Source organism: Oncorhynchus tshawytscha, linkage group LG04, assembly GCF_018296145.1.
Source record: "Oncorhynchus tshawytscha isolate Ot180627B linkage group LG04, Otsh_v2.0, whole genome shotgun sequence".
NCBI lineage: Eukaryota > Metazoa > Chordata > Actinopteri > Salmoniformes > Salmonidae > Oncorhynchus > Oncorhynchus tshawytscha.
Genome location: NC_056432.1, coordinates 58,849,770 through 58,910,717, shown reverse-complemented (window position 1 = coordinate 58,910,717; position 60,948 = coordinate 58,849,770). Strand labels below are relative to the sequence as shown.

Here is a 60,948-nt window from a genome sequence, read left to right as displayed (position 1 = left end):
AAAGTAACACAAGCCTTGAAAAATAGCAAGCTATTTGGAAAAGGAAAGCTCTTGATGTGTTAATCAGTTGCAAGTTATTGTGGCTACAATGTTAAGCAGTCTAACAGTCTTAGACGTAGTGCTTGGCAGGCATAGACATTTCTATACCATTTATACATGGATGACAGACATGCAAAAACATTTCAACTGAAGAGAGTTTATCTGTACAATGAATACTCACAACCAAAAACAACATATTGAATAATAATTTGGAAGCATTAAAAATATTCCAGCATATTGAAAAATACAATGTGTTTAGGCTGGATAATATTTTGAAAAAACAAATTGATTATTTATTATAATATCAAAGATGTCAGTACTAAAGTATAGTAAATCCCTCATCACAGTAAACTGTGCACAAATCTAATTTTTCCTTCCCACCAATTGTCAAATACCATTGTATCTCTGCTACAAGCTATATTGTACTTTGATATTAGCTGGCGAATGGGTCACGTTCATAGTAATTTCACTTGTGAACTCCCAAAAATGCTCTTCACAAAAAGAGGAGTAGTGAGAGAGAGAAGAGGAATGTGTGGCAGTGCACGTTCGGAGACTGAAACAGAGCAGTTGGGATCTAAATGGACCTCAGCCCCCAGAGGGGAAACCTAATTGTGGAGAATAGACAGTATTTCCAGCTCATATAAACGTGTTTATATCCAGAAACCATATAAAACCGTATACCACAAAAATAATTTATTTAAAAAATACCAACACTCTTAGAAAAAAGGGTTCCAAAAGGTTTCTTTGGCTGTCCCCATAGGCAAATCCTTCTTGGTTCTAGGTAGAACCCTTTTGGGATCCAGGTAGAACCCTCTGTGGAAAGGGTCCGACATGGAACCAAAAAGGGTTCTTCAAATGGTTCTCCTATGGGGACAGCCAAAAAAACCCATTTAGGTTCTAGATAGCACCTTTTTTTCTAAGAGTGTATAACACTGGGGTATATTTATCAGTTGAAATTACTGGACATTTTACAGACTGTGGGAGTCCTAAAGTCAGCTAAATATAAATCAAATATTATTTTCATATAGAAAATATTAATAAAACCATATGGATATGTGATGGAATGTGAAATTAGTCATTCTTTCTATTGTGTTTTTTATCAAGAGCAATTCCATTACAACATAACAAAATCCAACAGTACATACAAAATATCTATGTGAAACCACTTCAGGTTACCTCTAGTGTTTTTTGTGCTAAAAACAGACTTTGATAATGCTTCCTAAATGCTTGAATGCCTCCTAACCTGAGACCAATTTACAGTATGAAGTGAATTCCCTCTGGACAGAAAGACAATACTCCCCCAGCCCCAGTTTACCAGTAGTAGCCCTGTGATTTCATGGCAGTGCCCCAGTAGTAAAGGGAGATCGAGTGAGGAGTGGTGTGGGTAACATCTTAGAGTTTGGGGACACAGCTTATCCAAGAGGTAGGGGAAGGAGAGGAAGGCGCAGACTGAGTTTAGGTTCAACCCAAACTTTCAGCTTCGGTCCAGGAAGTAATTCTCTTTTGATACTGCCTGTCATGCACAAAGGGACACTGGAAGAAGCAGAAGAGAGTTAGGCTGGGAGGTGTGTGTGTGTGTGTGTGTGTGTGTGTGTGTGTGTGTGTGTGTGTGTGTGTGTGTGTGTGTGGCTGTCTGCACAAAGAGCATTGGAGAGGACTAGCCCAGTCAGCTCTACAGGATCCTGTGTGCGACAGCCCGGGCTCTCTGGGGACTATGGCTGTCTTCTGATGGGTGTTTGAGCAGGTCCATGGGCATCAGAGGGATGGGCTGGTTCTGCCTGCTCACCACCACCTCGTACGGGGGCGCTTCCTCCAGGGGGAACGCTGACAGGGAGATGGAGGATATTGGCTGCTGCCTGAGCTCGTGCAGTCCGATTGGGTAGTGGGAGGCGGCGGCGCTGCTGGCGGACACCCAAGAGGCTCCAGCTCCAGCAGACGGCTCCTCCATCTCCAGGCTGGTGTAGGTGGCCTGCTGGTGGCCCCGCTGACAGGGGTCCGTGAGGGAATACGGAGGGGGGTCGTCTGTGGGGACGTATATCTGTGTCGCACCTGGTCCAACACATTCATCATAGCTGGAATAAAGAAGAGTATATCAGGTAAATAGGTATAACATTTTAAAAGAGGATATCTCCAGACTTCAAACAATGGTAGGCCAAGTGTTAATTTAGCCTATGCTGATGGACCTGGATTCTATGTTTGTAGTTAGCAACATGAACACAAATGAAATGTTTAGCATAAGAAGACTAAACATAATATAAATCTGAATGGTGAAACAGGCCTGTTAGAGGAGACTCTTGTCATCTATTGTGAGCTCTTTTCCTGTGTGGCGGCTGCTAGTCTTGGTCTGGTGCTTTCCATGGCATAGCCTGCCAATGGACAATTGTTTCAGCTCTCACATAACCCACAATCCCACAGTGCACTGGAAGTCTGTCTAGCACATACAACCACCCTACTAGAGCTGCTGGGCTTTATAGAGGCCCTGTAACACAAAGAGAATAACAACACATCCGCCACGCTGATCCTCAACACGGGGTCACCTCAGGTGTGCATGCTCAGTCCCTTCCTGTACTCATTGTTCACTCATGACTGCATGGCCAGGCACGACTCCAACAGCATCATCAAGTTTGCAGATGACACATCAGTGATATGCCTGATCATCAACAATGATGAGACAGCCTATTGGGAGGAGGTCAGAGACCTGGCCCTGTGATACCTGGACAGCAACCTCTCCCTCAATGTGATCAAGACAAATGTGATGATTGTGGACTACAGGAAAATTCTCATTGACGGGGCTGCAGAGGAGCAGGTTGAGAGCTTCAAGTTCCTTGGTGTCCACATCACCAACAAACTATCATGGTCCAAACACTAAGACAGTCGTGAAGAGGCGACGACAAAGCCTTTCCCCCCTCAGCAGACTGAAAAGATTTGGCATGGGTCCTCAGATCCTCAAAAGATTCTACAGCTGCACCATCGAGAGCATACTGACTGGTTGCATCACTGCCTGGTATGGCAACTGCTCAGCCTCCGACTGCAAGCCACTACAGAGGGTAGTGCGTATGGCCCAGTACATCACTGGGGCCAAGCTTCCTGCCATCCAGTACCTCTATGGCAGGCGGTGTCAGAGGAAGGCCCAGAAAATTGTCCAAGACTCCAGACACCCTAGTGATGGACTGTTCTCTCTGCTACCGCACGGCAAGTGGTACCGGAGTGCCAAGTCTAGGTCCAAATGGCTTCTTAGCTGCTTCTACCCCTAAGCCATAAGACTCTGAACAGCTAATCAAAGGGCTACCCAGACCCCTCTTTTACGCTGCTGCTACTCTCTGTTTATTATCTATGCATAGTCACTTTAACTCTACCTACGTGTACATATTACCTCAATTACCTCGACCCCACAGGTGCTCCCGCACATTGACTGTGTACCGGTGCCCCCTGTATATGGCCTCGCTATTGTTATTTTACTGCTGTTGTTTAATTCTTTGTTACTTTTATTTTAGATTTTTTATTCATCTATTTTTTACTCAACACTTTTTTCCCCCTTAACTTCTTAAAGCATTGTTGGTTAAAGGGCTTGTAAGTAAGCATTTCACAGTAATGTCTACAACGGTTGTATTTGGCGCATGTGACAAATAACATTTGATTTGATTTGATAAGCGGTGAGAGAGAAAGAGAGAAAGAGGCGAACATGTTGTCAGTCACGCCGACTGGCTTGGATAACATTATGTGAGATACGTTTGCCACGGCCCATCATCATATGTGTAAACCAACCGCTAAATCGCTCTCTACCACCACCCGACACTGACCCCAGGGGATATCTGGGAATAGAGAAAATACAGCGGGATAATTCAATCGGTGGAATTGTAAACAGTATCACCCTCTCAGAGAGCGGGTGTGGGGAAGCAAGGCAAATGGCACTGTGGCTGTGGATTACTTAAGCCTGTCACCTCCGGGTTGGGCCGGGTGATACACAGAGATTTAATGATGAGAGAAGGTATTGGGAGCCGGAGTAAATGAGATCTTTATTAATGATAGACTGGATGAGAGTTCTACTTCCTCTACACAGGGCTTCCAGTAAAAAGTTTAGCTAAGCTGAACAGTAGGAACATTCACAATTGACCTCAAATCAGTCCAGCTATAAAGTGTATTAGATATACACTGAGTGTACAAAACATTAGGAATAACAGCTCTTTCCAACACAGACATAGACTGACCATAGACTGACCAGGTGACCTGCGGGCTCTCCTTCACTGTAGCCAACGTGAGTAAAACATTCATACAGTCAGGTATCTGCTCCTCATAGAGACATACAGTCATGTATCTGCTCCTCATAGAGACTCATACAGTCAGGTATCTGCTCCTCATAGAAACCCATACAGAGTCAGGTAGCGGGTCCTCTCCTCTGCTGGTGCTCTGTGCTCAGTGGGACAGTAACAGGTGCTGTCCAGGAACCTCAGTAATGACTGCTTGATTTCAAACTCCCTGGCCACTGCTCCCTCCACCCTCCATCACTGTGCTGCAGAGTGCTGCCTGTCTGCCTGTGTGCAGAGCTATTTTAGACTCTGGCCGCGCTCCGGCTCATTCAGACAGACTTAATGTCCCCAGAACACAGCAGGACAGAAATATTTGACATGATCCGGGGTTACAGACAAAAACAGGACTTGCCATTAGCCGGTGCTGTAGTACAAAAATGGTTCATAAGGCCATTTTCTATGCAAGACTATAGTGGGCCATTAATTTGCCATATAGCAGTACAAATCCAGAGTGAAACCTGACGGACCACATTGACTTTATTCTAAAACGTTTCACCTTTTTTTCCTATTCTACTTGGATCGAGACATTGAAAGAGACTGGCTAATGATTTTGAGTAAAAAGGTGAGAGTGATCTGAGAGACTTTGTAAAAAAAAAAAAAAAAAAAGGTGAGAGCATTTGAGATACTTTGTAACTGTGTAACCAAAGCAACAAGAAAACATCCTCCTCCTGGTTCTGCATGTGTAACATGCTCTGTTATGTAATGACTGCATAACACAACAACGTTAAAGCAGTGGGCACAGAAACGCCAACTTACTATTGAGAGGTGAAGACACAAATGGCAGTCGGTGGTGATGCATACAGTATCTCTCAATTACTTTATTATCTCAAATACTTTCTTCTAAGAGTTGAAGAGGAGGATGATGCCCTACTTCTTATTAGTAAATGTTGCATTATCTTATTAGTTCAAATGCTCTCTGGTAACTTTCTATTATTGAGTAGTTTGTATTCCATACTCTTATGCATCATTGGGTACAGCTGTGCAGACAGCTGGGCAGTATCAGAACAAACTGACCAGGGGTCATCTGACTACTTGGAGTATCCTGATGTTGTGGGTAGAGAAGGATTTGTTTAGCTAGTAATCACTGTCGAGCACTGGGGCCCTTCAAAAGCACTAAATCAGGAGTTCCCCAACATTTTGGGGCCGCGACACCATGATGTAAAAAAAAGTGATGGAATCAACAGCTAATGTTTACCTTTTTAATTAGGACTATGACAGTCTATTACAAATCAGTATGACAGTATTTCAATCTGAAGGAAGTATGGTTTGAAGTGACATCAAAAACGTATTGAGAAGTTCAGAAGATCATCAGGCAATAATGTTGTCTGATCTTCTGTGTAGAAAATAACAATCATTGATACTGTTTTTCCCACCCCTGTCTGATTTAGTGCCTGGTCTTGTCCACTCTGTCCAATTGAGACCAGCGTAGCTTGTGGGCATCGTAGAGGTGATGGGGTGGGGTCATAATATTTTGTAGTTTAAACCGTTCTAAAGATAGAACGACATTTGTAGGAAGAAAACAGAAACCGCTCTGTTTATTACAACCGCATATAACGGCTACCGGAGGTTACTTACTTAACCGTGGTTCTATGAACCAAGCGCTCCCCCCCTCCCCCAGTTAATCTCGCAACCCCATTTTCAAATCAGGTGACCCCACATGAGGCTGCGACTAAATACTGTACATAATACCCACATACCTCTTAACTTTTCTAACCCATATTGTTATTCAGCTCTAGTCAGAAGGAATGTAAAGTTATCAGCTGTTGCCCTGGATACTTTCAGCTGGGTTTTTTCCTACTCGTTTTTATGAATAAATTATGATCATGCTGATCCAGGAAAGAGGGTGAGAGTCTCAGCTTGCAGAAGTGTGTGTATGTGTGTGTTTGTTTACGTGTGTCTGATATTCATCACACAGCTCAGCAATGTTATTAATCCCTTCAGGGTGCAATAAACTACCAGCACCACATAAACATTGAAAATAGGGCTTTTTCGCTCTAAATAAACACGCTGATACAGACGTTTGTCGAGAGTCACTCCAGAATTTCTTTGCCAGGTATGGTAGCGCTGTGGACACCTGAGGGCCTAGCTGTTTTCATGCCAGGGTTTCGTGAGTGTTACACCAAGCTGAGAATCCCCTCTCTGACTCGGGTGAGAATACTTTGCACGTTGCAGTCACCCCCCTTATGGGAACTATAAGTCCCCTAGGATGCTAAGACAAGGTGTTGCATCCTAAAAATAATTAATGGTTAGCTAGCAAAATCAGATATAACACTGCTACAGCCTAGCCCTGTTTAGATTGTCTAATCAATCCTGCCTGCAGTCTACTGCTGTTTTCAATCATCTACATGCTGTATGGGGTGGTAGGTAGTCTAGCGGTTATGAGCATTGGCCCAGTAATCGAAAGGTCACTGGTTTGAATCCCTGAGCTGACTAGGTGAAAATATGTTGATGTGCCCTTCAGCAAGGCACTTAATCCTAATTGCTCCTTTAAGTCTCTCTGCTAAATTAGGTAAAGGTATGTTTGCATACACATTCATTTCCCTGAGCACTGTTGTATAATTGAGCATAATTTGTCATAGGATGAAACTAGAGTGTGGAGAACCATGGGACTTCTCCAGAAACACATGTGGCGCATATGACACAGAATGTTACATTCCAACGCCTAGAGAGGCGTTCACAACTATGATACATGAATGCAGGTGCGTTAGGCTGTCAAAAAGTTGGACTTAAAGGGCTGTATACATCTTTATAGGTATACAATGTACTCCAAAGCCCAAGGAGAGGTGTGGGTCACTAGAGGAGGACCTCTGGCTTCCGGCCTATAGCTCTAGAGGGATGACAGCACTGACTGGAGCATATGGCCCAGGCTGTCCACTGCACTGCAGGGCTGGCACAGGGAGCTCACTCTTTCAGCTCCCTGGCTCTGTCAGAGGCCCATGCCTGTAGAACTACGTGCAAGAGCAACAGTGTGTGGTTATGAATGTGCTGTGCATACCTTATTGTGCATTTACCTGTAGATGTTAGTGTGAGTTTTTGCATGTGTGTGAATGCATGCGTGTGTGTTTAAATTAGAATACACTCAGTGTACAAAACATTAAGAACACCTGCTCTTTCCATGACATAGCTTTCACCTGGTCAGTCTATCATCCCTTATTGATGTCACTTGTTAAATCCACTTCAATCAGTGTAGATGAAGGGGAGGAGACAGGTTAAAGAAGGATTTTAAAGCTTTGAGACAATTGAGACATGGATTGTGTATGCATGCCATTCAGAGGGTGAATGGGCCAGACAAAATATTTAAGAACCTTTCAACGGGGTATGGTAGTAGGTGCACCGGTTTGTGCCAAGAACTTCAACGCTGCTATTTTCACTCTCAACAGTTTCCCATGTGAATCAAGAATGGTCCACCATCCAAAGGACATCCAGCCAACTTGACACAACTGTGGGAAGCATTAGAGTCAACATCCGCCAGCATCCCTGTGGAACGCTTTCGACACCTTGTAGAATCTATGCTCTGACGAATTGAAGCTGTGTTCTTAATGTTTTATACACTCAGTGTATACAGTACCAGTCCAAAGTTTGGACACACCTACTCATTCAAGGGGTTTTCTTTATTTCTACTATTTTCTACATTGTAGAATAATAGTGAAGACATCAAAACTATGAATTAACACATGGAATCATGTAGTAACCAAAAAAGTGATTTATATTTGAGATTCTTCAAAGTAGCCACCCTTTGCCTTGATGAAAGCTTTGCACACTCTTGGCATTCTCTCAACCAGCATCACCTGGAATGCTTTTCCAACAGTCTTGAAGGGGTTCCCACATATGCTGAGCACTTGTTGGCTGCTTTTCCTTCACTCTGCCGTCCAACTCATCCCAAACCATCTCAATTGGGTTGAGGTCAGGTGATTGTGGAGGCCAGGTCATCTGATGCAACACTCCATCACTCTCCTTCTTGGTCAAATAGCCCTTACACAGCCTGGATGTTTGTTTTTGGTTATTGTCCTGTTGAAAAAGCCATGCTGGTTAAGTATGCCTTGAATACTAAATAAATCACTAACAGTGTCACCCGCAAAGCACCCAGAAACATCACACCTCCTCCTCCATGCTTCATGGTGGGAACCACACATGTGGAGATCATCCGCTCACCTACACTGCGTCTCACAAAGACTGCGGTTGGAACCTAAAATCTCATATTTGGACTCATCAGACCAAATGACAGATTTCCACCGGTCTTAGGTCCATTGCTCGTATTTCTTGGCCCAAGCAAGTCTCTTCTTTTTATTGGGGTCCTTTAGCAGTGGTTTCTTTGTAGCAATTTGACCATTTTCCGTATTGACTGACCTTCATATCTTACAGTAATGATGGATTGTATTTCTCTTTGCTTATTTTAGCTGTTCTTGCCATAATATGGACTTGGTCTTTTACCAAATAGGGCTATCTTCTGTATACCAACCCAACACAACTGATTGGCTCAAATATATTAAGATGTTAAGACATTCCACAAATTAACTTTTAACAAGGCTCACCTGTTAATTGAAATGCATTCCAGGTCACTACCTCAGGAAGCTGGTTGAGAGAATGCCAAGAGTGTGCAAAGCTGTCATCAAGGCAACGGGTGGCTACTTTGAAGAATCTCAAATATAAAATATTGGTTACTACTTGATTCCATGTGTTATTTCATTGTTTTTTTTGTTTTTTTCTACAATATAGAAAATAGTAAAAATAAAGAAAAACCCTGGAATGAGTAGGTGTGCCCAAACCTTTGACTGTTACTGTATGTAAATAATAGAACAGTGTGGTGTGCGTGTGTATTTGTGCTGGGTTGTGCCCAGTTCTCTCTCTGCGGAAGCAAGTTCCTTCACAGGCTCCACAGGTGAGCTGCTGATCTAGGTGGTGTAAGCTCTGTAGTTTCCCTCAGCCATCTGTGGCAATGGCAGCACTGCCCAGCATCACATGCCTGTCCCTTCATCCATCCACTCCACTCCGCTGCCTCCTATCCCTGACTATGCCCACAATGCACAATGTACACTACAAAACACACTCTCTCTCTTATCCTCTCCAATGCACTGGTTCCTCAGCCAACATATTTAGATATTTCTATTTTGCACTGGATATTCTTCATGATCTAAATCTACCTCAATCTTTGACACATCTTAGCCTAAATTCAGGCATAAGAAAACAGTCCTGTGGTGTGGTTGATGTTTCCCACGTTAATTGGAACAGCAATGAAGAATACGTAGCTTGAGAAGACATAGTTTGGGAGTGATAAAAGCACATTAGGCCTCAGACAGGAATCATGCCTCTGTTAATATGAGGAGTGATTTCCCTCCCTCCCTCCACAGCATAGCAGAGATGGATGGAGGCTATGAGAGGCAGAGGCATTGACAGAGTGGCTTGTTCAGCATCAACAATCAAGCCCACCACCACCACCACCACTAAACCCACCTGACAGTGGAGCCTAACATCCAAATCAATAATAACACAAGCTCTCTAAAGGCTTGAAAGCACTACTTGACAATTTGCCAATAAGAAGCTAGTAATCCTGTCTGGTCTTATCATCTTATATGTTTATACCTGGTGCTAACATGCATCCTGATCTTGTCCACATTCTGACTGTGCCCACATTTTCAGATATACATCTACACATGGTATTTAAATGTTTCTTATCCATCCACTGTGTCCAAATTCTGACCAGATTTCTTGGTCCCTCCCTGTATGCAAATTATTTGACAGATGTTATTTAAAAAAAAATATATGTATTTATTGATTTTAAGGCACATTGATATCATCAGTCAATGTTGCCACCTGACTGATGATTTTAGAAGGCAGGATAATGGTGATTTAAATGATTTCACTGTCCAGATCCGTCTACACTAAGATATCGAGACACAATGCGTGCCTGACTATCTCCGGAGTTGGTCAGGAAGACCTGATCACAATCCATCTTTTAATCTTCTACACCTGTCTAAAAATGTGGGCACAATCAGAATGTGGACAAGATCAGGACAAAAGACGAATGTTAGAACCATTTATAAATGGGGCTTTAGCCTACATTTACATACTGTATGTAACCTACAGGTTTATCTGATGGAAAAGGCCAGTGAATAAATTAGGCAGGACATTACTATCTATACAGAAATTGAGCAGATTGATATAACGCCAAACTGACTTACACACTATTCAGTGACATTAATAGCCCTGTCTATGGCATGTTATATTCCATATTTTTCATAATTTGTTGTTGAACAGGAAAGGGCCTGATGTTTCAGATGGCTCCTCTGGAGGGAGAGGTAATTTCACCCTCTTTAGAGGCCCCTTACAGGGCTGTACACAGGGGCCGCCACACTAATGGAACTGTCATATAAATGCAAATAACATTGTGACTCTGTGAAACAAACCTTGAAGGGCAAGCAGGCAGAATTGAGCCGGATAAACAAACCACGCACACACGCACACTCACACACACACACCTGGAGTCCTGGGTGGCAGGTAGCCTAGCATTTAGGAGTGTTGGCCAGTAGCCGACAAGGTAAAAAATCTATCTATGTGTCCTTGAGCAAGGCACTTAACCCTAATTGTTTCAGGGTCAAAAATTGAAGCTGAAATTGGGATTCTATTTTAGGAATAAGGCCTGTTTTTCTTTTGAAGCCAGAAGGAGGCTAGTATCAGCTACATTTATGCCTTTACTAGACTATAGGGATATTTTATATATGAATGCTTCCGCATTCCGCAGTGTTTGAGATCATGACACCCTATTGACACCCTTTACCATGGCAATTTATTTTAAACTGCAAAACCCTTACGCACCACTGCACTTTGTATACCAGGGTTGGCTGGCCTTCTCTAGTCACTCGTAGGCTCAGGCACTGGTATACTTTTATTTACAAAGCCATTTTGGGTTTACTACCTTTTTATTTGGGCATTTTTATTGTTCAGAAATGTGGTGGGTACTCTCTTCGTTCGCTGGACTTTATCCTGCTAACTGTTCCAAATGTCCGAACTGAATTTGGTAAAAGGGCTTTTATTTACTCTGCGCCATCTTATTGGAATGCCTTACAAAATACTTTTAAACTGGAAGAACTTGTCCCGATTGGTGTTTTTAAATCACTGATGAATGATCTTGAGACTGATTCCCCGACCTGTCAATGTTTTTAATTTGCTGTTTTTGATTTTGTTATACTCTTGTGAATTCTATGGTTTTTACTAGATTACTTTTTACTAGATTTGTTTTTCATGTTGTTTGTCATTTTTGTAATGACTTGGTGCTGCCTATCTTGGCCAGGACACTCTTGAAAAATATATTTTAAATCTCAATGAGCCCTTCCTGGTTAAATAAAAAAATAAAAAATAAGGGTTCTGGTCAATAATGACTGACCTGTGCTCTGACCCCACTCTCCGAGGGTGTTTAAGTGTGATATGAAACAAATGTATTTCCAATTCACATGTGTGAAATAGGACAAAAGTAAGCACCCACCTAATTATCTTATCTCATCTTTATACCTGAGGGAGGGGAGGGAAAGGTGGGTGGCTTCAAACCAAACCCACAGAGTAGTCTGTCCATCTACAATAGTTACAGAAAGGTTGCATTTCCTCTCAGGTTTGTTTTCTATCTTCATTCTGAAATACATGGGGTCATTCCAAGATAGTAAAATCATCAGGAGCAGTTTAGGATGTAATCACAGCCCAGTAGTCAGTAAGCAGGTGTAGTGTCAGCCAGGGATCAGAGTGGAGATGATGTGGTGGAGGCTGGCAGGATGTCTAGACCTGCAGATTGAGCCTGTGGAGGTTTAGAGGACTGCCAGGATTAAGCCTCCTCCTCCTCCTATGTAATCCAACCACAGTGAGGAAAGAGTGCATTAACTAGATTCTAGCACACTGAACCTAAACAAGGGAATAAAGAACTGCTTCGTAGCCTACCCTCTCTCTGTGAGGAAACAACCTTTTGTTTATTTTATTTGTTATTTTATCTTTATTTTATCAGGGAGTCATACTGAGACCAAGGTCTCTTTTACAAATGAGCCCTGAATTACAGAAATGACAGAAAATACACACATCAAAATATAAATCCAATATGCAAGTAGAAAGAAAAACACATTCATCAGTAGTACGGTCCTCAATCAGCTTTCTAAATTGCCCTAGAGGCACCAAAACATCAAATTTAAGAACATTTGGTAGATTGTTTTACCTATAAGGTGCAAGAAAACTAAAAGCTGATTTATCTAACTCAATAGTGACCAAAGGAATTTCCAGAGTTAGCCATCCCTGAGACCGGGTGTCTAAAGTTTAGTAATCATGTTAGGTACAGTGGGAGATTTTGTAAAAGGGCTTTATATATGAAAACATAGCAATGTATCAACCTACGGGACATCAAAGAGCCAACCAACTTTCTGGTTAGAGAATGCAGTGATGAGTACTAAAACTGTACATGGTTGCAAAGGGCATCAGTGTCTTAACAGCGCGATTTGCCAAGGCAGGATACTCTGAGCGCAGCCCAATCCAGATATCTGGCAGTGGCTTCTGATTAAATTCAATTTTCACAGAATCGCTTGTTGCAATTTCGATGAGACTCTCTTGTTCAGATATCGGTAAGTGGACTGGAGGCAGGGCATGAAAAGGATAACGAATCCAGTTGTTCGTGTCATCCATTTCGGGAAAGTACCTGCGTATTTGCGCACCCAACTCACTGAGGTGCTTCGCTATATCACATTTGACATTGTCCGTAAGCTTGAGCTCACATGCACAAAAAAATCATACAATGATGGAAAGACCTGTGTGTTGTCCTTGTTAATACAGATAGAGAAGAGCTCCAACTTCTTAATCATAGCCTCAATTCTGTCCCGCACATTGAATATACTTGAAAAAGCCCATCTTTATTCTCAGTTTCTTAACTAAGTCATCAATATACTTTTAAAAGACAGCTTTTCATCTATTAAAATGCCCAGATATTTGTAAGCAGGGACATGATCAACACTTGACACCATCCAAAGTACATATGTTTAAATCATCAGAATTGTTTTTATGCACCCTAGAGAACAACATTTACTTAGTTTTACCTGCATTCAATACTCATTTCATAAAGTTATTGTAATACAATGAAGGTAGACTGTAGTTCAGATAGAGCCTGGTCAACTGTGGGGCAATAGCATACACAACAGTATCATTGGCATACAAGTGCAAGTTATTTTTTTTACAGACAAGTCAATATTATTAATGTAAACAGAAAAAGTACAGGACCCAGAATTCATCCCTGCGGGAGACCTTTCGTATGTCCAGAAAACCTGATTTAACACCATCAGTACCCCCGACACATTGAGTTCTATCTGTCAAGTAATATTTAAACCAACTGTCAAGACTGGTTCTCAGGTTGAGCTTGTGTCACGAGTCCGACCGAGGGTGTTTCCTTTTCCCGGGCGGGTGGCGCTCGGCGGTCGTCGTCACCGGCCTATTAGCTGCCACTGATTGTTTTTCCTCCCCCTCCTTGTATGTTTAGTGGTAGCACCTGTGTAGGGTTAATTAGTTTGTCTTTATTAGACAGCCGGCCCGCCTGGTTGTTGTGCGGGATTATTTCTATGTAACCTTCGGCTCTGTTGTAGAGGTACGTGTTTTGTGCCTGGTCGTGATTTGTTCCATTGTACATTTTGATTCCCTGTGTTTGGGAACGTTACTTTTTGACTCCACACCCAGCATTGAACTCTGTTTCCTGCATTTGACTCCACACCCACGACACCCGGAGCATTACAGAATCCCGCACCTATCAAATTGAATGGAGTCAGCAGGAGCAGCAGCCAACCCTCTCCCATCGATGGAGGAACGGGTTCTCCACCACACCACCGTCCTCCATCGGATCGGATCCGCGATGGATCAAGTGATGGAGAGAATGGACCGATGGGAGAGGAGTGGTCTCCTCTCTCCACCTTCGGCACCCACGGTTCCGGACTCTCCATCTCCCGACTCCAGCACCCTCCGTCTGACGCTACCGAAGGCTTATGATGGAGCTGCGGCGGGTTGCCAGGGGTTTCTGCTTCAGCTGGAGCTATACCTGGCCACCATCAGACCCACTCCCTCAGGAGCAGAGAGGGTGAGTGTCCTCATCTCCTGCCTCACGGGTCGTGCTCTGGAGTGGGCGAACGCAGTCTGGAATGGCCCACTACCCAGAGTTTTCCCGCCGCTTCCGTGCCGTGTTTGATCACCCTCTAGACGGCCGAGCGGTGGGAGAACGACTATTTCATCTCAGGCAGGAGAGGAGGAGCGCCCAGGTTTACGCGCTGGAGTTCCGGACCTTGGCAGCCGGATCTGGGTGGAACGACAGGGCCCTCATGGACCACTACAGGTGTAGTCTCCGAGAGGACATCCGCCGGGAGTTAGCGTGTCGGGACACCACTCTGTCACTGGATCAGCTGATTGACATGTCCATTCGACTGGATAATCTGCTGGCTGCCCGTGGGCGTTCAGAGAGGGTCCTGTGCATTCCACCACCCAGCCCCTCCGCTCCCATTCCGATGGAGTTGGGAGGGGCTGCGCCGAGGGGTACCGGAGGAGGAGGCCTTCCCTGCACCAACTGTGGTCGGAGAGGACACACGTCTGATCGGTGCCTGGGGGTCCGTCTGGGAGTAGAGATGGCAGGCGGAACGCTTCTCGGTCACCCCAGGTGAGTCAGCATCAAACTCACCCAGAACCCCTTGTTGGCCACATGTTTGTCTTAACCTTTTTCCTTCACTTTTTTCCCTCTTCCCAGCATAGGGCGCTAGTCGATTCAGGCGCAGCTGGGAACTTTATGGATCGCGGACTCGCCCTTAAGTTAGGGGTTCCGCTGGTGCCGATAGATTCTCCCTTCCCCGTGCACTCCCTAGATAGCCGGCCATTAGGGTCAGGGATGGTCAGGGAGACCACGGTCCCACTGGACATGGTGACGCAGGGGAATCATAGGGAGCGTATCAGTTTCTTTATTATTGATTCGCCTGCGTTTCCAGTGGTGCTGGGGACTCCCTGGTTGGCCCGGCACAATCCTAAAATTTCGTGGAGACAGGGGGTTCTCCAGGGGTGGTCAGAGGAGTGTTCTGGAAGGTGTTTGGGAGTTTCCATCGGTGCCACGTCGGTGGAGAGTCCAGACCAGGGTTCCACGGTGTGCATTCCCCCCGAGTATGCCGATTTGGCAATCGCTTTCAGTAAAGTGAAAGCGACTAAATTACCACCTTATCGACCGGGAAGGGATTGTACGATAGATCTCCAGGTAGACGCTGCGCTTCCCAAGAGTCACGTGTACCCGCTGTCCCAGGAGGAGACGTTGGCAATGGAGACATATGTCACGGAGTCGCTGGGACAGGGGTACATTCGGCCCTCCATTTCACCCGTCTCCTCGAGTTTCTTTTTGTGAGGAAAAAGGAGGGAGGTTTGCGTCCGTGTATCGATTATAGAGGTCTAAACGCCATCACAGTGGGGTATAGTTACCCTCTACCTCTCATCGCTACGGCGGTGGAATCGTTCCACGGAGCGCAGTTCTTCACAAAACTGGATCTCAGGAGCGCGTATAGTCTGGTGCGTATTCGGAAGGGAGACGAGTGGAAAACCGCATTTAGTACTACATCAGGCCACTATGAGTACCTCGTCATGCCGTATGGGTTAAAAAATGCTCCAGCCGTTTTTCAATCCTTTGTAGACGAGATTCTCAGGGACCTGTGCTGGGCAGGGAGTGGTTGTTTATATCGATGACATTCTGATCTACTCGGCCACTCACACCGCGCATGTGTCTCTGGTGCGCAAAGTGCTTGGTAGACTGCTGGAGCATGACCTATACGTCAAGGCTGAGAAATGCGTGTTCTCTAAACGAGCCGTCTCTTTTCTGGGATATCGCATTTCCACCTCGGGGGTAGTGATGGAGGGTGACCGCATTAGTGCCGTGCGTAATTGGCCGACTCCGACCACGGTAAAGGAGGTGCAGCGGTTTTGGGTTTTGCCAACTACTACCGGAGGTTTATCAGGGTTTTGGCCAGGTAGCGGCTCCCATTACCTCACTGCTGAAGGGGGCCCGGTGCGTTTGCAGTGGTCAGCCGAGGCGGACGGAGCATTCAACAAGTTGAAGGCGCTGTTCACTGATGCGCCCGTGTTGGCGCATCCGGACCCCTCTCTAGCATTCATAGTGGAGGTGGACGCGTCCAAGGCTGGGGTGGGTGCCGTGCTATCACAGCGCTCGGGTACGCCACCAAAACTCCGCCCCTGCGCTTTCTTCTCAAGGAAGCTCAGCCCAGCGGAGCGTAACTATGATGTGGGGGACCGGGAGTTGCTAGCGGTGGTTAAGGCACTGAAGGTGTGGAGACACTGGCTTGAGGGGGCTAAGCACCCCTTTCTCATCTGGACCGACCACCAGAATCTGGAGTATATTCGGGCAGCTAGGAGACTTAACCCACGTCAGGCAAGGTGGGCCATCTTCTTCACCCGGTTCCGGTTTACTTTGTCTTATAGACCGGGCTCCCAGAACGTAAAGGCTGACGCACTGTCCCGCCTTTACGACACGGAGGATGGGTCCACCGAACCAACTCCCATCCTTCCCGCCTCAAAGTTGGTAGCCCCAGTGGTATGGGAGGTGGACTCGGACATCGAGCGGGCGTTACGGGCTGAACCCGCGCCTCCTCAGTGTCCAGCGGGGCGAAGGTACGTGCCGCTTGGTGTTCGGGACAAACTGATTGGTGGGCTCACGTCCTACCCTCCTCGGGTCACCCTGGGGTGACGAGGACAGTGGGAGCCTTCGGGGAGGTATTGGTGGCCTACGTTGGCTAAAGACGTTAAGGTTTATGTCTCCTCCTGTTCAGTGTGCGCTCAGAGTAAGGCTCCTAGGCACCTTCCTAGAGGGAAGCTACAACCCCTCCCCGTTCCACAGCGGCCATGGTCACATCTGTCCATAGATTTCCTGACCGATCTTCCGCCGTCTCAGGGGAACACCACGGTTCTAGTGATTGTGGATCGGTTCTCTAAGTCCTGCCGTCTCCTCCCGTTGCCCGGTATCCCTACAGCCCTACAGACTGCGGAGGCGTTATTCACCCATGTCTTTCGGCACTACGGGGTGCCGGAGGACATCGTTTCTGATCTGGGCCCCCAATTCACGTCTCGGGTATGGAGAGCGTTCATGGAACGCTTGGGGGTCTCCGTCAGCCTGACCTCCGGTTATCACCCCGAGAGTAATGGGCAGGTGGAGAGAGTGAACCAGGAGGTGGGTAGGTTTCTGCGGTCGTATTGCCAGGATCAGCCAGGGAGTGGGCACGATACATTCCCTGGGCTGAAATGGCTCAGAACTCACTACGCCACTCCTCTACTAACGTGTCCCCTTTTCAGTGTGTGTTGGGGTACCAGCCGGTCCTGGCACCATGGCATCCGAGCCAGACCGAGGCTCCTGCGGTGGAGGAATGGGTACAGCGCTCCAAGGAGACCTGGAGGGCCGTCCAGGACTCTCTATGACAAGCGAGTGGACGGCAGAAGAGGAGTGCTGACCGCCACCGCAGTGAGGCCCCGTGTTTGTACCGGGGACAGGGTCTGGCTCTCGACCCGAAACCTACCTCTCCGCTTGCCCTGCCGGAAGCTGGGTCCGCAGTGTGTAGGGCCCTTTAAAGTCCTGAGGAGAATAAACAAGGTGTGTTATCGATTACAACTCCCTTCCTAATATCGTATTAACCCCTCGTTTCATGTGTCTCTCCTCAGGCCGGTGGTGGCTGGTCCCCTGCAGGACAGTGAGGTACCGGAGGTCCCCCCTCTGGACATCGAGGGGACCCCGGCGTACACGATCCGGGCCATTCTGGACTCAAGGCACCGGGTGAGGGGCCTGCAGTACCTCGTGGACTGGGAGGGGTACGGTCCGGAGGAGAGGTGCTGGGTACCGGTGGGGACATCTTGGATCCCTCCATGTTGAGGGATTTCCATCGCCTCCATCCGGATCGCCCTGCACCTCGTCCTCCGGGCGACCTCGAGGCCGGTGTCGGCGCTGCGGGAGCCGCGCGTCAGGGGGTACTGTCACGAGTCCGACCGAGGGTGTTTCCTTTTCCCGGGCGGGTGGCGCTCGGCGGTCGTCGTCACCGGCCTATTAGCTGCCACTGATTGTTTTTCCTCCCCCTCCTTGTATGTTTAGTGGTAGCACCTGTGTAGGGTTAATTAGTTTGTCTTTATTAGACAGCCGGCCCGCCTGGTTGTTGTGCGGGATTATTTCTATGTAACCTTCGGCTCTGTTGTAGAGGTACGTGTTTTGTGCCTGGTCGTGATTTGTTCCATTGTACATTTTGATTCCCTGTGTTTGGGAACGTTACTTTTGTGAGCACCCTGTGGTGTGTTAAGCGCTATTAAAAGACGCACAGCATTGAACTCTCTGTTTCCTGCATTTGACTCCACACCCACGACACCCGGAGCATTACAGCTTGCTTCCATTTGGTTACACTAACCTAAGGCGATCCTCTCCTCTCATTGAGAGAGGTAGTGAGAAACAGTGTTTATTGTGCCATATATTACAATCAATGTATTCTAGACTCTCATTTCTTTAACCTTCTTTTATAAGCTGGCATCATCACAAGTGTCTTTTGAAAGGATGGCAGACCAAACTGCAAGCGAGAGGAATACGGCTGAATTATTAAAGACGCCAATTAGCTGGGCTGTCATTTAGATCAAACACACCGGGTGTCTTTCACCGCAAAGCAGTGGCATTTACCAGCAGCACCAGAAGCTTGTTCAGGGAGCGAAGCAGGCTGTGCACCGGGCGGTGAGTTTAGAGTTGAGGCGGAGCACCCAGCCATGAAAGAGTTGAGCTGTGCAACAGTGCTCTAATGAACGACTTGACACAACAGCATGGTTCAACTCAACCTCAGAGAGGTTACCGAGGCCTGACCTAACTCATCAAGCATGCAGGAGAACTGAATTGTAAGGCTGGTGTGTAAATGGAGTCTTCTTTTCCCTCTCTTTCTCTTCCTCTCTTTCTCATATCTCTCCTACTCTTTCTGTCTTTCTTACTGTAGGTCTTCAAAGACCACACTAGAAGGGTAGAGGACAGCCATCTTGGCAAATTGAAACTAAAAAGGCTTTCAAAAGCATCTTCAAGCACAATCCCTAGTCCCCACAACTGTTTGCTGCTGATAAGGTAAGCATGGCTTACAGCAGTTATGATATATACATTATCATTTAGCAGACACTTTTATCCAAAGTGACTGAGTCATGCGAACATACATTTTACATACGGATGGTCCCAGGAATTGAACCCACTATCCTGGCATTGCAAGCACTGTGCTCTACTAGGGAACCACAGTTATCGCATGGAAACTGGAATGCAAATGAAATACATATTTTATATATTCCAAAACCCTTTACATTTCAATCATATAACCATAAGAGTGCACTAGGTACAGAAAGCCCATCATAGCAACTATGGCTCTCCACTATGGTGGATGATAATGTGATCTTCAGATTGATTAGAGAGCTCTTAACAACTTCTCACATCTACCCCTTACTACAGCTCTCCATTCCTCAGCCCATCCCTCCATTCCATTACCTTGTCCCTTCACAATGGTCCTGCTTCATTATCATAGTCAGATCCTAACACACACGTACACACACGCACCCTGGGGATCACCCAGAGGTAACCCTCCATAGTGGTGATTATGATCATTACTCATCCATCATTTTTCACAACGTATAAAGATAACAGCAAATACACCATCAAAAAAATTCCCTTTATCTAGCCATAATGGTGACCAAAGGAATGAATAGGATCGTAATGCCATTTGGGTGGTAATACAGTCGAGTTAAATGACTTACTGAGGCGGGGAGTCTGGATACATCACATTGACTTGTGATAGAGTCTCCACGTAGGAGTCAAAGTCAAACGCTGGAGGGAACTCCTCGACACACGTCGACCTCAGCTCCCCGATGGAGCCGCCGTACGAAAAGCCATCCGGAGCTGTGGAGAGGCAGGGCAGTCTAATACAACACTAACGAACACGCTAGCTTTTTTCTTCTCAGTGAACTAGCAGAGTCAGGATTGTAAATATGCTTTGTGCTCAGTTCAACTGAATTATATAGCTCATGGTTTAGGGATCCTACATTGAACTGAATAAGCAGATCTACAGTAAATATTTATTTTTTGCAATCTATCTGCACTGTTATTACACTGGAGCAGTCGGAATCTGTTATGAAACATAAGGCTAAGGGCATGTGGCTCCTTGAAGATAGAGGGGCTGTGATTGAAGCCAGTGTGATATAATCTGGGTATATCAGCCTTTGGCCAGGCAGAGGGAGAATGGGGCGGTGTCCTAACACAAAGGATGCTCTTTGAGCTTTTTGTGCCGTCTCTGTGTGGACTGACAATGGGACCCAGTCCATTGGGCCAAGTGGCCTTCCACAGACATGGCTTTGGATATGTGTGTGTGTGCGATTCAGTTTGGTGCAATATTTTGTTATTTTCCCATTCCGTTATCAACCCCACAGGCAGAGTGTGGTCCCTTTAGATGAGGTTTCAGGAGAAGAGCACTGGTTGGTTTAAATGCCAGCTCTGGAGAATGCCAAATGTGGCATATTAATGCCATGAGGGTGAAATGTGTTCATTGGAAGACTGAACTGGATATCTTCTACTGATTCAGCTCTGGGAAAAGTAGCATAAAACATTCATGGCCATACATTTTGTCCTAGGGATTTGTAAATAAGACCTATGAAACCACTTGCAACTGAAAACGGAAAACCTAAATCTTATAAATGAACGGGCCTCTAACACACCTACTGGCCTCATCGATGGACAACTCTCTGTAACTCACCATAGCTGGCCCGCAGGTGGGGGTTGCGCAGACGGCTGTCTTTGCGCAGGCTGCCCACGATGATGGTAACGCAGGACAGGAAGAGCACCAGGCCGATGACGATGCCAGCCACCACCAGCGGAGACACCAGCAGGCTGGCCTCGCTGCCCCCATCACGGCAGTCTGGGTACTCATGGGCACTGCTCTGGTTCGAGCTCACTGCACAGTTCACAGACCACAGGTGGGGCCCAGCCACAGAAAAGAGAAAGCAGGGACGAATGGAATAAAAGAGGGACAGTGTGGAGAGAAGGAAGAGGGGGAAGAGGGAGGTGATAGAGAGAAGAGAGTGGTGAGAGAATTAGAGAAAGTAGAGGGGAAACAAACACATTCAAACCCTTTGTGGCAATGTCAATGTGAGACGTTGCCTCCATGACCCTATGGAGAGAAACATGTAAGCTGATATTTCTCATCACACACATACCTCTCTGTGGACCGCAGGTCAGGAACACTCCCAAGATTTTCATTCCTCAGCGGAGGAATAGATTCTCAAGTCTGCAGTGTTTAATATTTAATCCTCAACCCGTTAGAATTTTTAAATACACGGGGTGGAACTCTTTCATGTCAGCTCAGGAGGCAGAAACTTCAGCCATTAGTGGCTCATCTCAAATCCCCTTCACCCTTTTCAACAGAACTAGAGGGAAACCAAAATAAGCGCACACAACATAAATCAAAATGTACTCAAATAACACCACACATATAGTCACACAGACAGACTCGATATCCAAGTGCAGGCCGAGATAATACAAGCTGCCGTGTTATCTTTGCCACATTTGGCATCTGAAAATCTTTTTGGGGGCCATCAACAGGAGACAAGAAATCTAATCAATTTATTTATGAGGAGGCCGTTGTCTAAATGCTAATCGTATTAGTCTCTATTCATCTCTTCCCTGCTGAGGAATTCCTGCCATAATTGAGGTTATAAAATATTTGTGTTGATCACAATCAATGTTAATCTTTTAATCCACAGTGAGCATTGTGTGTTGATTTGAAGATCTGGCAGAGTAGTCTACTGTGACACGCTGTTTATGTGTTGGCATATAGTGCCTTCGGAAAGTATTCAGATACTACGTTGACTTTTTCCACATTTTTTAGGTTACAGCCTTATTCTAAAATTGATTCAATTGTTTTTTCCCCCTCATCAATCTACACACAATATCCCATAATGACAAAGCAAAAACACTTAATTTTTTATTTTTGCTCATTTATAAAAAAAAATATAAAAACATGAAATATTACATTTACATAAGTATTCAGACCCTTTACTTAGTACTTTGCTTAAGCACCTTTGGCAGTGATTACAGCCTTGAGTCTTCTTGGGTATGACACTACAAGTTTGGCACACCTGTATTTGTTGAGTTTCTCCCATTCTTCTCTGCAGATCCTCTGCAGATCCTCTCAAGCTCTGTCAGGTTGAATGGGGAGAGTTGCTGCACAGCTATTTTCAGGTCCCTTCAGAGATGTTCAATTGGGTTCAAGTTTGGGCTCTGACTGGGCCACTCAAGGTCATTCAGAGACTTGTCCCGAAGCCACTCCTGCGTTGTCTTGGCTGTGTGCTTAGGGTCGTTGTCCTGATGGAAGGTGAACCATTGCCCCAGTCTGAGGTTCTGAGCGCTCTTGAGCAGGTTTTCATCAAGGATCTCTCTGTATTTTGCTCCGTTCATCTTTGCCTCGATCCTGACAAGTCTCCCAGTCCCTGCCGCTGAAAAACATCTGCACAGCTTGATGCTGCCACCACCATGCTTCACCGTAGGGATGGTGCCAGGTTTCTTCCAGACGTGACGCTTACATTCAGGACAAAGAGTTCAATCTGGATTTCATCAGACCAGAGAATCTTGTTTCTCATGGTCTGAGTCCTTGGGTGTCTTCTGGCAAACTCTAAGTGGGCTGTCATGTGCCTTCTTTCTGAGGAGTGTCGTCCGTCTGGCCACTCTATCATAAAGGCCTGATTGGTGGAGTGCTGCAGAGATCTGCAGAGATGGTTGTACTTCTGGAGGGTTCTCCCATCTCCACAGAGGAACTCTAGAGCTCTGTCAGAGTGACCATTTGGGTTCTTGGTCACCTCCCTGACCAAGGCCCTTCTCCCCTGACTGCTCATTTTGGGTAGGTTGCCAGCCTTATGAAGAGTCTTGGTGGTTCCAAACTTCTTCCATTTAAAAATGATGGAGGCCACTGTGTTCTTGGGGACCTTCAATGCTGCAGACATTTTTTGGTACCCTTCCCCAGATCTGTGCCTCGACACAAGCCTGTTTCGGAGCTCTACGGACAATTCCTTCGACCTCATGGCTTGGTTTTTGCTCTGGCATGCACTGTCAACTGTGGGACCTTATATAGACAGATGTGTGACTTTCCAAATCATGTTCAATCAAATGAATTTACCACAGGTGGACTCTAATCAAGTTGTAGAAACATCTCAAGGATGATCAATGGAAACAGGATGCACCTGAGCTCAATTTCGAGTCTGATAGCAAAGGGTCTGAATACTTATGTAAATAAGGTATTTTTGTTTTTGCTTTGTCATTATCGGGTATGGTGTGTAGATTGCTGAGGATTTTAATTTTATTTAATCCATTTTCCCTCTTAAAGCATGTGGGAACAGCAGACTGGGGTAAGGATTAATTGAATATGTCTGTAAACACACCAGCCAGCTGGCCTGCGCATGCTCTGAGGACGTGGCTGGGGATGCCGTGGCTGGGGATGCCGTCTGGGCCTGCAGCCTTGCGAGGGTTAACACGTTTAAATGTTTTACTCACGCTGGCTGCAGTGAAGGAGAGTCCGCAGGTTTTGGTAGCGGGCCGTGTCAGTGGCCCGCTGTATTGTCCTCAAAGCGAGGAAAGAAGTTGTTTAGTCTGTCTGGGAGCAAGACATCCTGGTCCGCGACGGGGCTGGTTTTCTTTTTGTAATCCGTGATTGACTGTAGACCCTGCCACATACCTCTTGTGTCTGAGCCGTTGAATTGCGACTCTACTTTGTGTCTATACTGACGCTTAGCTTGTTTGAATGCCTTGCGGAGGGAATAGCTACACTGTTTGTATTCGGTCATGTTTCCGGTCACCTTGCCCTGGTTAAAAGCAGTGGTTCGCGCTTTCAGTTTTGCGTGAATGCTGCCATCAATCCACGGTTTCTGGTTTGGGAATGTTCTAATAGTTGCTGTGGGTACGACATCGCCGATGCACTTGCTAATAAACTCGCTCACCGAATCAGCGTATTCGTCAATGTTGTTGTTTGTTGCAATGCGCGGAACATATCCCAATCCACGTGATCGACGCAATCTTGAAGCGTTGAATCAGATTGATCGGACCAGCATTGAACAGACCTGAGCGCGGGAGCTTCCTGTTTTAGTTTCTGTCTATAGGCAGGGAGCAACAAAATGGAGTCGTGGTCAGTTTTTCCAAAAGGAGGGCGGGGGAGGGCCTTATATGCGTCGCAGAAGTTAGAATAACAATGATCCAGGGTTTTACCAGCCCTTGTAGCACAATCAATATGCTGATAGAATTTAAGTCTTGATGTGGGGGACCGTGTGTTGTGTGCTGTGGTTAAAGCGTTGAAGGCATGGAGACATTGGCTTGAGGGGGCTAAACACCCTTTCCTCATCTGGACTGACCACCGCAACCTGGAGTACATCCGGGCAGCGAGGAGACTGAATTCTCGTCAGTCAAGGTGGGCCATGTTCTTTACCCGTTTTGTGTGTTACCCTATCCTACAGACCAGGTTCCCAGAATAAGAAGGCAAACGCACTGTGAGTAAACAGGGCTTCTGCAGTCTGTTGTGCTGTAGGAAGACTGGGCAGAGTCCATGCCTATGACACAGAGGAGCGGCCCATGGATCAGACTCCCATACTCCCGGCCTCCTGCCTGGTAGCGCCGGTCGTGTGGGGGCCCACACATCTCCCTCCTCTGGTCATCCGGGGATCGGTTGGACGGTGCGCTGTGTGACTGGGATATACTGGCGGCCCACCTTGGCAAAGGACGTGAGGGTTTATGTTTCCTCCTGCTCGGTGTGTGCCCAGTGTAAGGCTCCGAGACACCTGCCCAAGAGGTAAGCTACATCCCTTACCCGTTCCACAACGACCTTGGTCACACCTGTCAGTGGATTCTCTAACCGATCTTCCTCTTTCACAGGGAAACACTACGATCGTGGTCGTTGTGGATCGTTTCTCTACTTCCTGCCGTCTCCTCCCTCTGCCCAGTCTTCCTACAGACTGCAGAAGCCCTGTTTACTCACGTCTTCCAGCACTACGGGGTGCCTGAGGATATAGTGTTGGATCGGGGTCCCCAGTTTATGTCAAGAGTTTGGACGGCGTTCTTGGAACGTCTGGGGGTCTCGATCAGCCTTACCTCAGGTTTTCACGCCGAGAGTAACGGGCAGGTAGAGAGAGTCAACCAGGATGTTGGCAGGTTCTGCGGTCCTATTGCCAGGACCGGCCGGGGGAGTGTGCGGTGTTCGTGCCCTGGGCCGAGATGGCACAGAACTCGCTTAGCCACTCCTCCACTAACCTCTCCCCCTTTCAGTGCGTATTGGGGTACCAGCCGGTTCTGGCACCGTGCCATCAGGGCCAGACCGAAGCTCCTGCGGTGGACGACTGGTTTAGGCGCATGGAGGACACATGGGAGGCCGCCCGTGTACACCTCCAGCGAGCCGCCAGAAAACCAGCGCGGACCATCACTGCAGTGGGCACATTGACATCATTGCAACGATGCTATCAAAACAAGGGACCACTTGCTGCTCCTCTCCTGTTGCTCTGGAAGTGAACTAGCTATGCAAATATAATGATTCCACAGGCTGTGTCTTACACTACAGAACCATAAATGAACAGATTTCTTAAATTGATTAATACATTGATAGATTGATTTGGGGGAAATTCCACCCGAGGGTTTCTCCTCCTAATTGAAAGGAGAGGTGAAGTTATCCTACTGGTAATAGATATACAGTGTCTGTGGTGTGTCAAAATAAAGTCCAGTCTTCCATTAATACTGATCTGGAACAAGTCTGAGGTCAGTGTTAATGCAGAGAAAGGTCTGAGGGCAATAAAGGACGATATCACAGTGTAGGTTAATTGGATTATTCTACAGGGCAACTCATTATGGTTATATATTATTCACAGGACTGCTTACACAATGCTTTCTCAGGACTCTTTTCCCTGAGCTGATGGTTTATAAAGATTGGTTTAATCTAAAAGACGGCAGCCGGGAAAATAAATGAGCAGAGAGTAGAGACATCAAAATCAATCACTAGATCAGCGATGCATTGAAATCACACACTATTGAATAATAACTGTATTATTTGATATGATATCTGATTGAGAGAGAGAGGGTGAGAGAGAAAAAGAGAGAGAGAGAGATACATATATATACAGCCTGATATTTCTAAAGGCATCAAGTCAAAGCCTCACTCTGAAAAAAGGCAACTCTCATTGTGTTTCAAGCATCTGGGCATGGTTAGCATTTTTCTTAATTTAGTGTGACTCTTCTCTGCCCAAAACAGTGATGCTAATTAGCCTTTGCTCTGTCATTAAGAGGCCTTTTAGAAACATAATTGAGCAAACTTACGCTGTTGCTCTTCATGAATCTCACATACTGGAGAAGGCCATGACTGCGCCACATAGTTAAAGAGTCGGATTATAGTTTGTTGTTTAAGTAATTCACATGCTAAACTCCTAGTTGACACCATGTACCTACCAATTGGTAGTAGTGATTGGTCGTCCTGATACAGTATGTGCTGAATTCAGCAGTATGGGTTCAGTCCTACTATCCAGTAAGTGATGCATTTTGCAGTGCTGTGCCTGTAAAGACATCTCTGAGAGCACCAGCAGCAGCAGAGCGCCACATGGCCATGTCTCCAGGGCCCAGTGCTGTAGCCAATGCACCACTGATGCCTTGGGTCATCCAGCTGGCTGTGCTTCACATTGGGAGACACATGTCTGGGACGTCATATTGCCCATGTGCATGATACAGGATGTGCTGTGGAGGCTTCTCCAGAGAATGTCTTAGGTGAAGCTGGGTTTGTTTGTATGTGTGTGTGAGAGTGAGTGAGTGAGAGAGAGTGAGAGAGAGCAAGAAAGAAAGAGAAAGAAAGAGAGCAAATGTGTATGTAAGTGCGCGTGTCTACTGTTGAGCTGAGTGAATGTCATATTGTCAGGGCCTGGGTCTATGGAGCACTTTGATTGTATTTGATTGCTGCTCCTCCATGCAGCAGTACGTCTTGTTGACCTTCTCCAAACCTGCCCTTGGGCCCCTGACACAGGACCTCACAGAGAGCACACAGCCAGCCCGCTCGACGCAGAGGGTCACACCAGTCCAGAACACCAGGACTACGTACCATATATAATCAATGTACCCTCTCTCCCTCACTCTCTTAATCTCTTTCTCAATTTCTCATATTTTTATGAAAGAACATATCCTCCCCTTTTCTCGATCACTCCCGTTTCATCCTTATTTCTTCAACTTTGCATTGGTGTTGAACACACAATTCCATGTCCATTCGCTTTCTCATCGACCCTCCCTTTCTCCCACAGGACTCATTCCAGTTTTGTACCACAGATTACAATAATTATAGCCCACATTTAGTCCAAATGTCCTTTCCTCATGCTCAGATAATGCTGCTAACAGTGGTAGTCTGTCCCCTTGTGCCTTTGCATTTATATGACAGCTGTGTACTCCCTGGTCAAGATTCATAAGATTAGAAAGCATTTCTCACTGTCTTTATGTTTGCTCCCATAAGACTCCACTCCTATCCTGCCAACCCTGCCCTGTCTTTCTTTTGAACATTAAACCGACCCATCGATAAAGCTCCCTGTGATTTAAATTCACAATATCATTCCGTTCCTCCTCAAGTGCTTTGTAATCCAGACAGAGCCAAGTAGTACACCCACACACTATATATTTCTCAGAGGACTTTGGTGTTCTCAAACAGTGGAACTGTCTACTGTACGATGGTATCAACCTCAATATGATAACTCCGGGAATATGAACGGTAGTGCGTGAGTGTGATTGTGAGAGAGAGAGGAACAGACAGAGAGAAAAAGAGAGAGAGAGAGAACGAGAGAGAGAGAACGAGAGAGTGCGTGTGTGTGAGGACAGGCACAGGGAGCGAGAGAAAGCGGGAGAGGTGATTGTTATAAATTGTGTCTGTGTGATGTTTGTGCGCCCTGTGGGGTTAGCAGGCCTGGCCCCAGCTGCAGAGAGAGTGGGAGAAGAAAACCGAGCGAGGGCATCTTTCCTGGCACATTATTCTGGTTAGACAGAGGAACTCAGAGGCTTTACTCTCAGGAGATGCTAGAATAAAGAAGTGTTGAACAGCATCACTGCTATAGGAGCGTAATATAAAACAGTGGGATACGAACCGAACATTATTAAATGACACATAACCAGCATCTCTATCTCTCTCAGAAGAGAGATCTGATAACACAAACAAACAAGTCTATAAAATCTTAAGAAGTTCATTTTCCCCCCTCGAATGACAGATTTAAGATATGATAACCACAACTTCGGTGTGAATTCAGTGTGATTTTTTTATGTTTTAACACAGAAAAGGAACCATAGCTAATTAACACATCTTCAGCACCAACCCAAGCAGGTGCTGATCATTTTTTAACACATGGCAATTGGTCAATTCTTTATACGCCAATTCACACTTTACCGGGTAGCCATTTTAACATATTTATCACATATCACATTTGGTATGTACAACCTTGTGAGAAGAAATCCACTGCAGTTCCTCGTGTTCAATATGTTGACACTATAGGCTGATTCAGTGGGACATGACAAACACACAGTACCGCAGTAGCAGCGGAAGTTATTCCGTACACACAGGAAGTTCCTGTATGACCTCAATACAAGACAATCGCTCTAATGCCTGTGTTGTCCTGACATGTACGGTACATACCAAGGCCACATCTAGTGCATCTGTTGGCCACATGCTTGTTTACCCATGTGAAACCTTGTTGGATCTAAGGTGACTATTACGATTCGGATAGATGATGACAGGGTCCGCTTTAAATAGTCTATAGACTCTATACAAGCTAGAGGGACCATGCCATTGAGACGTCTGATCCTGAGAGGATGTCTGAATGTGTTTTGGTAACTGTTAAATAAAGGTTAAAACCATTTTTAAAAATATATATAAAATTGTACTGAAGATGGCTGCACTATGAATATGTTTAAGGGACATCCATCACTGAGTACATTGTGCAGGTGACAACCTGTGTAATCTATGGTGATGGTCACTGGGCCAGTAGGGAATGCAGAGTGAGGAGAAGATGAAGGCTGTCGTAGTACATGTGTATTACCCAGTATGAGAGGTACATGGTTATGTGGAGAGAGAGTAAAACACATTGATATGGCCCTATAGAATGAGGGGTGATAAGGACTCCTCTCCCTGCATTCAACGATAACAGTCCTCCCTGACGTTGTGGGCATTCTCTCAAGGTGACGAGGAAAACAAATGTCACCTTGCATGCCTCTAGAAGATGAACCTATTGTATGCCAGAGAAGAGCAGAGATATTTTGCAGATGCCTGATTTCTGCTCTGATCTCAAGGATATCTATATTTATTTATTTCAATTCTGAAATATAACAACATTAAAAAGAAGAAAATATTTAGCTCTACATCCACCTTTAACAATATGTATTGGTATTATGAATGAAAAGGACTATAAGAGTATTTTTGACTTAAATCAGCAATCCCCATTGGCTTCAATAACAGCAAAATCCCAACTTCAACTCCAAAGACGAAGGTATCCTCTGAGCAGGAAATAAACAACTCTGGGACTGGAAGACAGGCTGATATCCCAGGTCAGAACAATGACTACCACTAGGTGGCAGTTCCGTGTCTTACGTCACACAAGCCTTGCTACCTCCTACAAGCAACACATGATCCACCATGGGACTCCCACTCACACATATTTGTCACTTGATTTAATAGGTGACACAACTCTTTTGCTTATTTCTCTGAGTGTGTCCCATGTGGCACGGGTAGGGTTGCGAAGATAGCGGTAGTTTACCAAAGCTACCAGAATCTTCGGTAATTAACAGAAACTCTATGACAATCTATCGTAACTTTGGTAATTTATAGTTCAATAGTTTAAAAAATGTTTTTATTCATATTTAGTATACGTTTTTTTAGTTCCATATTGTCCATGAGTTTCTAGTTGATAGACCACATGGTCCAAGAGAAAATAGCGAGAAAATAACTAATGAAAAAAAGCATTGAATCAACAATGGCATTATTTTCAATTAACTCTGCAACTCTTCCAACTGTTGACGCAACTGCCACCAGTTTGAAGGCAAAACAGTGACAACAAACTGACATAGTAAAATTTAAAAAAGTGTGTGAAAAAAAATATAAAGGATATTTCATGCTGAAACCCTCATCGTTAACACCAATTATATTTACTAAGGTGATGGTTTATATTTAGGATAATGTTTAACAGCTTTGTCATTCCCCCCAAAAAAAAAAAAGTATTTCATACATTTTGCAGGTGATAAGGCCATACAGAGGGCCAAAAATAATTACAGACACCTGTACAAATCTGAAGTACCAAAAAGGGCCACTAGATGTCACGTGATAGATTACATAAAATCCTTGAAAGATAACACAATTCTGGTAGTTTACTTGTAAAATTAGAACGTTTGCAGTAATATAACTTCCCGTTGCAACCCTCAGTAAGGGGATAACAGAAGCGACAGGCAGGGACACACACACACAATTTCCCTCTTCGATTAACAAGAGAACATGTCAGATGTCCACAGCGCTTACCAAAAGACTGCAACATATGAGAAGAATAAGAGGAGAAAAAAGAGAGGCAAATAAAGAAGAGTGAGAGAAGACGAGAGGACAGCGGAGGGGACGAGTGAAAGGACTGCCCTGTCTCTGCCGGGTGACAGCTATTCTCCTCTCATCACAAATGTGTTCCTTCAATGCCACGAGGGGGTGAGCGGAAGTCTTATGAGGACAGACACGGGGAAGAAATGGCCGTCTATGACGAGTCTGGGGGATGGACAGCACTGCGTGGAAAAGCACCACAGACTGTTAGAAATGCTTCCCCCGCAATCCATTCTTCTAATGTAAGGTAGAGCCTGCTTCATTGAGCAGAAGTCGATCTTAGCCACACTACAAAGCACACACTGCAGTAGCTCGCGCTTCAAAAAGCCAATGTGTAGTTTACTTACAAAACATCCAATAGTAAAGGGAGTGCCACTGGTACACCTTGAAGTGTTGCTAAGTGGCACCGGGGATAATTGGAAACACTATACAGGTGTACTAGTAACATTCCATGCCCTTTTTTGAAAAGTACAAACTAGACCAAAGACATAGCAGTTCACTCATGGTGCATTTCCAAAAAGGTTAAACCCCAATGTTTTACACAAAAAAGGCTCAGACTTCTCTGTTTCCATCTATGCGGGCCGGCACCCGTGTCTCACTGGGCCGTGGCTCCGGCAGACCTGCTCTCACCTGGGGCCAAAGCCAGGCCACTGGTACTTTTCTGCTGGCATTTACTTAACAATGGCTAACTGTGAACTTTAACACCTTCTCACAAAGCAACTGTTTGGTTTATGCAGAGGTTGTTGATTCTGCTCTTCCTACTGTCAGCCCTAGCTATGGAAACACAATGTCCCTAGTATAACATTCCCTAACCAGAAACCGTGGATTGATGGCAGCATTCGTGTGAAACTGAAAGCGCGAACCACTGCTTTTAATCAGGGCAAGGTGTCTGGTGACATGACCGAATACAAACAGTGCAGCTATTCCCTCCGCAAGGCTATCAAACAAGCTAAGCGCCAGTACAGAGACAAAGTAGAATCTCAATTCAACGGCTCAGACACAAGAGGCATGTGACAGGGTCTACAGTCAATCACGGACTACAGGAAGAAATCCAGCCCAGTCACGGACCAGGATGTCTTGCTCCCAGGCAGACTAAATAACTTTTTTGCCCGCTTTGAGGACAATACAGTGCCACTGACACGGCCTGCAACGAAAACATGCGGTCTCCCCTTCACTGCAGCCAAGGTGAGTAAGACATTTAAACCTGTTAACCCTCGCAAGGCTGCAGGCCCAGACGGCATCCCCAGCCGCGCCCTCAGAGCATGCGCAGACCAGCTGGCCGGTGTGTTTACGGACATATTCAATCAATCCCTATACCAGTCTGCTGTTCCCACATGCTTCAAGAGGGCCACCATTGTTCCTGTTCCCAAGAAAGCTAAGGTAACTGAGCTAAACGACTACCGCCCCGTAGCACTCACATCCGTCATCATGAAGTGCTTTGAGAGACTAGTCAAGGACCATATCACCTCCACCCTACCTGACACCCTAGACCCACTCCAATTTGCTTACCGCCCAAATAGGTCCACAGACGATGCAATCTCAACCACACTGCACACTGCCCTAACCCATCTGGACAAGAGGAATACCTATGTGAGAATGCTGTTCATCGACTACAGCTCGGCATTCAACACCATAGTACCCTCCAAGCTCGTCATCAAGCTCGAGACCCTGGGTCTCGACCCCGCCCTGTGCAACTGGGTACTGGACTTCCTGACGGGCCGCCCCCAGGTGGTGAGGGAGGCAACAACATCTCCTCCCCGCTGATCCTCAACACTGGGGCACCACAAGGGTGCGTTCTGAGCCCTCTCCTGTACTCCCTGTTCACCCACGACTGCGTGGCCACGCACGCCTCCAACTCAATCATCAAGTTTGCGGACGACACAACAGTGGTAGGCTTGATTACCAACAACGACGAGACGGCCTACAGGGAGGAGGTGAGGGCCCTCGGAGTGTGGTGTCAGGAAAATAACCTCACACTCAACGTCAACAAAACTAAGGAGATGATTGTGGACTTCAGGAAACAGCAGAGGGAACACCCCCATCCACATCGATGGAACAGTAGTGGAGAGGGTAGCAAGTTTTAAGTTCCTCGGCATACACATCACAGACAAACTGAATTGGTCCACTCACACAGACAGCATCGTGAAGAAGGCGCAGCAGCGCCTCTTCAACCTCAGGAGGCTGAAGAAATTTGGCTTGTCACCAAAAGCACTCACAAACTTCTACAGATGCACAATCGAGAGCATCCTGGCGGGCTGTATCACCGCCTGGTATGGCAACTGCACCGCCCTCAACCATACGGCTCTCCAGAGGGTAGTGAGGTCTGCACAACGCATCACCGGGGGCAAACACCTGCCCTCCAGGACACCTACACCACCCGATGCTACAGGAAGGCCATAAAGATCATCAAGGACATCAACCACCCGAGCCACTGCCTGTTCACCCCGCTGTCATCCAGAAGGCGAGGTCAGTACAGGTGCATCAAAGCTGGGACCGAGAGACTGAAAAACAGCTTCTATCTCAAGGCCATCAGACTGTTAAACAGCCACCACTAACATTGAGTGGCTGCTGCCAACACACTGTCAATGACACTGACTCAACTCCAGCCACTTTAAAAATGGGAATTGATGGGAAATGATGTAAATATATCACTAGCCACTTTAAACAATGCTACCTTATATAATGTTGCTTACCCTACATTATTCATCTCATATGCATACGTATATACTGTACTCTATATCATCGACTGCATCCTTATGTAATACATGTATCACTAGCCACTTTAACTATGCCACTTGGTTTACATACTCATCTCATATGTATATACTGTACTCGATATCATCTACTGTATCTTGCCTATGCTGCTCTGTACCATCACTCATTCATATATCCTTATGTACATATTCTTTATCCCCTTACACTGTGTATAAGACAGTAGTTTTTTTGGAATTGTTAGTTAGATTACTTGTTCGTTATTACTGCATTGTCGGAACTAGAAGCACAAGCATTTCGCTACACTCGCATTAACATCTGCTAACCATGTGTATGTGACAAATAAAATTTGATTTGATTTGATAACATAATAGGGCTGCTATTGCCAGGGACCTCACGATACGATATTGTCACGATACTTAAGTGCTGATACGATATTTATTGCGATACTGTGATTTTATTGCGATTCGATACTGTGATTTTATTGCGATTCGATACTGTCATTTTATTGCGATTCGATGTTCCAAACATATTGCTCAACATATGTCTGCTGCAGAGGGACAAGAGAGAGACATGGGAAAACACGTTTTGATCAGTCATGGAGTGTTGAAAACAAATTGGCTCCCTATTTAAAAAGAAGATGAAGAACAAACTATGAAGGAGAAATACTAGAGTTTTCGTGCAGCCAGCTAGGGCAAAAATAATATTGCGATATTGTCAAAAAGATACGATATGATATATCTTAAAAAATAATATCTCCAAACATGTAACTGTGCAGATTATTTTCCCCCCATCACTATAACATAAGGGTGTATGACTAATGTAACATTGGGGTTACAGTCGAAAAGCAGAAGCATTGGCTCCCAAGTGGCTCGCGGTCTAAGGCACTGCATCTCGGTGCTTGAGGCGTCACTACACACATCCTGGTTTGATTCCAGGCTGTATCGCAACTGGATGTGATTGGGAGTCCTATAGGGTGTTGCACAATTGGCCCAGCGTCGTCTGGATTTAGCTGGTGTAGGCCATCATTGTAAATAAGAATTTGATCTTAACTGACTTGCCTAGTTAAATAAAGGTAAATATATAATATTAAGGGAACAAATGTTGGCTGCTTCTCCCCACAAAGTGTTTTTCTTCAGGATGTGGTTCTGTTGATGACAAAGGAAGGGCTGTATGTGTAGTACTGTCTCTGTCTCTCTGGTCTATTTGTGAGTTAGCAGCAGCAGATCAGTTCAGTCGGCAGGCGCTAAGTAGAGCGGCTTCCGGTTGTATTGAGCAAACGTCAGGTCTGATTCTGGGCCCTTGGTTGAGGTAGTCATTAAGCAGTCATGTCAAATCATCAGTGGAGTGAGAAAGGATGTCCGGATCCCAGGCCTGACACGAAGCCTCTCGCTCCTCTACCGTTCACCTACTGCCAGACCAGGCAGCCAGGAGGTGGGTATGATACTCACACAGGGGCTCATGGGTAATTTATGAGCAGGGCACTGCAGGCTTTGACACATGAAAGCAGGAATTCAGGAGACCTTTCTCAATTTACATCAACAACATAGCTCAGGCAGTAGGCATTTTTCTCATAAAATGTATATGCAGATGATACAGTCTTATACTCAGCTGGCCCCTCCCCGGATTTTGTGTTAAACGATCTACAACAAAGCTTTCTTAGAGTCCAGCAAGCTTTCTCTGCCCATAACCTTGTTCTGAACACCTCCAAAACAAAGGTCATGTGGTTTGGTAAGAAGAATGCCCCTCTCCCCACAGGTGCGATTACTACTTCGGAGGGTTTAGAGCTCATACAAGTACTTGGGAGTTTGGCTTGATGATACACTGTCCTTCTCTCAGCAAATATCAAAGCTGCAGGCTAAGGTTAAATCTGGTTTCCTCTATCGTAATCGCTCCTCTTTTACCCCAGCTGCCAAACTAACCCTGATTCAGATGACCATCCTACCCATGCTAGATTTTGGAGACGTAATTTATAGATCGGCTAGATGTTCTTTACCATTCGGCCAACAGATTTGCAACTAATGCTCCTTATAGGACACATCACTGCACTCTATACTCCTCTGTAAACTGGGCATCCCTGTGTACCCGTCGCAAGACCCACTGGTTGATGCTTATTTATAAAACCCTCTTGGACCTCACTCCCCCCTATCTGAGATATCTACTGCAGCCCTCATCCTCCACATACAACACCCGTTCTGCCAGTCACTTTCATTAAGGTCCCCAAAACACACACATCCCTGGGTCGCTCCTCTTTTCAGTTTGCTGCAGCTAGCGACTGGAACAAGCTGCAACAAACACTCAAACAGGACAGTTTTATCTCCATCTCTTCATTCGAAGACTCAATCATGGGCACTCTTACTGACGGTTGTGGCTGCTTCGTGTGATGTATTGTTGTCTCTACCTTCTTGCCCTTTGTGCTGTTGTCTGTGTCCAATAATGTTTGTACCATGTTTTGTGCTGCTACCATGTTGTGGTGCTGCCATGTTGTTGCCATGTTGTGTTTCTACCATGCTGTGTTGTCATGTGTTGCTGCCATGCTATGTTGTTGTATTAGGTCTCTCTTTACTGTATGTAGTGCTGTGGTGTCTATCTTGTCGTGATGTGTGTCTTGTCCTATAATCATATTTTATATTTTATTTTGTCCCCCCGCAGGAGGCCTTTTGCCTTTTGCCTTTTGGTAGGCCGTCATTGTAAAAAAATAATTTGTTCTTAACTGACTAGATTTTCTTTTTAAATTTTTTAAATGCTTCTTACCAGATACTGTATCTACAGTGGAAAGCACACTCACAGTTCAGTTCACAAAAGCTTATTGTGATTCAATGTTCCAAACATATTGCTCCAAAAACAATAATAAAGAAAGTCACATACTCCCTGTAACTCTCATATTCACAGAGATGTTGGATCTTAATTTGACCAGTTTCGCCGCAGGAGTAAAATGATCCCGCAGGAGGATTTGATTATTCTCAAAAAAGTTAAACGTTCTAACATTCTATTTTCATAGGCTACTTTAGGCTATAGTTTAGGTGCAGCCTACAGCTGCATTTTGGATACACTTCTATGTCGTAGACCAATATCTATCTTGTGTTATTATTAAGTTACACTGAACAAAAATAAGAACGCAACATGTAAAGTGTTTGTTCCATGTTTCATGAGCTGAAATAAAACATACCAGAATAGTTCCAGTCACACAAAAAGCTTATTTCTCTCAAATTCTGTGCACAAATTTGTTTACGTCCCTGTTAGTGAGCATTTCCTTTGCCAAGATAATCCATTCACCTGACAGGTGTGGCATATCAAGAACCTGATTAAACAGCATGATCATAACACAGGTGCATTTGTGCTGGGGACAATAAAGGGCCACTCTAAAATGTCTGAAGTTGTGAATGTCTGAAGTTTTGAGGGTGTGTGCAATTGGCATGCTGACTGCAGGAATGTCCCCCAGAGCTGTTGCCAGATAATTTAATGTTCATTTCTCTACTATAAGCCGCCTCCAACGTCGTTTTAGAGAATTTGACAATACGTCCAACTGGCCTCGCAACCGCAGACCACGTGTATGGCGTCATGTGGGCGAGCGGTTTGCTGATGTCAACGTTGTGAACAGAGTGCCCTATGGTGGCGGTGGGGTTATAGTACGGGCAGGCCTAAGCTACAGACAACGAACACAATTTCATTTTATTGATGGCAATTTGAATGCACAGAGATGCCGTGACAAGATCCTGAGGCCCATTGTCGTGGCATTCATCTGCTGCCATCACCTCATGTTTCAGCATGATAATGAACGGCCCCATGTCAGAAGGATCTGTACACAATTCCTGGAAGCTGAAAATGTCCCAGTTCTTCCATGGCCTGCATACTCACCAGACATGTCACCCATTGAGCAAGTTTGGGATGCTCTGGATCGACGTGTGCAACTGCGTGTTCCAGATCCTGCCAATATCCAGCAACTTCGTAGAGCCATTGAAGAGGAGTGGGACAACATTCTGGTTACACCAGATACAGTATTGGCTGGTTTTCTGATCCAAGACCCTAACTTTTTTTTAAGGTATCTGTGATCAACAGATATGCATCTGTATTCACAGTCATGTGAAATCCATAGATTACGGCCTAATTCATTTATTTCAATTGACTGATTTCCTTATATGAGCTCAGGAAAATCATTGAAATGGTTGTATGTTGCGTCTTTTTGTTCAGGATATATAAAACTATGGTTGTTGATGTACTGTATATGGCTGAATTTCAGATACATTGTTGTACATTTGAATGTCGCAGTAGCAGGACCTACAGTAGTAGGGCATTTATTCTGTCTGGTGCGTTTGAGCGAGTGAGAAAGAAAGAGAACTGCTGGTTTTCTGTGAATGTATTTATCACGAGGCTCATTTGAATTTCCTGAGGTGCAGGAAAACACTCAGCCACAACAGAGTGATCAAATTAAGATACTATATCTTTACTACACCTGTTTATACAGAGCATACCACACATACTAGCCAAGTCATGCCAGGTCCATATAACAGCTTCTGTGTGTGATAATATCTTATAATTTCACCCGTTGGCTGGATGTTACTAGTGGGTGGTAGGAAGTATTTCGCACACCCTGTGGTAGACAGACTCAGTTGGCTGGCTGGCTGGCTGGTTGATGGATGGGTTATAATGGATCTGATAGTCGCAGTGATGTTCCCTCCTTTCACATTCAGTGTTAAAAGGAGCCTCCAGGGCTGAGATGTCACTGTTGCTCCCTGACTGTGACTTGGGATGGGACTGCTGTTACTGGGCAGTCTGTCAGCCATGCAGCCATCTCCACAGCAACCCTCCCAAATCAATTTAGCATGAGACTGATTCAGCGGCTCAAGGTCATCCTGCAGCACAGCCATCAGAATCAGGCTTGAGTCTGGATGACACGACAGCTGCTGACCAGGCCAGAGCACACTGTGACTGCACAGAGCAACAGCTCCAGGGGGACAAATACTAACACACACTCCCTCTCCCTATCCCCCTCCTTTACACTCTCTTTCTCATCTCTCTCCCTCCCCCATCTCGCTCTCTCTTTCATCTCTCTTTCTCATCTCTCTCCCTTCCCCATCTCTCTCTTTCTCCCCCTCTCTTTTTCTCTCTCTCTCTCTCTCTCTCTCTCTCTCTAATTTTCTCTCGCTCACACACAAACTCAATCAAATACGACCCAGAGACAAATTAACAGTACACAAAAATAGACCTATGAAGAAATAGGAACAAACACACGTGTACCCAGCTCTGTTATCGTCAGCCCCTGTATTCAATGTGACAAAGACAGCAAACCACAGTGTGCTCTATGTTTTACACAATACATGGTGTGACCCATTTCCTGCCTACAGCAAGGTCTTGGCTGTTTTTCTGGCTGTAAGACAAAGCATCAGAGATCTGATTCTAAAACCCAGAGGCTGGTGTAAAAAGGAGAGCAAGCAATCCACAGAACAGCAAAAACCCAATAGACATCAGTCTCTTCCACTCCGGCCCTATCACACCTTCAATCATACGATATCCCAACCACAGGAGGCCCGTGGAACCTTAATTGGATAGGATGGGCTCAGAGTAATGGCTGGAATGGAATCAATGGAATGGTATTGAACATATCAGACACGTGGTTTCCATGTGTTGGATACAATTCCATTCACTCCATTCCAGCCATTATTATGAGTCGTCCTCCCCTCAGCAGCCTCCTGTGATTCCAACTGATATGCATGAAAGAGATAAATAGCAGTGGCCCCTATTTTGCAAAGACACATGAACTATTCAGTTTATTCTATTGAAACAGTTAATTGAGATTACAGGTGATACAAAACAGTAACATCTGCATGGAACAACAAATGAACTGTATCTGTCTCAGAGATGCGACCTAATACTGTATCTGGGCACAATGCCCTTTATAAGACAGCCTCCTTCACAGTGTAACACCATACACAATATTATACATGAAGGGAAGTTGGATATGACTGGATGTGGGTCACAGAGCCATGGAGGGGGAATGAATATCTGGGTCAAACTGGATCATAGAGGCTTAAGTCTCTGTGCATTCTAGCTCACCTATTAATACACCACAGAAGGGTTGGCACAGATGATCACTATTATACCAGTGTTCTGCCACATCCAACCCTACTCCTTTACCAGGAGGTCCGTGGTTGTTGTGTACGGTGTGCGTGCGTATGTGTGTGATGTCGCGGCATCACCATAGTTCACTATTCTAGATCCATTAACCCAATCCGATCAGTCAACATCAACGCAACAGAATTAGAGTCAGAGGAATTAGGTCTTTGCATATTTCACATTAGATATCATGATGAATCCTAAAATAGATATTTTTGCTCATCTGCCTGGCAGCAGTTTGAAATTACTCAAAATCCCTACCCCATTTCTGCTGGACTGGACACTTTTCAGAAGCATAGTGTTTGAAAAGGGGAAAATCCCCTTTAACAGACAATAATACATAGAGCCATCACAGATACATGTTGAGCACTGGGCCATTGAAACAGCGGAGCCCTGTAGATCTGCCATTGATTCGACAATTCAGACATTAACGGTGTGGAAAATAAAGCGTCTGACCATTCCCTTGAGGCTGCCATGGTGAAAACAAGAAAATGAAATGTGATTCGTTTGTCTCCCATTGAGGTGGAGGTGTGACAGTGCTCCTATCCCAGAAGTCCAGACACCATCATTCTAAAGTGGCTTAATGGGGTTAGGTATGAATGAGTCATTTCCTGTACAAATCTAGGGCCAAACCTGGCTGGAACTGTCTGTCCCTCTTGCAACAGTAACATCACAGGAGCAGCAGCATGACACAACAGCTACAGGAAATTATTCTAACTCAAAGTAGAGGAAGAGCTAGGTCATGTCATAAAATGGAAGACTTCAATTCAGAACAAATTGTTATCATTACAAGTGGGTTATCTAACAGTGGCAGGTATTGGCTCACCAAAACACAGCGACCAGGGAAGAACTTGCAGAATGAAAGTTGATGCCTTTTGATTCTATTAATTCAATAGAAGATTACGAGATTAAATCATTGACTGGCTGTGCCTCCCTTCAGCGTGCCTGGCTTTACAAGAACAAGGGGATATTGAAGAAGAAAATGCACTGTCCTCTTGAGTTTGGTTAGCCTCTGACTTTATTTCCATTCATATTGTGGATTATTCAGCCTCTGTGGATTTAGGCAAAGGAAGCTGCTTCACTCCAAGCTGTTGTGGAAACTGTCAGAAAGATATGAAATAGTGAAAAGTGCATAAGTCTGTCAAAACTGACATCCGCTACGCCATAATTGGCTGAGACTTAGAGGTGTCTGAGAGCACAGGCATCCTGTCCTTATCCAGCTCTGCCAGAGGCTCCAGCCGGTGGGAAACTTCATACGGAGATCCTTCTAAGGGGGATCCATGGAAAGACGAATTAGACAACCGAACCCCGAAAGGGAGTGAGTGAATAATTGAGCTGCACTCATTCTGGATCAAACCAGTTTCGATTGCCCGTGGCGGCCAGCAAGCTACACATCTACAGAGTTCCTCAGGGGACCAGGTTTACTGTGATGCCATGCTAGAGACAGAAAGGGGCGGGGCGGGGTGGGGGACAGGTTTTGGTTATCATGATTATCCATGTGATTCAAGTGAGCTCTGAAGAACAGTTGATTACTCCAGGCACACAAAGCCTCTTTGAAAGGTTTTCAGAGTGAATGACCTCCAGCGGTAGTGCTCAAGGTCATACGACATTCAACATTACATTAGCCGATTAGATACAACATCGCTTCTTGATCAGGACTACAGTATATTTTAAATTCACTGTTATTAAAGTATGTGTGTATAGTCAGCTTTTTCCAAAATTCGACAACCACGGTCCTAAAACACTGTCAATGACAGTAAACAGCCCATGACTTCACTGCACTTTATCCCTCTAAGATAATTATACACTTTGGGAGGAGGGGCGGCCATTTAAAGAGAGCTCTCCCCAAGTCAGTTAACCCAGATTAGAGGAGTACTAGGGATACACCTGCATGTATGGGCCATGTCTGCTGGCCCTCCCAAACAAACAGACAGCCAGAGTATGGGGCGGCAGGTAGCCTAGTGGTTAGAGCATTGGGCCAGTAACCGAAAGGCTGCTAGATTGAATCCCTGATCTGACAAGGTAAAAATCTAACGTTCTGCCCCTGAACAAGGCAGCTAACCCACTGTTCCCAGGCCGTCATTGTAAATAAGAATATGTTCTTAACTGACTTGCCTAGTTAAACAAAGGTTAAATATAAATAAATAAATGAGGCCTGGCCCTGCATTATCCAGACCTCTGAGTTTAGTGGGTCAGGAGGGCCCATTTCAGTGGGATTTGGCTGTTTTGATTCCACTCACTGTCATGGCTGGCACACTGAGCCCACGGGATGAAGCTACACTGCAGCCTCTTAATCTGGTTAAAGCGGCTCCAATAACCCCAGCTTCTAGTTGATGTAATAACCCCTGATCCCTCCTACTGTATCTGCCCTGACTTTTCAACTGACGGGAAGACGGATGTCCATACCTAACCTACTGTACACTACAGGCCTTCATCTGAAACCCTGGGGAATTTAAAACATACATGGGTGACACAATACAAGGGTAAATTATAACCTGGGCCCTAGGGTACAGCTGGGTATAGGGAGAAGCATGCTTGCCACAGGGCACTACTGACCTTTGCGTATTGTATCCACAGCTGTGAACTGGGTATGGCATGTGTAAGCACATTTCCCGCTTTGAGAAATCCCATTGCTTTTGCAATGTGTGGAGGAACAGATGCTTGGGGTGTTAGACCAGAACACAATAATGTTTCTTCTGCCGACAGTGTTCTGGAGCCATTTTCCAGCCATCGTATTCACAGACACATTCGTTCTCATCATGTTTGCTGTAAATGGTGAAGCCTAGACAAAGTGATAGATTAAAGGAATATGTCTAAAGCAAGTAATGTGAATAGAGGCACTCATAAAGGACGAATTGTCTTCATCCTCCTCCTGTCTCACTCACTCCACCCCACAGCAGTTTGCCATTGCAATTATTAGATGCTATTAAGAAATCTTGGCCACTAATTGCAAAGAAAATAGCTTTCTTCCAAAAGGCACAGGGAGAATTCACCTGACATCTGCCACCACTATCTGGCCACCTGCAATGCCTTTAATAGTCGTTTTTTCTACTGTGACAAGCGAACTGAAGCAGAACCATCTTGGTATTTTATCCCCACCCTCAATATTCTAAAATCTCACCACATCTCCTAATATGCATATAGATGGTCATACCTGGACCAAGTGAAAATGCAACAGAAATGTGCAAATGTGCCAATTTCTGACATTTTCATAATTCATAAAATATGGGGTTCTTTCTGATGGATAAGCAAAGGATCATGGGTACCATTGTACTCATAGATCATGTGCACTGAACTGGAACAGACCGTTTAAAATCCGGTCCCGTTTTTTACTGACACGAGTGCTTTTTTCTGAGGACTTGATTTGCTAGGATAAACAATCAGACTTATTAAGATGCAAAGGGTGCAAAAGGATTGGCTCTTTGATCAAAAGATAAAAAGGAAATACAGTATATCAAATATTAGGAACCCCCCATTCTTGATACACAACTGAAACTGTTGAGCGTGAAAAACCCAGCAGCGTTGCAGGTCTTGACACCTACTACCATACCCCGTTCAAAGGCACTTACTTTTTTGTTTTGCCAATTCACCCTCTGAATGACACACATACACAATCCTTGTCTCAACTGTTTCAATACTTAAAAATCCTTATTAACCTGTCTCCTCTCCTTCATCTACACTGATTGAAGTGGATTTAACAGGTGACATCAATAAGGGATCATAGTTTTCACCTGGATTCACCTGGTCAGTCTGTCTTGGAAAGATATTTTGTACACTCAGTGTACATCATTGAATACATTCTGACATACAGATAATTGAAAGTGTTTAAGGAGAGAACAACTCAAGTGGCCATAGATCTCCCTAATGAAATATGAAGGCACCGAAATAAGGTTTGGAAAGACGACGTGCCTCAACTTTTGTCTGTGAAAAGGCTTCATAATAGGTTTTGCTGAAATGTATGTTTACATAGCATTACATCCTGTGGGCAAACACATTGTAATTACAGTTTAGGATATGATTGGTGTGATTGCACATTGACATTTGGGTGTTGTACGTTGACATTTACATGCATTGTATTTCCAAACAAACTCAAACTGATTGTGTTGAAACCTCCCCTCAGCATAGAATCATCATCCCAGCTTGCACATCTCTGAAACTGTACAAGTTGCAAACAGGTATTCACAACACACACAAATGACAGTACACACAGACCAGATAACACAGATTACAAGATCTGGTGTTTTCCTGGTAGAGAGGAGCGGCGTTTTTTGTAGATGTTGAGGAACCGTACATTACAGTGGTGATGGATGTGGTCTGGGGAGTGCAGCCACAGCGTAGAGCCTGTCTGTTCCTGTATGTCCCTACTCTGACAGACAGCCAGCAGGGCATGAGCAGGGTGAGCTGGATCACTCCAGGGGGATCCAGAGCCACCGTCACAGTCCCTAGGTCTGCCTTGGCAGCGGTGAGGAGAAGGTCAAATCAGGAAAGGGGCATGATAGCAAAGTGGCAGGATTAGTCAGCCACTTGCTACTCTTTACATTATTTATTTACCCACTCAGCAGATGCCCTGATCCACCGGGAGATGGATAGATTTACATATTATCCACTTCTACAGCTGGATATTTAGAAAAACAATTTGGGCTAAGTGTCCTTCTCAAGGATAGAGCCCCGATGTCCCATCTGTATCCTTTATCCTTCAGCGAGCTATCCTTCACTGAAGCCCCTTTTCTCAATCAGAACGCTGAAATAAAAGACCAACTTAATACAGTGTCGCTGCCACACTAGTGTGGGGTGAAGATACTTCTTGGAAGTGAATGACTATGACAAAGAATACACAGAACAAAGTGAAGAGGTTAGTGCTGTATCCATGAAAACCACTCCACTATTTAATTTGACATGGGAGCACAGAGCCAGTGCCTCCATTTGAGAGCTGAAGCAGATATCTGCACTGTGACTAATGGAAGGTTAACAGGAGATTCAGGATGCTGGAGGTTATCTATTCACCGCAAACAATGCAAATAGTATGCTTGGGCATACAGTATGAAGCAGGTAATATCTGAATTAATATATTATACAATTAATACACATATATTTGATCAAGATGAGAGGATTCATCCATTGAATGTATTGGAGTGTATTCATTTAATCAAATTGTATTATTAACACGAGTATTATATTATAGGTCCTCAAAAGGAAAGGCATTAAGAAATAAAGATCGCTTAGATCGTATCTGCTATCATGACATTCAGATTACAAAGACATTTTTAAGATGGCAAATTCATTTCTCGAAGACATTCTCAGTGATCTGTTTGTGGAAAGTGAAGTTCTACACCCAACACTGAGGTACTGAAATAGTAGCAACACACTTGGCCAGCCACATGTTGATGATGGGTGATCCCCAACAAAATATCAAAGAAAGTCCTCAGCTACAGTGTCAACATTGAGGACTGTGCTGGGCATAGTGGCATGTCCATAGAGGAACCTAAAAAAAGATCCTGCCTTTCCATTCTCTTTATCTATTTATTTTCTCTATTCATTTTTTACAGCTTGGCCGAGAGCGGGGAGTCTGTCCGCCGAAAGTCATTCCACAGCCTAGGGGGCTGGTGACATTTCAGGTGTGAGGGGGATGAGCTGTGAATTATAGATTAGAAGGAGAGCAGGGATTGGTGAGTATTACTTTGAGAGGCGCTATGATTGTCAGAGCAGCCAGCAAGGCTGTATAGGGTTAGCCACCCTTCATCACTGGGAAAACTCCCATTACAGCTTAGTTTATTGATACCAACACAACAGTCTGTGTGCAGTCTAAACATGCTAAATACTCTGAAGAGAGTTTAAATATTTCCTCTCATCTTGATATTACTTCATTCAGATTTCAATGGTTATGTATGTAGAATACGGATGCCATAAAATCACACAAGGGCCAGCTTTAACGGGAACAATTTCCTCCCTGATCCCAGCCCTCTCCCAATAGTCAGTCAGGAGATAGATGTTGTGGCTGGTTGAGGAGCCCTCGGTGGCTCATTAGAGCTCTTCTGAAGAGTGCCAGGGACCACATGACGTATCGAGGTTCCACTGACTGACTGCAGCCGTTTGTGGGCACAATTTTCTCTCTCTGCAAACAGTTTAGTGAAAGGTCAGGCTGCATTAGTGGCGGGTGTAAACACACCGTGGCCGAGGGGACAAGCTGTTCACTGGAAAGGTACTTATAAAGGACCGAGGCTACCTAGCAGCCAATAGATCATATTTCAGAGATGGTGTTATACAAAAGGCAAAATGGCAAAGTCTGAGGCCGATTTGTAACACAAAAAGGCAACACGTGGTCACCACTGATGTACAAACCATGTTTGTGTCACTGTATTAGGACTGGAACATCACATTTTGAGGATGGATGACAACCCGTGTTGGTAATATCAATTTATTTATCCGTTTATTTTTTAAGCAGGAACTGGCATTTTGTGTCATTTTGACAGCATGGGAGGTGTATTCCCATAACGCTGTACGTACAGTGATATAATAAAATCATGACAATCAACACTGCCAACACTAACGGCTACCACCTCAGGAAGTCAATATAGATTTGAGACACCTGAGGTCGTTATTTAAGTGGTTCAGTTCTCTGGACATTGGCCTTGGGGTCTGCATTTCTGTCAGGGAAATTGATCTGAAGAGGAGTGCCAGAGGCAGCTTACAACTACACTATTTAATCAACTAAAGACAGAAACAGATGTTCTCAATCACATCCCAGACATATGTTGCCATGGTTATTATTATCTCTCTAAAGAGGCAGAGTTACATGTTCTTAGTCATTACACATATAATATTATGTGGATAATCAGTCTAGTATACACCGTGACAAGTACCATTAAGAAAATTCCCATAAAACATTTGCAGTAAACATGTAAGGATATATCCCTTACCTGAGCAGATTAGTTTCATCAACATGTACTCCCTTCCACAGTCCTTCTTATAGTAACATTTCAGCCGGTTAATGAGGCAGGTGCCGAACTTGAGCTCCTCTCTTCTGCACAGAAGGGCGATGTCCTCATCTGCAAGGGCAGGCAGAAGGGAGGGAGATTGTGAGGGGGGGAGGGAGACAGAGAGAGAGAGAGAGAGAGAGAGAGAGAGAGAGAGAGAGAGAGAGAGAGAGAGAGAGAGAGAGAGAGAAAGAGAGAGAGAGAGAGAGAGAGAGAGAGAGAGAGAGAGAGAGAGAGAGAGAGAGAGAGAGAGAAAGAGAGAGAGGGGGGGTGATGTGAGTGACAGGCTCCCTGTTGTTTATAGAGCCTGAGGCACATGCATGTGTGTGCGTGTGTATTTGTGTGTAGTGTGCAGCCAAGGGGCCACCCACACTGCCCTGTGTTCATTAGTTTTTCCTGTACATGACCACAGGGTCTGAGGTATCCGATCAATACCAGGACCCCTCTACATGCAATATTAAAGGAATACTTCAGGATTTTGGCAATGAATCTATCTACTTCCCCAGAGTCCGATGAACTCGTGGATACCATGTTTATGTCTCTGCGTGCAGTTTGAAGGAAGTTACTAACTAGAGCTAGCGCAATTGCTAACTAGTGTGTAGTGCAATGATTGGAAGTCTATGGGTATCTAGCAGATACCCATAGACTTCCAGTCATTGCGCTAATGCTAATTAGCATTGGCTCACAAAACGACCTCTAACTTTCCTCATACTAGAGACAGAGGCATTAAAAATGGTATCCACGAGTTCATCTGACTCTGGGGAAGTAGAAAAATGGCCTCATTGACAAAATCCCAAAGTATCCCGTTAAGGCGTTTGGAGATTGGATTTGTACCTTGGTGGAAATTATTAACACTGAAATCTGCTTGAGATTGGTTATCTTGAAATGTACGTTGTCATTTTCTTGTTTAGAATAAATCAATATGTAAATGAATCAAGCACTGTATTATACGTGTGTTATTACTTTTGTGTATTGTGCATGTGTGTGTTTATTATTTAAATGAGGTGAGTCATATATGAAGACGTTTACTCTGTGCACACTGTATGAAGGATGACTGTACTGCCTGCCATCACAAAGCCCTGCCATTCATGTCCTGTTTAAAGCAGAGTGTATAATGTCACGCTAACCAAAGGTGCATAGTGCTCTTACATAACACTGCATCTTCCAGGCGACAGCTAAAATCTCTTAGATTCTAGTACATTCCATTCACGGACCATGAGTCCTGTATTATACATTAGACACACCATACATTCATATACCAACACTCATGTATGATATAACCTGTGCATTCCTTGTATAAGAAGCCATGGTTAAATACTGTACTGAGCATTGGAACATCATGTAAAACACAGAGAAGACTCACAGGCTTTGGAGTAGTTCCTGACAACTTCAATGACGTTTGAGGTGCCACAGACAAGGGGAGTGTGCAGTGCTAGAGCTGTCGAGGTACAGGGCAAAAATGAAACAGAGAGAGAGGAAGCATTAATCTCATTTTGTAGTCCTGTCAACTTTGTTTTATGGTGACTGAGGTGTTATTCCCTCTTGGCTGACTCTGACATCACATCATGCCTCTTTGGCATTTCTGCCGAGGCCCGGTGAGGCTAATGCAGAGCTTGGACAAGCCATGGCTTGGCTTGGTATTTCAGGTCCAAAGGAGAATGTGGGACAAAGCCAGTAATACATATTGGCTTTGGTCAACAAGCTGCCATGACCATTACTGTCTGAGGCAAAACTACATCAGAGCTGACTACAGATCAGATATTCAGACAGTCATGCCAGTTATCTCACAACATCAAAGCCCAACCTTTATGGTGATGTGACAGTATTATTGACAAGCTAAAATGTGAAGATCAAGATAAGACTTTAATATCCCCAGTAGAAAAATCTATAGTTCTTTATTCATTCATTTTACACTGTCAGCTCTGTCTTTTTTGTATTTATCAAAGGCAGAAAACAAGTTGATTAGTTGTGTAACCAACCCGGTATCAGACAGTTTCTGGATACCCAGATCAATATGTTGAAAAAGAACCCAAAAAAAAGGAATATGGAAATGATGACAATCAATGGAATTGTAATAACTTCTCATGAACATTATGTAACATAGTCAGTGGGTTGGCATCTTCCTCTACATCTACTAATAGAGCACTAGCATGGATACTTAGATTTGATATGAAACCAGATGGGCCTCTAAACTGGCTGTCCTACTGTACAGTAACATGGACATATCAAATGCAAATAGTCCCTTTAAATTGGACAAGTATAGTTCCATGCAGAGCTCTGTTTCCATGTACTGTACCATATATATTCTGGGGATGTTTGGAAGATAAATGCAATGCTCTCTAGCTAGATTCTACATACTCCTCAGGGGTAGGGGCATAGCACTTGGTGCCTGTATACACTATGTTCATCAATCTTGGGCTAGCCCTATGTGACAGCCCAATTTGGCCTATTTTGGGTCAGTCATCAATTCATGGCCTTCCTTGGACAAGAACCAAACTAATAACGTAATAATGAGAAAATATGAATGACTTCAATACATTTTTTTGGAAACATTCTATGAAAGCCCATGCATGGCGCATGGAGGCCATGTTCTCAATGGTGAAACATCTTTAAAGGTGTACTCACAACACAGCATAACTAAAAAAGCAACTGCTCAACCTGGAATACTCTACGCAGATCACAGGTCTATAAACCAAAATTCAACAGTTTATCGGACAAGAGGAAAGAGTGATACAGTACGTACCCACCGACCGGTATAAAAATATCCCCATGTGATGCAGGTGTTTTCTTGTCGTTCGATTTCGGATAGCCTACCTACCCAATGCCAGCAGAAATATGACTTGTTTAATTCGAAGAAAACATCGTGATTAAAAGGGTTACGATATCTTACGGTGCCACATAATATCTGGTGTGAAAACCCTCAGAACACCTTCCCTGGTCCAAATTCCAACTCAAACACGCGTGCCGTAGACCGGAGACGTTGCCCACCTGGCCAAAATAGCATGTATATCACTCATTAAACTTCCGTTAGATACTCGATAATACTCGTTTTTTCTAAAATTCACAGTGTAACCATCGAGCATGTAAACCAAATGCCTTCAAAAGCCGTCAAATCAAACACTCTGCAGCAAGAAGCATCTTCTATGTCCCGCCATGGCTGCGAACGTAGTAGCTCGTTTGCAGCGCTCAGTTATCCAACATACAGTATTATAATGCCATGATATTTAATTTAGATGACAAGCGGGTAGCGACAGTCATGTGCCAACACTGGCGATTGTTTACAAATGACATAAGGGTAGTTGGATGGATACCATATTGCAGATTACTGGGCAAATACAATATGAATGTCCCAGGATGTAAGAGCACCAGATTTTTCTGTTTTAATGTTAAGTTTACAGTATTTGTATTAGTTTTATTTCTTCCGTTTTCTCAAGCAGACAAAGGCTATTATGTTGTGAGCTGTCTTCTGACATCCACACATTTCGACTGTTATCCACTTTATTCACTGTTTATTCATGTATTACTACATAGGAGGATACTGAAAAAGAGGAGATTAGGGTCAATACCACTTCAATTGAATCAATTAGTGAAATTCCAATTCTAGAATTTAATAAATTTCATTGAATATAATGGACATTTTTAATTTTTAGCTTAAATAACAACTTCAGAAAAGACACTAGACCTACACTTAGTATACAAAACATCAAGAGCACCTGCTCTTTCCATGACATAGACTGACCAAGTGAACCCAGGTGAAATCTATTATCCTTTATTGATGTCACTTATTAAATCCACTTCAATGGGTGTAGATGAAGGGGAGGAGACACGTTAAAGAAGGATTTTTAAGCCTTGAGACAATTGAGACATGGGATGGTGTATGTGCCATTCAGAAGGTGAATGGGCAAGACAAAAAATATTAGGAATGTGTTACATTTTTGAGTGGTACAGCGGTCTAAGGCACTACATCTCAGTGGTAGAGGCGTCACTACAGATCCTGGTTCGATTCCAGGCTGTATCACAACCGGCCGTGAGATCCATAGGGCGGCGCACAATTGGCCCAGCGTCGTCCGGATTAGGGTTTGGCCGGGGAAGGCCGTCATTGTAAATAAGAATTTGTTCTTAACTGACTTGCCTAATTAAATAAATGTTAAATGTAAAAAATAATATTAAAAAAACAATTAATCAAGTTGATGTGTGGTATTACAAATATTCCATGATAGGTGTGTTGGCCACCCCTACTGGTGATACAATGCATTGCCAGAAAGGTTTGCTGATGATGTATATTATGATACGTTCTTCCCATTATGTGTGTCTGCTGAAGGAAATTGTAATTATGTGTACATCATAAGGACAATGTATCCATACCCATAAACTTGATAGCATTTGGATTTGTAAATTAATGCACTGTAAACCCAAAGACATTTTTAACTCAAATATTTATAGTAAGCAGAACTGTCAATGAAAATGTGGCATTGACTCAAAAGTAAATGAGAAGTCACATATATATATTTTTTAATGATATGATAACAAATTAACTTTTTTTCCCAGCATGCTCTACTGCAGGTAGATTCTTTAGAATTGTTTTGAATATCTCTGTTTTTGCATGTATATTGATTCATCCAATAATTTAGTTTGATTTTTTTTGCACTTGTTACTGAAATGGTTGTTCCAGATTAGATAGCTTAGGGCTCCTCACACTGTTTCTGACCCTGGCAGTTATTATGAATGCAGGTTGTGGGTGAATAAAAATGCCAAATATTGGATATAACTGTGGCTGGATTCCAATAGGAATTACACATCACTTTGCAAGCCAGCATAATATGACTTGCAAGCAGGGTTGCAAAATTCTAGAAAACTTCCCAGGTTTTCCAGAAATCCCAGTTGGAAGATTCCTGGAAATCTTTCAACCAGGATTTTAAAAAACTGAATCTGTGATTTTTGGGAAAGTTTGTGCCAAGTGTGTGCAAAGCTGTCATCAAGGCAAATGGTGGCTATTTGAAAAATCTCAAGTACAAAACACAAAGAAAATAATGTACCTTTTACCTACTGGTTACATTTTGAATGCTTAGCAGGACAGGAAAATGGTTCAATTCATAATGAATGTGAAATGATTTAAACTTTTACTTTTGATACTTAAGTATATTTTAGGAATTCAATTTACTTTACATACTTATATAAGTATATTTAAAACCAAATACTTTTAGACTTTTTTAAAGTAGTATTTTACTGGGTGACTTTCACTTTTACTAGTCTTCTATTGCGGTATCTTTACTGTCACTCAAGTATGGCAATTGGGTACTTTTTCACAACTGGGCAGAGGTAGTCTGATAGAGGAGAACATATCCATTGTGTTACCATATAACGGGATCTGCCAGTCCAGTTAGGAGGGTTCGAGAACACAGAGAAGCCAGAGAATACAAATATGGCGCAAATACAGCCAGTTTCAGTTAGAGTGCAGCCCGGTGATGATAGGTCTAGTGCAAAAAGTGATTTACCAAAATGTTCAATGATATTTACAAGAAGCTAAATACAATACATACCAATCTACTGAACTCAAAAAGGCAAAATGCTTAATGGCTTTTAAACAGGCCTGCCACTCACTCAACTGAGCAATGAGTATAACAAGCGTTCTAGCAGTTAAGAGCGTTGGGTCAGTAACCAAAAGGGCGCTGATTCGAATCCCCAAGCCAACTAGGTGAACTATCTGTCGAAGTGCCCTTGAGCAAGGCACTTAACCCCATTTGCTCATTTAAGTCACTCTGGATAAGAGCAACTGCTAAATGAGTAAAATGTAAACAATGACTAGAGGATGGTGTATAGCCTGAAAATACAAATCAAATCAAATCAAATTGTATTTGTCACATACACATGGTTAGCAGATGTTAATGCGAGTGTAGCGAAACGCTTGTGCTTCTAGTTCTGATAATGCAGTAATAACCAACGAGTAATCTGTGTGTAAAGGGATGAAGAATATGTACATAAAAACATATGAATGAGTGATGGTACAGAACGGCATAGGCAAGATGCAGTAGATTATATAGAGTACAGTATATACATATGAGATGAGTAATGTAGGGTATGTAAACATAAAGGTGGCATTGTTTAAAGTGGCTAGTGATACATGCATTACATAAAGATGGCAAGAAGCAGTAGATGGTATAGGGTACAGTATATACATATGAGGTGAGTAATGTAGGGTATGTAAACATTATATTAAGTGGCATTGTTTAAAGTGGCTAGTGATACATTTTTACATCAATTTTTCCATTATTAAAGTGGCTGGAGTTGAGTCAGTATGTTGGCAGCAGCCACTCAATGTTAGTGGTGGCAGTTTAACAGTCTGTTGACCTTGAGATAGAAGCTGTTTTTCCAGTGTCTCGGTCCCTGCTTTGATGCACCTGTACTGACCTCACCTTCTGGATGATAGCGTCCAGTACCCAGTTGCACAGGGCGGGGTTGAGACCCAGGGTCTCGAGCTTGATGAGGAGTTTGGAGGGTACTATGGTGTTAAATGCTGAGCTGTAGTCGATGAACAGCATTCTCACATAGGTATTGTCTAGATGGGTTAGGGCAGTGTGCAGTGTGGTTGCTTTCCAAATGTAGACAGAACAAAATATACTAGACAAGGTGGGATCTTTTTGTGTCTGTAAAATTAATTATGCAAGAAATGGCAGTGGAAACACCTTTATGCGCAAGTATTGATATGATAACAATCATATCTAAGTAAACTAGGAGTCACACAATGATATATTGTCCTCCCACAGTTTATTAGAGATGGGTGAAACTGGGGCTCCCAAGTGGCACAGCAGTATATTTATTTAGGCAAGTAAATTCAGGACAAATTCTTATTTACATTGACAGCCTACCTCAGCAACACTTGGCCAATTGTGCACCACCTAATCACAGCCAGATGTGATGCAGCCTGGATTTGAACCAGATACTGTGGTGACACCTCTTGCCCTGAGATGCAGTGTCTTAGACCACTGCGGCACTTTTTAGTATAAGGCACCTCCCTGTCAGCCACTGTTTTCCCACAGTTCTGTTAAAACAACTAAGATAATACTTTTATTTCCTTTTTGACTGACATTCAAAAGTGTCACACAAGTATGAAGATGTCGTGCTAAAGGGGGAGAGGAGGAGAAGTGGCGGTGTTCATGAAGGAACCAATGCTCAAGAGAAGGCGTTCCTGCAGTTGCAGTCATGCCCACATGCAGAAACGCCCCGAGTTGTGGGCTGCAGTTGCTCGCTATTGGTTTATTACGCTATAGATGAAATCAATTATGAGGAACTTCACAGGGTGGTGAAAGTGCACCTGATAAGCTTGATGTTCCTTTCCAATTCCTATCGAAGGTCTTATTCTGGTGACATGATGATCAATGCTTGGTTTTGACAAATAAAAATAATATCGCTTTTATATCAATAATAATCTCATAATATAGGTGGCATACCCACTACACTGTATCTGCGAGTTGTTGGTCAGAACGCACATGCCAAGACCAGAATGAGCACATTCTCTTCTTTTTTTTTGGTACATGGGAATTTAACCGCAAAAGTTATTTTTATGTGTGCTATGTCATCCCTCACAGCCTTGTGTCCGCAACAAGTCAATTTGATGATGTAAGTTGATTTTTGTATTATGAATAATACATTTTTTTTTTTTATTAAAAAAAGTCAATTTGATGGAAACACATCTCTGGTGGGAAAATGTGCATATTGTTTTTATGCGGATTTTAGAATATTCGCATGAAAATCTGTCACCAATTGGATAGAAACCTAACATCTGTCAAACAAACATTTACACATCCGACATGAATAATAATTACTGCGGTCACTGTCTTATGCAGAAAAGATTTACTTGCAATGTAACAACATTCCTTCATAACGGAATAATTACCGGCGTCACTGACGTGATAGCCTATAGGCCAAAGATTAAGTAATCTAATGTTGCGCGCACGCTATAAAAAGCGCGCCAATACCGGAGATGGCAATCATCAAACACAGGTTGGAAATTAAATGGAACTTTTAGATTATAGAGTAAATCGTTTCAATGTTCCAATAAGTCGTTTTTTTGTGTAGATGTAATGTCACTGGTAGCATAAACAATAATATGCGTGCTCTCTGTGAGCCTTACAAATTTGTTGAAGAGTTTCATGTTTGAGTGGTGGAGTCTAAGGCTAGGCCAGTGGTTCCAAACGTTTTTATGTTACTGTAGCCTACCACCAACTGAATTTTGCTCTACCCATGAAGTCGACTGCTGATTGCCACCTTAAAGGAAAATTCAACCCAAAACATATGATGAAAAATGTATTTCTGTATTTTGAAAGTTTTGAAAGACAAAGTTATATGTCTTGAAAACCTGATTGCTGACATGCAAAACATTTTGGGACAATATCAAAAATGGGATAATGAAACAATAACAAAATATTGTTTTTGGGTTTTCCTTTAAAGTGATAGATAACCTATGCCTCTTTCCCTCACCTCCTGAGATGTGTTCAGCAGTGGAGGCTGCTGACGGGAGGATAGCTCATAGTAATGTCTGGAATGGTGTTGATGGAATGGCCAAAAAAACACATAGAAACCAAACCATGTGTTTAATGTGTTTAATACCGTTCAACTGATTCCACTCCAGCCATTGCCATGAGACCGTCCTCCCCAATTAAGGTGCCACCATCCCCTGTGGTGTTCAGGTAATGGTCTGACGTTTTTGTGTTGGATGTCACAGTGTCACAGCCTGGACAAGCTTTAATTAACGCTGACACATTCTGAGCAGAGGGATAGGATCAATGGTGGAGGTCAAGGTAATGATCTCGCATTTAGTTGGTGACTACTCTTCACCTTGTTCAGTGTTTTGGCTGTGACAGACAGGCAGTAGCCTATACAGCGGACTGTGATAAGGGAATTGTAAGGCGGTGACTGGGGGCTTGATGGGCATGCCGCTCAGTCATTGCTAGTCCTTTTTCATCTTCACAGCAGCATCAGCAAGCACACACAGCTATAAATATTTCAGCCTGTAAAACTACTGCTGGCGTCCGGAAAAGTCTCCCTACTTAGCACTGAAAGGATACCTTCACCAAAGCATGCTATTGTAAAGGCAAAAAAAGGTGCACTATGTTTACTTGGCATTTACAAAATGTCATCATGGATTATGTCGTTGTAGATTTGAAAAGTAAGGAGAACAGAGGTATACTGTAAGTGGAAGAAGGAGTGAGGGTATTTAAACATTTAAAAAAAAAAAAGGAATAGGCCTACTGTATTTTCAGATGCATCCCATAGGCTTATGTCTCTGTGGTGACATAGAAATGTGATAATTGTGTAGTTAGTTGTTGATGTCAAATGGCCCGTCTGTGGTTTTAAAGTCTATTTTCTGTCCTTTATTCTTTGTCGGCAGAAAAAGACGAGTGTATGACTCGTTGCCTCACGTCAACAATGAACGTTCACACCGATGGGGAGATAAAACAAAACAGATGGTGTGTTGCTGTACACTGTAGATGTGAGCAGGCAGACATTACTTACTGAGGTGTCAGGCAGGGATATATACGTAAACAAAAGCTATTGCTTTAACAGCAATTCACCAGGTCCCTTTAAATCAGACAAAGTGAAGGATTAGTCAGATTTCAGCACCATAAACTCAGATGCCTGTTCTCTGACAGAGTCATATCAGGACATTGTTATTCCCTTAGCCAGGACAGCGGAATAACCTATAGCATACAGTCTTCATATTTATTAATCCCACCTTTCCACAACGGCAGTTTACATAACACGGAAAGATTTTGATTTAGCTTTTGGACTCAGACACACTCTCTCTTTCCTCCCCAGAGACTCAGAGCTGGGGCCATATGGTCAGAGGAGTATGGCTAGCGATGACATGCCCTGCCCTCCCTGGAGCTGGACTGCTGCTGATGTGGACAGACACCATATGGAGTGACACGTGAGAGAGACAGGTAGGACACAGACTGCTCAGGGCACACACAGGCCATCTGATCTGTAATCTCTGTTCAGTCACCACATCACATTGTTAACTTTGTATGTGGAAAATTATACAAAGTACAGGAGGGATTTTACTGTGTGTGTGGGAGGGAGAATAAATACGATTTTTGAGGCAGAGGATTTATTTCTTAGTAGTAATATGGGAGATTTGGTACATTTGGATGACAGAGTATGTGTGTCTTAGCACTGTATGTGTACACTATTTGAGAGTCTGTGTGAGTAAGGAGAGGGTGAAAGACTAGAAAACAGGAGGCCATCTGATTGCACTCTGGGAAGGCATTGAGGTGGAAGATACATTCCGGTTGGCGAGAGGGGGGAAAGTTTATGTTACACTCCTTCCCATGTAGGACTGCCATCCAATATGGAAAAGCTCTATCGTCATTTGAAAGACGGCAGGTAGCCTAGTGATTAAAGCGTTGGACTAATAACCGGAAGGTTGCAAGATTGAATCCCAGAGCTGACAAGGTAAAAATCTGTCGTTCTGCCCCTGAACAAGGCAGTTAACCCACTGTTCCTAGGCTGTCATTGAAATAAGAATTTGTTCTTAACTGACTTGCCTAGTTAAATAAAGGTAAAAAAATAAAAATGAATAGCGTTGTCTAAGTAACATTGTTGTGTTGTGGATGAAAGATGAGCATAATATGTTTCGCATGAGAGGATGTGGGATAAGGAGGGAGATCAAATCTGAAACAAAGAGGATGTAACAAGGGAACAAAATTCCTTCGCTTGCATGACCTTCACTTGTCATTTTGCTTCAGTCCACCTCCTCCTCCTTGGAGAGATGAAATCAAATCAATTCTAATCAGGAGCCATTTGCAAGCATGTAACGTTATGTAAGGAAGGGCTAGCCCTTAAATAAATCGAGACAGATGACATATGCATGCACATGGGATGGCTTCAGCATGTACAGTGCATTCGGAAAGTATTCAGACCCCTTGATTTTTTCCACATTTGTTACGCTACAGCCTTATTCTAAAATAATGCAATACCCCATAATGACAAAGTGAAAACAGGTTTTTACAAATGTATTTACATAAGTATTCAGACCCTTTGTTATGAGACTTGAAATTGAGCTCAGGTGCATCTTTTGTCCATTGATCATCCTTGAGATGTTTCTACAACTTGATTGGAGTCCACCTGTGGTAAATTCAATTGATTGGACATTATTTGTAAAGGCACACACCTGTCTATATGAAGCCCCACAGTTGACAGTGCATGTCAGAGCAAAAACCAAACCATGAGGTCGAAGGAATTGTCCGTAGAGCTCTGAGACAGGATTGAGTTGAAGCACAGATCTGGGGAAGGATACTCCCAACAATTCTGCAGCATTGAAGGTCCCAAGTACACAGTGGCCTCCATCATTCTTAAATTAAAGAAGTTTGGAACCACCAAGACTCTTCCTAGAGCTGGCCGCGCGGCCAAACTGAGCAATTCGGGGAGAAGGGCCTGATGGTTACTCAGACAGAGCTCCAGACTTCCTCTGTGGAGATGGGAGAAACATCCAGAAGGACAACCATCTCTACAGCATTCCACCGATCAGGCCTTTATGGTAGAGTGGCCAGACGGAAGCCATTCCTCAGTAAAAGGCACATGACAGCCTGCTTGAAGTTTGCCAAAATGCACCTAAAGGAATCTCAGACCATGAGAAACAAGATTCTCTGGTCTGATGAATCCAAGATGAAACTCTTTGGCCTGAATGCAAAGCGCCACATCTGGAGGAAACCTGGCACCATCCCTACGGTGAGGTATGGTGGTGACAGCAACATGCTGTGGGGATGTTATTCAGCGACTAGTTAGGATTGAGGGAAAGATGAACAGAGTTAAGTACAGAGAGATTCTTGATTTAAACCTGCTCCAGAGTGCTCAGGACCTCAGACTGGGGCGAAGGTTCACTTTCCAACAGGACAACAACCCTAAGCACACAGCCAAGACAATGAATAGTGGCTTCGGGACAAGTCTTTGAATGTCCTTGAGTGGCCCAGCCGGACTTGAACCCGACCAAACATCTCTGGAGAGACCTGAAAATAGCTGTGCAGTGACACTCCCCATCCAACCTGACAGAGCTTGTAGCGTCATACCCAAGAAGACTTGAGGCTATAATTGCTGTCAAAGGTGCTTCAACAAGGTGTTGAGTAAAGGGTCTGAATACTTATGTAAATGTTATATTTCAGTTTATTTTATTTTATACATTTTGCTTCATCATTAAGGGGTATTTTGTGTAGATTGATGACAGAAACAAACAATTTAATCAATTTTAGAAAAAGGCTGTAATGTAACAAAAAATGGAAAAAGTCAAGGGGTCTGAATACTTTCCGAATGCACTGTATGTATGCGCAGTCATTTCAGATCCCCTCCAATCCAGCTTCATTATGTTACACCCAGCAGGAAATATAACATGCTGCAAATGGACTGAAGATCTGCATTGATTATCTATCTTATTGAGGTAATTTCTTCAGCAAGCATGGTGCCTCAGCTTCCAGTATTTATGCTGCAGTAGTTTATGTGTCGGGGGGCTGGGATCAGTTTGTTATATCTGGAGTACTTCTCCTGTCCTATTCGGTGTCCTGTGTGAATCTAAGTGTGCGTTCTCTAATTCTCTCCTTCTCTCTTTCTTTCTCTCTCGGAGGACCTGAGCCCTAGGACCATGCCCCAGGACTACCTGACATGATGACTCCTTGCTGTCCCCAGTCCACCTGGCCATGCTGCTGTTCCAGTTTCAACTGACCTGAGCCCTAGGACCATGCCCCAGGACTACCTGACATGATGACTCCTTGCTGTCCCCAGTCCACCTGGCCATGCTGCTGCTCCAGTTTCAACTTCCACCTGACTGTGCTGCTGCTCCAGTTTCAACTGTTCTGCCTTATTATTATTCGACCATGCTGGTCATTTATGAACATTTGAACATCTTGGCCATGTTCTGTTATAATCTCCACCCGGCACAGCCAGAAGAGGACTGGCCACCCCACATAGCCTGGTTCCTCTCTAGGTTTCTTCCTAGGTTTTGGCCTTTCTAGGGAGTTTTTCCTAGCCACCGTGCTTCTACACCTGCATTGCTTGCTGTTTGGGGTTTTAGGCTGGGTTTCTGTACAGCACTTTGAGATATCAGCTGATGTACGAAGGGCTATATAAATAAATTTGATTTGATTTGATTTGCATGGTATTAATATTTCATCTCATGTCATGTATATGTTTATCATGCATTTATGCTCACATTTGAATGAACCCACAAATTCGAGTTGCCTAAAAACAGAGGGAGAACCATTGTATCTTTGTCAGAGTATCTCTACCAACCTCAATCCCGGTAGGTATTGAAATGTGCAAATTGACCATGGGTCAATGCGCTCTACAAATGTATTATTATTGATATTATTAAATTGGGGCACCACTGGAGCACATGAGTATTGTGGAACTAGTTGCAACTAGCTGGATAAATAAAGGACAAGATGAATGATTCATAGTGATGTATGCTGTGATGCATAGACCGTGGTGTATACATTACAGTATGTATGAATGGGCTATGGTCTTGGGGTCTAGCTAGTCCATTGCCCCCTGGTGGTGTTTATTGGGTAATGGGACTTCTCCATTACTCCTCCTAGTTCCTCATCTCAGCCATTAGAACTCCTTTAGTCCACTGAGGCTGAAACAACCATGTATGGCAGTACTAGGGCTTCTTCCCTCAGGTGATTGTCTCCACATCTCCAGATCAGATGCTGGTGTCATCTCAGTTCACACTGTGTCTGTTTGATCTGTCAATCCAAAGGGCTGGGGCGAGGGTCGGGCGGATGGGCGTTGGCCCCGGGGTGTTGCTGACGTGACAACAAATTTAGAGGTGCTGATGTTGTCGTGGCCTGATAGTTAATAATTGATACCCCTGTCTCATTAATCCGACAGGAACCACAGCAGTGTCAGTGTGTTTATGTTGCATGCGCTCCTAAGTGAGGAATTTGTCTTGCAGGGGTAATTAGAAGAGGGATAATTTAAGCCATCCAGCTGTCTATTTAAAACAATGCAGACATGTACAAATGGGACTGCCATATTGGATATTTCCTCAGCCATGTTTATCTATGTAGTTGTAGTGACAATGAGAAGACCTGGGTTCCTTTATACTCATTCCTCCGTAGCACAAAATACCCCCAAAACAACATAACTATTAAAACCATGAATATAGGGATAGAC

General features: G+C 44.1%; 1 protein-coding gene across 2 annotated transcripts; it reads right to left on the bottom strand.

Annotated features, from left to right (window-relative positions):
* Positions 1-894: 894 nt before the first annotated feature.
* Positions 895-50,052, bottom strand: LOC112249091 (protein BEAN1-like). Of its 2 annotated transcripts, XM_024418737.2 has the most exons (6): positions 49,529-50,052; positions 48,149-48,223; positions 46,729-46,857; positions 21,128-21,325; positions 20,136-20,277; positions 895-2,111 (listed from the first exon to the last, which is right to left on the bottom strand). In XM_024418737.2, exons 1-6 carry the CDS (start codon positions 49,554-49,556, stop codon positions 1,712-1,714), a joined length of 972 nt encoding a protein of 323 aa, XP_024274505.1. In that variant the 5' UTR covers positions 49,557-50,052; the 3' UTR covers positions 895-1,711. The 2 variants fall into 2 exon arrangements, with proteins under 2 accessions (XP_024274505.1, XP_024274506.1); XM_024418738.2 differs by lacking the exons at positions 48,149-48,223; positions 49,529-50,052 and adding an exon at positions 21,588-21,797 and having other exon boundaries at positions 46,729-46,808.
* Between the last annotated feature and the right edge of the window lie 10,896 nt (positions 50,053-60,948).

Excerpts from the sequence above, each read along its gene's own strand:
- LOC112249091 (XM_024418737.2), bottom strand. The coding sequence starts at position 49,556 with ATGGGGATATTTTTATACCGGTCGGTGG. Across the intron at positions 21,326-46,728 it reads GATGAAACTAATCTGCTCAG|TGAGCTCGAACCAGAGCAGT; the intron begins GTAAGGGATATA and ends TGAACTGTGCAG. Across the intron at positions 20,278-21,127 it reads CCACCTGCGGGCCAGCTATG|CTCCGGATGGCTTTTCGTAC; the intron begins GTGAGTTACAGA and ends GCCTCTCCACAG.